We start from the raw sequence: 72,089 nt of genomic DNA, 5'->3' as shown, positions 1-72,089 counted from the left end.
ATCGGAGTGCAGCAGCTTAGTTGTAGCAACACAGGGAAAGTTGCTTGTCCGCGTGTTATAACTAGTGGCTTCTCCTTGCACAGGGCCTCATGCATGATTACGGATTAGAATTCACACAATTATTATTATTAGAGAAAGGGGGAGTACAACCACAATATATACCGTGGCCACAAATGGACTAGGGTAATTTAAAATGTAAATGACCTAGTTTTACTTCAGGTGTGGGAAAATGGATTTATTAGTTAGAGAATGACATCCAGTATGATGTTAGCAATAGGTGACATAAAAGGCCTGCTGGCAGCCATTCTACAGGACAGGGCTGACTTTTGGAAACGGCCAGGGTATGTGGTTATGACTGCACAAAATACGATACACAATGGAGCGCCATTTAACAATTGCAGAGAAGATGTATGGCGTGCACTCAGGGTACAATATCCAGATACATCAGACATGGGTGCGATTATGACTAGGAAAATCGGTGAGGATAAAGATCTTGGTGCCTTTCTTCAAGATATTCAAGAGTGATGGCGTCTCGAAACTGGAGAACCGTGAGATAAATGGTGGAATTATTCTACCACATTGTATGTCAGGGACTGCCCGAGCCAGTGCAATGGCAGATGAAGAAACAGGTAGGGATTGATTCAAAGATATGGGCAGAACTACAGTTGATTATTGTACATCATTGTCGTTTGTTACAGGAGAAGGATAAGAAGAAAGCTGAGAGTAGAAAGCAGGAGCAAGTGAAGTTAGAGCAGAACATTATTTCAAAATTAGCCAGAGGGGAAGCAGTATTGACAAGTGATGAAGGTGTGATGATACAAGAGCTGTAACCAGTGCATCAAAGCAATGTTGTGTACGCTATGGATCAGAGTGGGTAACATTTTTATCCAAGAGGGAGGATGAATGGACCTAGGGGAAGACGAGGTGGATTTCAAAACCCTCAGGGAGGAGAGGAGTGTTTCATGGCGGACAACTGCAACAATGTTGTAATTGTGGAAGGATGGGGCATATAGCCACAACATGTAGATGTAGAGGGGGCATGCAGCAAAACTGGCAAGCTCCAAGAGGTGGGATGGGCTACGTTCCAGAAGACTATACAGAACCACAAGAGTATTATGCCCAAGATCACATGCCAAATCAGACACGTGCGCCGCAAACACAGCACGCTCTTTTGCAAATGCAACCACCACATGGGCAACTGCAGCAAGTGCCTATGCAAACACAACATATACAAGCCCAGCAAGCACAAACGCAGCAGGCCTTGGTACCTCAATGATAAAGTCCCGGAGGCCTCCACATCTTTAATAGGAAGTGTGACCCTGGTAGGAGGAAATACTTTAGCAGGTGCAGTGATGAATTTATATCCACAATAGGACAGCCCACAGGGTGACCAGATGTGTTCAGTACTATCAGTGATACCAGATCCCTAAGAGGAACCAATGGTCAAGGCAACGATAGAAGCCAAAACATTTTTGTTCCTCGTAGACATTGGAGCAACTCATTCCTGTGTCTCTGAGGGAAAATACCCAATGTCAGGCATTGCCATGAATGCACAGGGATTAGCTGGGGCAATGATCCTAGTTTTTTTACAGATGAATTACCAATCTGTATAAAAGAACACAACGGCCCTCATTACAACCCAGGCGTAAGGGGTTAACGGCGCCGTAAAAGGTGGTGGCGCCGTTAAACCCTTAACGCCTGATTACGAGGTCCCTTTGCGGGTGGCACTTTTAGCAGGCGTTAAAAAACCAACCCGCAAAGAGACCTTGGTGCTAAGTACGGTGCCGCAATTTGCCGCACCGTACTTAGCGCCTTCCCCATTCCCATTGAGCCCTATGGGGCAAAAATGGGAATGGGGAAGGGCCATGGCGGCATGGGGAATTACCGCCCCCCCAACCTCGGAATGGGGCGGTAATTCCCCATTCCGCCATGGCGGAGTCGGTAAGTTACCGGCATGGACCATGGTGCTATTATCACCATGGTCCAACGCCTGGGTCGTAATGAGGGCCAACGTGTCTATGCCATTATTATAGTCTCGGCTGACACCAGTTAACATATTAGGGTATGGCTTGATGACCAAATGTAATATGACAATCTCTTTTACTGACAAAGGAATAGTGTGCTCCACTCCAGGGATACATCATATGAATGTGAAAGAGTTTATATTAGTCTTTACAGGCCAGCAGGAATTATGAGGAGTTCCTTTAGATCCAGCAGTATTCTTGTATGTAGTGACTGTTTTATTAATGTGGTTACCAAGGTTGGTAGGTAAAATATTGAGAATACCTGAAGAGCTTCTGTCTAGACCAGAGATACCTATGGATGATGAGGAAGGACAGGTTATCCCCTTAGACCTAGAAGCAGCAGTGGTCAGAGAAGAAAGGGTGGTTGTCCATGGAACAGATGAGAGAAGAGGATGGAGAGCAGTGATAGCCCTCAGTGAAGGATATAGATTGACAGACTTGACTTGACAGACAAGGATCTTTTATGGGATAATTACTCAGATGATGATTTAGTCTCACTTATTAGATGGTAATAGTAAAAAAGAAGCTCTCATTTTTCCAGGAAGATTTAGAGAAAGTGCCAATATTGTATGGACTACTAGTCCATATGACGTGGATCTAATGAAAGGATTATGAACCGTTAAAATTAAGCCTTAACCAGGAGAAATCTTGCCATGAGCAAAGCAATATCCTATGTCCAGAGAAGCAGATGAAGGTATATTTGAGACCATTTCTGCTTTAATGAAGCAGGGAAAATTGGTGCCATCTGAGTCCCCATGTAACACGGCTGTGCAACAAGTGCGAAATCAAGTGGATGGTCATGGGGATTTATTCAGGATCTCCACCCCCTAAACAATATTGTTGAAGCAGAGTTTCCTTTAGTTCCAAATCCTGCTACAATATTATCCAACAACCCATCTAAGGCCAATTATTTTACAGTTATAGATTTTAAAAAACGCATTCTTCTCAATTACCCTTCATGAGGACTCATACTTCATTTTCGTATATAAATACTCACCTGAAACCTACTCATTTGCCTCAGGGGTACTGTGAGTTCCCCTCAATATTTAACAGGGTCCTCCAGATGGTCCCAGGTAATGCACAGCTTGAGAGTGTCATTATTCCGTACGTAGATGGCATATTAGTATGCAGTGAGACAGAAGAAAGATGCAGAGAAGACTCTGCTCGAAACATTACCATACTAGCAGAGAAAGGACGGTATCAGGTATTTATATCGCCACACATATGGTCGCTGTAAATACTATTGCCGGGAAAATGTCGTAGCGATATTATTTGGGTGACCATATATGTGGCGATAAGGGCAAACAAAAAAATAATATTTAAAAAAAAAAAACATTTGGGGTTTGCGGGGGTGTCCCCCGCATGTTCCATGCAATAATGTGGACATTATTACCTGGTACCGAAAGGATACACAGTAGACAAAGACAAATTACAATATTGCCAGGAAGAGGTCCTATATATAGGACAGTTAATCTCTCAAGAAGGGAGAAAGGTGACACCTTAAAGAGCAGAAGCAATTATGAAGACTTCAGAACCTAAAAAAGTGAGGGAAATTCATCAATTTTCAGTGATGAAAGGGCATTAGCCTTGTAAACACGCGTTATCTGCTGCTGCATTTGCTTTTAAAAAAGCTTCAAGTATTACAATGGGGTGTTCAGTGACATTATTCCTTGAGCATGCATTATTTGTAATTCTAGAGAAGCCCAAAAGTACATTGACTACACAAAGAGCAACAGGATACAAGGTCATTATTTCAAACCCTGCGATCAAAATTGTTAGATTCAGAAAAGTTAACACAGCAACATTTATAGCAGAACCAGTAGGAATGAATTATTATATCCATGATTGCACAACGTATACTGAGTTTTATGATGGCATTCCCTGTGTTAGGAAAAAATGCTCTATGGGGGGCTGGGGAAATTCTCTTAATTGATGGTTCTTCAAAAATTGACCAAATGACATGTCAAAGGCTGTACTTGATCAGCAGTAGTGAAGCTGAACCGTGAGGGTGAATTTGAAGGAGTAACAAGTGCGAGATTGCCTTTGCATTGCTCAGCACAGGCTGCAGAATTAGTGGTGCTTATCACCGCACTTCAAAGATATGAGGATGAGGAAGTAACGGTGTACTCTGACCTGCCAATGTGACGTCAACTGTACACACATTTTTGTCACGGAAAAGGAGGGGCTTCTACCGTTCTGACGGCACACCAGTGCAGTATGCATCCCAATTGGATAAGCTTACTGAGGCACTAAGACTCCCATTGGCTATCGCAGTCGTGAAATGCAAAGCCCACACTAAAAGAACAGACATGATTTCTCGCGAAACAGCGAATTTAGAAACAAAAAAGGCAGCATATTTCCCAAACATTTCTGATTTTGAAATAAAAAGTTTTAAACAGATGTCAGGACAGTGTATGATGGCAAAGGAAAGTTTAAATATGCTGTTTACTGTTCAGTTAATTAAGTTACAAGGTCGAGCCCCACAAGAAGAGCAAGAATTATGGAGAAAGCAAGGGTGCTCTTTATCCCCCACTGAGGCAATATGGAGGCATGATAGCACTGGAATGCAGTTATGCCTCTAGCATTATTGAGTGTAGCGTTGGAGCAGCTTCACTACCCTGCGCATATGACTCAAGAGGGTCTTGCTGAAGATTGGTTCTCACCAAATTTATTGGAACATGTGGCACAGTTTATTGAAAATTGCATGGTGTGCCAGAAATGTACAGCATGGCACACTTTGCAAACAGTTAGAGGAGCTATCCCTAGAACCAATGGTCAGTTTCAGCATCTACATATAGATTATATGGATATGTTGCAGACATGCAATGGTTGTAGGAACATGCTGGTGGTGGCATATCTGTTTTCCAGCTTAAATGAGGCAGGTCCATGTACGCACCCCAATGCCACATGTAGTGCCAAGTTCCTTGTGTGTGAGATGTTCCCAAGATGGGGTGTGTGTGAAGTCCTGCGGTCTGACAATGGACCGCATTTTGGAAATGAACCAGTCACTCATTTATTAGGTATACAGCAGACGTTCTCTTCCGTCTATCACCCAAAGGGCAAATGGGATTTGTGAACTTTTAAACAAACTCGTTAAGGGTCAAAGAGGATTAAAGAAGACAGCCAACCAATTGAACCCAACAGTCTATTGAAACAACCTAGTTTATATCCAGGGGACCAGGTGTGGGTACGCAAGTTTGTTCACACTTGGAATAAACACCATTTTGAGAGACCATACAAAGTGAAAGAAGTTACTCCCACAGCTGTCAAGCTACAAGGAAGACGAGCCTGGGTGCACCTGCACAACATGAAATCGTACAAAGGAGAGACCTTGACAACTCCTATATCTGCATCTGCTGACATTAAAGTAAGCTAAGAAGTTTCTCACATGCTGACCAGATTGGTTACCAAAAACAAATATAAAGAATTTATGGAGTTTAAAAGACACTTTGCACTGTTCCATGAATCAGGGTGTTTGTACGCAGTGCAAAGTATGTTGCACCGTGCAAAATATTCTATGAATCAGGCCCATATTGTTTACTCCGGTATATAAAAGAGAGTTGCATGGCATGTGGGGTTTGTGAAGTGCAAGTGGGTGTGAGTGTAGTTTACAATTGAATATTGTGCAGGAACAAATGATTCTTGTGCCCATGCAAAAGCTAAAATGAGAATATCTCTTCAATTTCTACAAAACATTTCTGCTTTGAGGCATATTACAGGTTCAGGATAGCAAAACCATGACCCTCATTACAAGGTTGCATGTAGGACCCTGGTGCTACTGGCAGCCTACCAGCAACATCGGCTTACCATTTCCACCACCCGATATCCCGGTAATACCACCATTTTACAGGCGGCAGAGGAAGAGCGAGTTTCCATTCCCGTGGAGTGCCATAGGACTCCATGGGAATGGGAACACTGAATCACCGGCACCATTAGTAACAGTGTCAGTGCTTCAGTCAAAGATCTGCCTGTAGGTGCCTGAACTACGGGCAGGTCAGGCCAGTTGGTAATTCACTGCCTCTACTGGCAGACTAAGAGTATGCCAGTCTGGAAAAGAAGCTAGTAACTGTTGTTACTAGGACTTTTTTCCAGAGTGGCATGGCCATAATGAGGCTACATGTTCTAGTAGCCCACGCTTGAACTTCAAGCAAATTGCCCTATATTTCCTAAATCTTTTTTCCTGTCTGCCAGTTGTACATTTTTTGTCCTATTAAATAAAATAATGGGCTCTCTATTTAATTTAGTAGCTTTGTACCCAGCACTTGGGACATCATCTCACTAGGACTATGTAATGACAAACCGTTCAGCCAGATGAGTGCTAAAGGGCCACTCAAAAGGTAGCTATTGGCTATGTGAGACCAGGTAACATCACATTCCATTTGAACAGTCTGCCAAAATAATGGCTCTCCCAGACATGCATTGTTTTACTATGTTTTCTGCAATTAATTGTGGACCTGGGCAGTGAGTTTGTGGGTAGTGAGAGATTAACTGCTTCAGATGTCTGGTGTGAAAATTAAATAGAAATGGGTGTAGGTAAAGGCACTTAAGAAGTACGAACAGACAGTGTAGGTCACATGTCTACAATAGGGAAAGAAGGTTCAAATGGGAGACGAGATATGATAGGTAACTTAGAACACGCTTAATACCCAAAGGTTTCTAAGCGCGGATCGGGGATCGAACCAATGTTTCGTTGTGTCGTCTTGCTTCCAAGGCGAGCACGTTGCCGCCAAGTTATCCTCCCGAGAGGACGTGGGAACGAAGAGGAGATTGGAGTTACAGTGATTCGTTGCACACAGAAAGTATCATCACTAACAGGTTGGATTTACTGGACATACATTTGAAAAGAAGAAAAATAGAGAAGGCTGAGGGTGATGTTTGCTCTCTGGGTGAAGGACTTGTGTTGAGGTTTGACAATTGGTTTTCTTTCATCTCTGCAGTGCATTGATGTGTGTGTGTTTGGGCTAAGCAATCGGTAAAATAGGATACGAAGCACAAAAAGAGTTGACAATGCATTAACAGATATGCTATTTTTTTTTGTAAGATGCTTGCTGCAGGGGTGTTTGCTTTTTGCAATATCAGCACGTCCCATGACACCAAATAATACAAATAGGAAAGGAAGAAACATTATACAAGGAAAGCTGGATATGTTTTTTTGGGTAGGAGAGAAGTGGATCACTAACTACTCGCCTACAAAATAAAACAAATGAAAAATGGCAAAGCATTCCATTCATTCGGACTGTTTAATGCAATATATGTATAGAAATCGACGCATTCACGACACATTTAAAGAATTATGTGGGTGTCTTTATGCTGACTCTGCATTGTGCTCGAAAGCATCAGTCACCTTTTCTATAGACTTCAGATCCCATCAATGGACAAAGCCAAAAGTCAATGAATCAAGAGAGGCATGTCCTTGACAAAGGTATTGCCAGTCAATAGACTCCTGAAGGAAGGGCAAACCAATACAGCGTTCTATCAATGCTTCAAAGCGAAAGCTATCATCATTACTGTATGAAGAGTTGAATAAGGCAATCGATTCTCAAGCTACCCCATTCTCCAGGCAGTGTGCACAAGTCATTCTACTGCCTAAGCCCAATAGGAAGTTACTTGAATGGGCAATGGACCAGCCTATATATCCTTAATCACCCTGGATGGCTTGAGTCCCCATTGCAAGCAGTTCCATGCTACTAATGGGTCTGAATTCAACTGAGAAACACATGGTGCAGGTCCACAAATCAGCACTTCATCTCATTATGCAACAGTCCCTATTCGAAACACTGTGCTTATCACCCCAAGTGACAGTGAACCTATCAGTCCAAATATGTGCTTAGATCACTGTGTACATTTTAGGTTTACTTGCATTGAGTAGTTATCAGGTGCCAAGAGCGAATTATGTGTTCAAGGCTCGCACGCATCTGCAACGGTCAGTCCACGTTTAGGAGAAATATGGGATTATTTTCTTAATTAAAAGACCAGCGGACGCCTTCCAACTTCAGTTCACATGTGTTTAATAGGGCATGGATATCTTCAACTATCCGTTTGTTGTGGAATATCTGTGGAAAGCCTTCCTCTCCTATGAAGAGGTGAAAATGTAAAGCCACAGCCACTGGAACTGGGACCTGGGTCTCATTGGTCATCTCCTTACCAAAGAACTGATCCAATTAATTATACAGAAACGTGAGCCAGAGCCACTGGACTCAGACGTGAAAACGAGCACATGTTGGTTCACGGATAATACATGAGATTATTGTTGCGCTTGGCAAAATACAGCAAAATATGTATACTATACAATTGCACAAGGAATAGCTCCCCCCACAATGCCATCTGAGGACTGGAGCCAGCAAAGTAAGGAAGCACATTTACGTTCTTCGAATCCTTTCACAAAATGGAAATTGACACAATAGATATTGCAACTGTTTATATATGATTGTTTTAAATATACTACACAACATACAATCGTACTCCACACTCGTTCTTGACCTTTGCAAAAGATCTTGTTAATTGATCATGTTCAAACTCTCTCCCACTCCTCTCCAGATATTACCAATATCCATATCCAGCACCCCCAACCCGACTACGGAACGTGGCTTCAAGATCACTACCCTCACCACAAAAAAAGGTTGAACATAATTCCACAAATATACACTTAAGAAACCAAAACTCCTTGTTGCATGTTCCCACGATTGTGCTTTCTCTGGCTACAGGGTCATCAATCTGCTGTTCTCTGAGTAATCCCTATGCTAGATCTCAACTTTCCATGCTGCTTTCTCTAACAAGACATCTAGATGCAGCCAAGGTGGGCTCACAGTGGCCATCTGCCACTAACCACCAAGTAGAGGAAAACTAACCATAAACATACCAAACACTATCCTGACACATACCAGCAAGCCTATCCTATCCTACTTCACTCAATAGTTCTACTTCAGTTTAAACAGATTCTTAACTTCCACACCCCAAGAAAACCCAACATCATCCCAAAGGACAAATACAGACACACAAATGATACCCACCATAACCACCCCAAGCCAGATCACAATACCACTATCAACCCTCAACTGAGTCTGAACAGGTATCACACAACCACTTTGTCTACCTCAACAACCAGGACAACCTATATTAAGACCAACCACATAAATGTCCATGACTCAGACCTCCTATACCTATGCCTCAGCTACCCCAGCCTACAGACCAGTCTGGGCAATCGCCCCACCAGCCAACCTCTCTGCCAAATCCACATGCAAAGAAACATTTCCTAGCGTTTGGTACCATCAATGCTCAATCGTTCACAACCCGATGAATGATTTTGGTATCACAGGAACATGGGTCAATGACAGCTCAACTCCCAGTCCGATGTCCACCCACTCCCCTTCTACAAGATTGTCTAAAGGAACAGAGGCAAAAACCAGAGAGGCATGGTATCTCCACAGGCCCACACCTGCACCATCCTGTCCCCAAACACATATGGGCAATTCAGACAACTCCCAGTCAAATGACCCTTCAATTTCATCATGTCCACCACAATACGGACCTCCTACCAAGTACGAATCTACAAATACAACTTTATTGAAGACTGGCTGAACTTGATGGAAAACCTACTCACCATATCAGGAAGGAGAATGGCAGCTAGCGACCATCTCACAAACTCTACTTACAAGCCCATGCCTGCCTGAGGCAACATGTGGCCAACCTAGGATTCAGTCAACTAGTCAGTAGTCACACTCACAGCATATATGCCACACCCTAAACACCAACCTTCATACCGCAGAGATCACTTTAACAAAAACATTCAGGTCCGACCAATACTTCATCCTGGGTATTGCATAACAACCCATCATATCAGATTTCATATCACACGATTTCTGACTTGGTCTGTGCTAGCACCTTGTCCTCTCCTAAATCCCAGCCTAGTGACAAATTTAACCCAGATGTGTGGATCCAGACCCACCACCAGAACAATAAAATAGCCTTGAAAGATCTTACCCCATCAATGTCAAGAGAAAAAAAAATGAGCTGAAGCCTACCAAAATGTGGTACTGTAAAGAACTAGAAATCACTAAGAGATAACTGCAGAACATCGAAAGAACATCAAAAGAATAGGCATTAATCCAACAACACCAAAGACAAAATGGCCCGCAAAATCTTTGCAAAATGGTGCCAAAGAACTATCTGGAGGAATAAGAATCCCCACCTACAGGTCAGGATAACAGAAGCCACCAACAAGCCCATCCATCAGTTTTAAATACCTCAATTACAGGTTAAACTCCCTCAAAACACAACACTATTCAATTACCTTTGTTTGCTTCATCTCTCTCTATATACAAAAATGAAAATGTGTGTGTACGTCTGTTCAAAATGTTCACCATAGTCAACATGCTACAAACCTGGAATTTTGCAGGTGGATAGGTTCCATGGTGTATGCAATGTAAAAAAGCATAAGATATACATTTTTAGATTTTTGTTTTAAGAGTTCTGCAATGCATACCACTGCCACATGTGTATATGTGTGTGTGTCTGTTTGACATTTTAGGCATACTTCCCAACATGCGACAAACCTGAAATTTGGCATGTGGGTAGGTTCCATGGTGTAGACAAAGAAAAAAGTATAACATATACATGTTTATATTTTATTTATTTTTTAACGATTTGCAATGCTTACCCATACTTCCCAACATGCTACAAACCTAAAATTTGACATGTGGGTAGGTTCCATCGTGTAGACAATGTAGAAAGTATAAAATATACATGTTCCTATTTTTTTTAAAGCGGTCTTCAATGCTTACCCATGCCATATGTGGATATCTGTGTGTGTCTGTTCGAAATATTCGGCATACTTCCCAACATGCTACACACCTGAGATTTGATATGTGGGTTAGTCCCATGGTGTAGACAACGCTAAAAGTATAACATTTATATTCTCATATTTTCTTTGTTTTAAGTGGTCTGCAATGCTTTCCCTGCCATATGTGGATATTTGTGTCTGTTCGAAATGTTTAGCATACTTCCCAACATGCTAGAAACCTGAATAATGGCATGTGGGTAGCTCCCATGTTGTACACAATGTAAAAAGTAAAACATGTACATGTTGCTAATTTTTGCAGTCTGCAATGCTTGGATATGTGTATGTGTCTCTATTCAAAATATTCATCATACTTCCCAACATGCTACAAAACTGAAATGTGGCATGTGGGTAGGTTCCATGGTGTAGAAAATGGAAAAAGTATAAAGTATACATGTTTCTAATTGTTGCGGTCTGCAATGCTGGGATATGTGTGTGTGTCTGTTTGAAATGTTCAGCAAACTTTCAACATGCTACAAACCTGGAATTTGGCATGTGGGTAGGTTCCATGGTGTAGACAATGTAAAAAGAATGAAATATAATTTTTTTAGGATTTTTATTTTAAGTGGTCTGCAATGCTTACCCCTGCCAAATGGCTATTTGTTCCGTAGTTCTGCCATAGTTCTATGTTCATTATTCCTAAAGTTCATCAGTTCATGAAACTTTCAGCAGTTCATTGATCCTAAACTGTCCACACTATCAGCATTCTAGATGACATTAACAGCACTCACTTTTGAAGTCATGCGGGTTACACAAAACGGTGCTTTTTTAGTAATGTGGGTGACAGGAAATGTTGCATGTCTCTTCAATAGCATCTGTAATGATGTTGTCCGTCACCTTGTGGCAAATCTCTCGTGATAATTACAGGAACTTCATTTCCCACTGAAGTTGATGAATGTATGCCATCTCAACAGTACGAAACTGAAATGGTTCAGTGTACACGTACAGGTACGGCGCTTCAAGCTTACATGCTTCATCCCTAGGAATTACTGTTCGAATCACTGTTACACCTGTTAGTCAGAGATAAAGTGGACCACATTGGAAAGCTAACTCTGCCCAACTACTCGTCCACACCCAGTAACTTGTTAGAAAAATGAAATCATTCAGCAGGTTCCCACCAATCTCTGAAGCACTCATGACACACATTGAAGCTAAACGTGTCCTCCATGACAACCTACCCTTATCCTGGTATACAAATAATATAACAACACTAGCACCAGGGCTTGTGCACCCCTGTACCTCATCCCTGGGATCAGGATGCGGTCCCACCCCAGTCAAGAAAGCTGATCTCATCCCTCTTTTTAGGAAACCCATCGTGGACCCATATATTTTGACAAGCTTCCACCCCACTTCAAAATTTACTTCAGACTTACCCTATGGAGCCAAAACACTGGTTGGTTACAGACCAACTGCAAACGAAGAGGAAATCTAGAGCCCTCCAACTACTTACTCTTCACATCCAATATGGTGACATAAAATAATTCTCATCAGCACCAGACAACAACAGTCAAACAGCACTAATTCACCATGAAGAGTCAGCTACATATGACACAGTGGGCACTATAATGTAACAATGTAACAAACTATGAAATTTAAATCGAGACTGGATGACCGAGAGCTTCCTGTGGCTGAATGGAAGCATCTGAGATGACGTTGCACTGCAGCTCCAGGACTGCAGACTTTGGTCTTGGTGTATTGGTGTATTGGTGATCCACCATCCTTATCTAGCTCCAAGGTCTTTCCTCCCCTATCGATCCCTCCCTATCACTCTTTCTCCAACATAAACTCCTGCTATTTGTTTGCCAATCCCATCTCTCTCCCCACTAAGAACCCGCTGCTCCCTCTCACTCCCCTCCCCACCTCCCTGCTCTGAAGTGGTTCTCTATTCATGCAGGAGAACACCAATATAACAGAAAATAAAGTATTTCTTCTGTTTCCATGTATTTCATCAGCCATTAAGACTTTGCACCAGTTTACGTCTCCCACACACCTATCAAGTTATCCACCATAGTCCTTCTGTTTCTTTATGTTCTTTTTTCAAATCACACTCCTACTTATCTATTGCCTCTCTATTTAGTCGTGTTGCACATAGGATCCCAGGTTGTAACTGCACTCATACACATGGCACACTTGCATCTGAGCCGGCAACAGCTCCAAACCTTAAGATGAAGTGTTTACTCCTTAAGGTGCAGCCACCTCCTCACAACACATACCAGATTTAAAGGTATGTACTCCTTCTGACTGCCTGGTAATAGCTCAAATGTTGTTCAGTTATGTTCCTCCTCAGGGGTTGCACTTTGAGCTCTGTGCTTGGGGCATTGTTCCAACAGGGAAGCGTGTGCTTGGAGGTCGGCGTGAATTGGAAATGTCGCGCTCCAGACGTTGAGAAAGTGTTTTCGCATGTTATTGGGTTTTCCATAAATGGGGCATGATGGCACAATGTGCAAACTGCGCAATAAGTGGTGTACTGGTCTTTTGTGCGAGCAGGTCGTTGTACGATTTGAATTGGAAACCTGGCTTGAAAGGACACATAGGGAAATGGAAAGAGTGAGGATATTGGATGATAGACACATCATTGATTTCTCTGATAATCATGTATAGCTTTATATATTATCAGAAGCATTACTTCTGGAGAAGTGGGGCAATGCAGAGAGCATGACAACTATTAGTAGAGAGTAATGGGCTTGGTCATATGTACTGCATGTGGCAGCGGGCAGCAGTTCAGCAGATCTTCATCGAAGAAGGAAAATAAAAAAAAATAAGTCCTAACCTATATTTGCAATGCACCTGACATCTTGGATAGATTGGCACTTTTCAGAATCATATATCCTGAGAATATATTACAGACGGCCTGATATATTCAAATATGGGTGGTCAAGAAATGCTATTACATGCTATTTTTTTAAGAACCACAGAGTATTGTTGGGAGTATGTTTTTCAAAATGAAAGTTACACCGTGGACATGATTTCAGGGCAAGTGCAGCCATCTAGTCCCAGCACTCAGAATGCAAGAGGTCCAGGTCAATGCCTTCAATGTCAGAAAACCTCAGCACTTCCAGAGCTTGGCAGAGGGCAGCATAGGACCAGCCATCCCGTGCCAGGCCGCTTATAAGCAGCACATGTTGCACTCCTGCGGTGCGGGGAAAGCATGACTTGCGTTGGTCCTGATCTCAACAGTGAGGAAGAGACTGTACTACATTGCTGTGCAGCTAGATGTACTAGCCATACTCTAAGCAGCACTTTCTCTGAGCCAGCATTCGCATCTTCTCCCAGGACCTTACCAGATCCCTCAGGGTAACATGGGGAGTCCCCACTCATCCCCTCATCTGCCACTCTCCTACTGCTGTTGCACCCAGTGCACAGTGTATCTTTTTACATGAAAAAGAGAGAGGGGGGAGATGGAGAGAGAGTATCAGGGAGAGAGTGAGAGATCGAGGGAGGGAGAGGGAGATAGAGACAGAGACAAAGAGAGTCAGGGAGAGAGAGGAAGAGCCAAGGGGAGAGAGATAGGCAGAGAGAGAGAGAAGGAGCGAGTGGGCGAGGGAGAGAGAGACAGACAGAGACACGAGAGAGTCAGGGATAGAGAGGGAGAATCGTGGGTGGGGGATTTGAAGGGGGAGAGAGAGACAGAGAGAGAGTTTAACAGTAGGAAGGTCAGAAATTGGAAATTTGACCACTGCAGAGGCCAGTGTTAGGGTGAAGGGAGGAGGTTATGTTGGGCCGTGATATGATATGATAGTTTACTTATATAGCGCCTATACACAATGGGCCTCATTAGGAGTGTGGCGGTAAAACAGCCTGGTTACCGCTGGACTCGCATTACCATTCTGCCCCCGTGACTCCTGGAAATACCAGGGCATTACAGCCCTGGTTCCCCGGGAATTCCGGAGGCGGAATTCGATAAATCCCCACTCAATGGGAATGGGGAAGTGGAAACACCAGCACCATCTCGTGATATGCAGGTGTTTCCACGTCCGCCTGCAGGCGGGAGGTGTTCAAACCGCCAGGTCAGACCTGGCGGGAAGATCACCTCCCACCTCCCACCTGCAGGACTCGGGATCGGGCGGACTGGAATTAACAGTGGCGACGGGTTTACCGCCACTGTTAATTCCGGACCGCCCGACCTGTAATGAGGCCCAATGTGTTTCAAAGCGCTTCTGTGCTGCCGTTATATGTCTTTAAGTGCTCTGTTATTCCTTGTATTTTTATTTTTTATTTATTTATTGTTGATTTGTAAGGCACGATATGGGAAGTTAATTGTGTTGCAAAGCGTGTATCTCCCCATCCCATGTTATGTGTGTCTGTATGGGGCTTCTTGATCTCTGCTTAGGATGCCTTCCTGCTCATTGAACTGTTGCTCCAAGACGGCATTTCACCTTTTATTACACACCCCCATGAACATCTGATCCTTGATTATAACCTACAATATTATACTCCTGCTTGATGATTTATGTTTGGGACCTAATGTGCACCCTAATAAACTTCTCATAACCCCGCCATAACCAGCATCACATCTCTCCACAGCACTTAACACTCCTCGCCTTGCACAGCGACCAGGAACACCACTAAGCAGAGACCCAACATCAAATAAACGGACACAGGTCACCCTCACCCGAAACAGACCACAGACCGCGGGCCACCCCACATCAGTATAAGGCTCACACCTACTATAGCAGATATCAAACAGATAAGCAACATGAATGTCAACCTTAGGGTGCAACCTGCCAACAACCCTAAGAAGTTCATCTACACACAGAACCTGTGCTTGTATTATCTACACATGTCAACACAACAGCAAAGCATTCTGGAACTGTTCCTTCTAATGAAACTCAACCCATTCTCTTGCAGGTCCTAAAAGCTCCAGTGGACCAGGCAATGACAGTAGCCGCGCTAAGGAAAAACGAAAACAGGAATAACAGAACATAAAGAGCGCCCCACTGAACCCATGCAGTTTCTCAACTGACATTCCAGATTCTCTATTTCAAATGTATGGGGTCTCTTCTCAAGCTCTAGATGTTCCCCCTCCCTTCACACTTTTCGCCCCCCCCCCACATCCTTACATTACGCATTCCTTCCATGCCCGCAGGCATCACTATATCCTTGGTTCCCACTCGTTGTTCACGTACCTCACATTCATTGGAACGTGTCTCCATGTTTTCATATGTTATCTGTTTCCGTGCAGGCCACTAGAAATATTTCAAGGACCCCCGAAGTGCTTGTGAAATACATGGAAATGACAATCAACAGGTCAAAAATGGCCATACAAAGCTGGTTGGGGTGCGACTGTATTTAGAACATGGCATGTCAGAACAATTATAAAATGTAGAGGACATGTATGTCACAATTTACATATGAGACGAATGTTAACATTTAGAGGAAGCTGCATTGAAACAGTGCTGTGTGACGTTCACTGCTAAGGCTGTGTGGGCTTTCAAAATGAAACTGGGTAATATATTACCCATTGTATGCAGTGTTGGAAAATCATTACATTGGGGGGTTAAGGGATTTGCGCCCAGGTCGTGAGCAGGCATATTCCTCATTGACGTTAGTGGGTTTCACTGACACTGAAATGAGCTAGTCCTGCGAAAGAGTAATAATAATGCCATGGCAATTTGCTCCTGAGGTAATTGCTGGAACTAGGCCAGGCATCCACTTTGTGTAATCTCTGTGAAGAGATTTCCGCCAGACACTCTGACCCCCATTCATGCGTAACCTAGTTTCCGGGTACCTGATGCATACCCCCGTCTGCATATAACACTGTAATATTTATTACTCATGTTTACTCTAGGACTTGTGAAATCCCTGCTCCCACTGTTCTGCTCTATGACCTGTACAGCGCTCTGTTGCTCCCAAGATAGGGTTCCACTATACAAATATAAAATAATAACAATAGTCATAATAATAATAATGATAATAATAATAATAATAATAATAATAGTAATAGTCACAATAATAGCTTGTTACAGAGGACATTGATTTGGCTGAGTTAATTATCTGTCACCCAGAAGGGACACTTATTGTTTCTAGCAACTGAAAAGCATTGTATGTATTTATTTACATAGCACACCAAACCCAGAGGTATCTAGGTGCTTATGCTTAAGAAGTTGGTTACAATAGAGGTTGGCATACATTTGCCAAGGCACTTCCTGTAAACTAAACTATATGTTTTTGAAAGCACATGCTAATTATTTCAATTGACCCCGGGTGCTATCCAAGCCGAACATGAAAGCTTAAGTCACACACGCACCTGCATATGGATTTGGAAGCCCAGTGCCCCAGCTGACAGTAATTAATTAATTGTCTAGCCAGCAATTCATTGAGAGAAAGCTTGATTCTGAGAAGAGTTGGGGCACAGATAGACCCATTATACTACAGATCTATGGAACTCGTGTTGTCCTGAACCAATCATGTATTGTTCCATTAACTTAAATATATATTAAGTTAAAGTTCACTCCATAACTCTTGCAAAACCGACTAGTGTCAAGTTCCCTAAAGTTGCTAGTGTGATTAATGAAGGGCACTCAGGCTGAAGTAAAACATGAATGCTGATGTAGCATTTCTTTAGCCATTAAAAGTAAATAACCTTGACCTGCGTTTTTACATTTCTATTATCTGTCAAATAAGATACTGCTCTTGAAACTAAGGGAAGCACATTGTCTGAGGGGTTCCAGCGTAAAGGCAATGCGAGCGTTGGCACCCGCACTTGAGAAAATACCAGGGGCCAGATTACAAAAACCTTGCCCAGGTGCAAGTGCAAAGTTTGCACGGTATTGGCACTAGGGCAAAGTTTGCCCTATTTTTAAAAACAATGGGACACATAAAAAAAGAAAACATTGCACCTTGACAAGTGCAGTTATTTTAAAAGCACCACAGTTAAAATTGCTGTAGTGCTGAAAAGATACATTTTTATTGCATTTTTGCATCAGGGCAAAGTTTGCCCTAGTGCTAATACCATTCCGTATTAGCACTAGGGAAAACTTTGCCCTAATGCAAAAATATTGTGAACATGCATCTTTTTTGCACCAGGGCAATTTTGTTCCTGGTGCTTTTAATATGCCAAACTGCACTTGTCGAGGTGCAATGGTTTCTTAATGTGTCACAGTGTTTTTAAAAATAGGGAAAACTGTGCACTAGTGCTAATACCATGCAAACTTTGCACTTGCTCTGGTGCAAAGTTTCTGTAATCTTGCCCCAGGAGGCGAGAGTGAAGGAATATTCCTGAATTTCGCTCTTACGCAAACTGCTGCGCCTTGCGCATTCACACTTAATTTTTTCCCATTCCTGCGGCCACTCCATGTTATCCGTAGGATGCCTGGATTCAATTGACCTTTAAAACTGAAGATTATATAAAGCTAGAGCTGCTTACAATATGGCGTTCTTAATCCATTTCACAGGCCATACTGCGGGGAACGGCACGACAGCACGAGTGAATGGCCCAAGCAAAGAGAGAGTGGTTAATAAGGGCACTGGGACATTACCCCTGGTATGGCCCATTGAGTATGTTAAGAATGCCATTAGCACCCCAGGTTACCAAAGCGGTAACCTGGAGTGTTAACAAAAAATTCAATGAATGAAAATGCTTTGCTAAGATGGTCGCCATGGTAGTAGAAGGCGGGGCTCTTTACAGAGCCCCTCTTCCATTACCATCGCTCCTGGAAATAAAAATGGCAGGGGAGCTGTAGCAGCGCCACCACCACAATCAGGTAAGTGGGGTAGGGGAGGAGGTTTGGGATTAAAAATGTTTTGAAATAAGGAACAGAGGGTGGGTGGAAGATGGTGGGCTGCGGAGGCTTGGAACGCAGGCTAGTTTGAGAGTATCAGGCCTCGGTTGCAGCCTCCTGATTGGTTGGATCACACCTTCAGGGTGCTAATAGAACACAGGCAAGCTAAGCACTAATTTGAAAGAACTGACTTTTTCCAGTGGAGGACAGACTTCAGCTGCACTGGGCTTTCGCTCATTTGCTATGGGGAAACTGACACGTCGTTCAGGCTTGTTTCCCTTAGTCTTTAACTATTTAGCCATTTCTTGGTAACTTTTTATCAATGTGCCAAGTACCTTACAGTAACGTGCTTAGGGGTCCATTTGTTTTATGGCCAAAGCCACCCTGGTGTTGGTACAAGTGTGCCTAGCACGAACTGGTGGCAGCAGTTTAGTTTTAAAGTAGTTTTACTTCGTTTTTGTGGACCATACCGCGTTTACTGCGTTTGGCTCAAGACTGTGGCAAGTGCTGAAAATGGCCGTGCCACAAAGTCTTTCATTCAGTTCTTTGACCATTTCATCCCAGTGCCTTCACCCTGGTCGAGAGTATTCCCTATTTGGACATGCAGCCTCCCATGAAAACCAACTCTTTCGCGGGCTCCTGCATGTCACATGTGATAGTGCCTAGGAAAAGGGTTGGGACTGTCTGGTTCCAATACACACTACTGGTACAAGTATGTCTGGTAGGCCTGAATGACTGGAACCACCATGGGCCACGATTGGCCCACACCGGGCGTGCATGCAAGAGAGCAGATCTTCCATTGTCTATCTGGGATTTGAACGCAAAACAAATCTTGAATAAGGGAAGGGGCTATGCATACATTTCACGTCGATCAACTGAAGTTCGCTCCGAACTACAGAAGGAGCCAGGTATCCTTAATGAAAGAGCAGACTCGAACTGCCGGTGGTGTGGTAGAAAGGTTTCGCACCCTGACCTTGCTGTCGTCTCTTCAAACCCCTGCTTTTGCAACATACCAAGAAGGCATGCAAGGGCACTTTGCCCCTTTGGAATAGTGGGAACAACTACTCTCTGCATCAGCTACTTACCCTTGCAAAGAGCCCATTCGGAGGTGTTCCTGGGCCATCCAGTGAACTGTCCAGCTCTAACCCAGGGTACTGCACAGGAATGCTGCCATCCCAAGTTGAGACTTGAGACTTTGGCAATCGCTTACTTGTGGTCCTGGGCCCTCTTCCATTGCCCTAGCTCCACTGGGCACGATTTATGAGCGTGCGCCATTCTGTGATTATTTGCAGTCCCTGTTTCACGCCGCTGTCGTGACTGTCGCTGTAAGTGCCTGCAGACCTGCCCCACCATGTCCTGAGACGTGCTGCACCAGAACTATCCCATCCTTCTCCATTCTTCAAGAGCTGAGAAAAGGCTACTGTTTCTCCACGGATGATTGTACCATCCTGCAGCCGCTGGGAGTCAGCATGTCCTGTAACTGCAGGAGTTAAACCTACGAGGGTAGTGGACTAAACTGGCAAAGTTTAGTCTGGACTGTGTCGAGGGCCGTTGAATACTTTCATCCCTTAACAGTGCCCCCCTGGCACATCCATGTTTTTATGCACGCAAAATCCCTTAAAAGATACTCAACTTGGCTGGGCTAGCCTGCGCTCCCCAGCTATTCCTGAACTCCGAAGGTCACTCTATCCACAAGGGTAGACCCTCCTTGTGGAGTGGACTTTATTTTCATCGCCTCAACCCCCTTCCTGAACAGCTACAGCTCCCTGAAGAGAAACCGCTTTTTGATTTACGCACGACTGCACGTTGCTAACGCACTGTTGTACTTTGAGCACAAGGCTCCTCACTTCTTAGGGCTGGACTACATAAGTGAGGGACCGACTACGAAGAACTGCCTAGTGTGATATCTGTGTTGAACTTGCCCCTCTCTGTTGTAGGTTATTTTTTCCCCTTTTATCAGCCTTAGGCTAAACCCATTTTGTATATATGTTACATAGTGAATAAGCGTGGGTGGTAACTGTTTACTTAATACTGTGGTATAATCGTGTTTTGTCATAAAGGCCTATAATAAATGTATTTTTGATATACATCTGTCTAAGAGTAATCTCTGGAGTTTTACTGTGTGTGCTCATTGCAGGTTTCCGATCACTCTCACACCTCCTGAGACTTAGTCTTGACCGCCTGTCAAGCTACCTGTTCTGACCTGAGTGTCGTGTAGACCGTTGAAACCTCCGTCCTCAAGTGACGCACAGGGGAACTAAAAGAAACCCGCTGTGCGACCTTTGGGGCCACAGGTGGGAGATGTTACTTCCCGGATCCACGGAACCTCTGGAACACCAAGGCTGCTGTCAAAAAGAACGAGGTTAAGTACAAGGCAATTACAGTATATAATCACGATAACCAAAGAGTCTGAAAAGCCTTACCTATCCAGTGTTTGGAAAACCCAGGAAACCTAGGAGGGAGGTTCGAGACTCGGATGAGACGGTCCCTATAACATGAGGACCGCAGGCAAGTGTGGATGCAGGATGAACCACCTGTAAGACTGAAGGCGTGACTTGAATCCCAAAAGGGAAATGACGTAGAAGTTCAACAAGGTACCAAGGATGATCCGAAGGCAAGTCAGGTTCGTGTCCGAAATCCAGCAACAGGTAAACAGTTCCAAGCAAAGGTACATAGGGGTAATCCAAAGGAGTCCACGAGAGAGTTCCAAGATCAAGGTAAACCAGAAAAGCAAACCAAAAACGTAACGCCAAACAGGGTCTGAAGACAGCTGAGAAGCAATGAGTGTTCCGTGTCTCAAGCCTTATATACTGTGCGTTTCGGGGTCATGTGACGTCCACCAAGGTCACGTGAGGAACGCCACTCTGGATCACGTGATCGGCGTGGAGATGTAACGCCGCCCCTTCTGCTGTATGTTCTCCATGGCAACTGCCAGTGCAGGAAGGGTTGCAATCGAGCCCGTACACCATACCTGGTACGGAGCTTTCGGTCCTTTGGGTAAACCGAATCACATGAGCCTCGAACCCTGAAAGGAGGTGTTGGTGAAATGTGAGCAGTATTCTGGTGTGCAGTGGGTCGGTGTGCAGAGGATCGCCTAACACTACCGTAGATTGGCCTGGTTTGTCCAGAAGGTTCCCCTGTTCCACTAAACTAGGATGTCCTCCTAAACTTCTGCCCACCAGATCAGAGTTTAGAAATCCATCTTAACATAGTGTGGCACGAAGAGGATGAAAGGGACCAAAGAGGTGTGTGAAGGGGTATGTGAAGTATCTGATATGGAGTTTGTGGGGATGGGAGCTTGGAAAAATCAGTACATTTTGAAAGGTGAGACAGGCAAATATTCACAAGACAATCGGGAAGGGGAGGATCACCCATGACTACTTCCAGGTGCACGTCTCCTTATTCACTGAGTAGGGCTTTTGGGGGAAAATGGGCAACAGGGATCAAGGGAGGTGTCTCTCTCTCGCTCTCTGTCTCGTCCCCCTCTCTGTCGCTCTCTCTCTCTCTCTCTCTCTCTCTCTCTCTTTCTCTCTCTCTCTCTCTCCCTCTCTCATTCTCTCTTTCACTCTCTCTCTTTGACTCTCTCATTCTCTCCCTCTGGTAGCTAGATTTGTACTCTGTTTGAAGGAATTGTGTAACACTCGTCTGAGAAAAAGAAAAGTCCACAGCTAATTTTAGAGGAGGTAAAAAGGTAATAAAATTGCGGCAAAAATGTTGCTGGTAAAAATAATCGTGGAAAAAATGCTGTGGTTTGACCCAGTAAAGGTGTTCCCCATTATACCATTTAATGGGAGCGCAAGTTGCGGGGGTGTCCCCCGCTCCCCTTAAATGTTAGAATGGGTCTGCGGGTTGCGGGGGTGTCCCCCACATCCGTTACCTGATTTTGGTGGCAAACCCACGGCATTTTTGCTGCAATATATTTTCTTCACAGCCATTTTTGTCGTGATTTTAAGACATGGAACAGTAATTAAATACATTTACACATTTCATTGTTCATGGTAACTCACTTTGCAAAATTCAATCACCATCTGCTGCCACTGAACAGTAACAAATATAATTTTATAAAAATCCATTCTTACATGTAGTTTACGTAGTCTAATACTAAAATATTTGTCACATTGGGTAATCACTGTGTGTCAAGCAGGTGTAAAGATATATTGGGAGACCACACTTTATATGGGGAGTTCCCCTCCCACCCCCAATGAAGATGACCCACAGCCCATTGATTGGTTTTGTTCAGCTAGCCCTGTCTATGTCTCATTTAGATACACATAGATCCCTCCCCCTGTGCCAACAATGAGCCGAGAACCAGGCCAGGATACGGAAGAATATCTATTTATTTAAATTATCGGCTCAAGGAATATTTGCACTAAAGGATTACACACGCCACCTTCTCTGTGGCAGAAAACGAAGCTTCAATACAAAACACACTTTTTCCTTTTTCTTCTCAGGTACATCGAAACAGGCCAACCAAAAAGTTCAATCCCCTTGTCCCACAAACCCCTTTATATCAAAATGTAATAATGCCATGGCACATCACTAACATTTAGCATTAGCATTTCTTGATAAGGGTTTAGTTTTAAAACAAATGCACAGTTTTAGTTCTCAAGGCAAGTTCACATGCAGCACTTTGCATATTTTCATTCCTCTGCACACTCAAAAATGCTAGTAGTTTTGAAATCACACAGACTTTTAAGAATAGGTTGGATTGATAGAACCCTGCTTCACCCCACCGAAATACAGAGTATTTCTGCGATCAGGGTCACTTTCTCACTCTCAGGAAAGTGTTTTTTTCAATGGAGAATTACACTTGGTTTCACTTGGCAAAGCACTTCTACTCCCAGCACCAAAAACCGAGGTTTCAGTTACATCCATTAGCCCTCTGTTGAAAGGCATAGTTTGGGGAGTAGTGACAATTAGGAATTTCGTTTTTGCATAAGGACACATCGTTTCTTTAGAGAAGTCTGGGGTTTGACAGAATAGATGTACCCAATTACTTTAAAGAACTATAAATTAAATTCTCGCTAGGAAAAAGGGCAGATGTTTCCAACTCCGCCAAGCTCCCCAATGTGTTAATCTATATGGGAGTTAATTCAATTAATATTCAGTAAAATAGGCTAAGGCTCTAAATTCAGATTTGGATGAAAGTTATGGCAGCACAACCACCTTGAAATAAGCTTCAGAATAAATTACATATGCATGACCTCTGTGCGATTTATCATTGCTAAGAAAATCCCTAAAGTATGATTCTGCATCCACTCATATTGACATCTCTTAATTATATGCATATTTTTTCAGTTCATTGGTCCTCTCATTTTCATTTCTCTTGAAACATGTGTCTAGGACTCTCTGCTCTCTCAATGTTGACTATGCCTGCAATAAACAGATTAGCTTTTCTTCTTCCACGGCTAATGGTCAATGTATGGCTTCTCTCAGAGAACAGGCCCCATAAAGCTTCTTGATCATTGCCTGACTGTTCTGCCCAGCAACTGACTCTTTCCCAGGGATCGAAACTCACAGTCCTGCCTCTATCGATAGCCACTTATATTGGTGAAAATTGTATTTTCCTTGGGCCCATCAGGCCTGTGTGAATGTTGCATCTGGAAGAAAATAGTCCTTTCAATGTGCGGTATCTATTTTTCAGGTGAAGCCTTTTTATTTATTTTAATAAAGCACATCTCGCCATCATTGTTGAATGCCTTTCTCATAATAGGTTCATGTTGGCAAGAGAACATTTATCGCCATGTCTTTATTTCCATATGCGAAATGCACATGCAAGACCATTTTGAATCAGTGTATTTCTTCTTTCACACGTCATTTTCTCTTAATGGGACCCACTGAAAGGAAAATGCTGCTGTTCAATTTGTCATTCACAATGTGCATTTTCATTTCCTTTCTGCAATCTGATTTTACTTTACAGCATACTCCTTGTTTCAACTTCCTAAAACACACAATCTGCATTGACTTGGCACCTTGGGTGTGTTAAAGTTTGAGGCTGGCCTTTCATTCTGCCAGTGTGTCTTTCCATAAGAAGAATGCATTTCGCATTAGAGGCTCACCTGTAATTTCTGTTAATTTTCTGGGTTGAAAATATCCCACACAGGACACAGAATGATCACCCTCTAGGAATGTAAAAAGGGAAGATACATCTTTGTAAATCTAAATTTAGGCTCATCTCTAATCGTTTTCGGATCTGTGCTGAACCTTACTCTGCATAAAATTACCCTGACACCCTATGGGCTCTAAAAAATACTTTATAACAAAACAAATAAAAGATATTTACTTTACTTTACTTGCCTTTAACATATTATGCATGTGTTACTCTTCCCCAGGTACTAACCACATCATCAAAACCTGTCAAGATTATTGAAATAGAAGATACTGTAAAGGGCAGCAGGGCCTTGTAGTCCAACTCTCTGCTGAAATGTAAAAGATTGCTTGATGAGTGTTCAACAGAGCAGACTACTCTACTTCCACAATCTGCATTAATTCGATAAAATATACATTCCACTCATTGCTTTCATTGCCTCTACCTTCCAGCAGCATGCAGACATTCCTGTGAGAGACATTCCCAGGGGAAACTTTCTTTCATGCTGTCTACTGGATTTGGGTACAGTTAAATAGTTTAGGGTCAAGAAGATACGTGGCTTTTTGGCTTCAGAGATGTTCCTATTGTCAGAATCCAGGCAATTATACTCTAGCAAGTCACAGGAAGGCAAGACGATATTCACAAATGTCCCAAATGTCCCAAAAACCAATAGCACCTGCACAGGCTTCCACAGCATGCCTTTGGCCATCATGGTGAAGGCGCGGTTGGGAAATTCCACACCGCCCATACAACAGAGTGATACGCAGCCAGGTGCACCAAAAATTTGGTAGGATCGAGATCATAATATTAGTTTAAATTTAATTTAAAAATGGGGAACATGGATGGCATGGGAGTGCAATGTGGCTCATTTGAAAGCAAGACAATTTAATTTCAAATGTTACTAAAACGTTTGTTTACAAGTCAAAAACACTGCAAAGGCAATAGTGCAAATGTGTAGTTGGTAAATAGCAGGAGGGAAAGAAGTCGATGGTGCAGATTTTTCATGAGGCCAAAAGGCATGTGATAGTGCTGAACATTGATCAAGAGTGTGAAGAGGGAGTGTAGCGATTGGATTAACCATGAATGTCAGAAATTAAGGGTAGATGGACAATAGGATATTATGGGCGAGATGGGGTGTCATCTGGAGTGTTTGGTTGCTGATAGAAAGTGAGGATGAATCAGGAATGTGAGGGGTTTACTAGAGATAGGAGGGGACTCATGAGTTCATAATGTAGGGAGAGAGCTTGTGGATGAGGATTGTGAAGGGTTGAAGGGAGAATAAGGTATCTACCGTGCCAATTAACAGTAAGACATTTTAATTGTGATTTTACTCAATTATTGTGAGTGTGAATAGAATGGAAAGAAGAAGTGAACGGCAGGCTTAAGTGGTGCTGAGGAGAGAGAAGGTGTATTAGGAGTCTGAGGGTTAGGAGGGAGAAGGGAAAACCCAGGAGTGTGAAGGGACCACAGATAGAGGCAAGAATCATTGGTGGAAGTAGACTGGGGACAGAGCAAGGAATTCAAGAGTGTGAAGAGGCTGAAGAGAAAGATGGGGAGCTTGACATGTGGGAGTCTGGATGTGAGAAGGAGAATCAGGAGTATAAAGATGATGAGGTGAAATGAGGAAATCATGAGTCATGGAGGAATGGGAAACTAGAAAGAGAATCAGGAGTGTAAAGATGATGAGGTGAAATGAGGAAATCATGAGTGTTGGAGGAATGGGAAACTAGAAAGAGAATCAGGAGTGTAAAAGATTTTGGAAGGAAGGTGAATTAAGGGAGTGACAGGGTGGGGTATAAAGGATAGAATAATATATGGGAGGGTCTGGAAAGAGAAAGAGAACCAGGAGTGTGTAGATTTGTGCGCAGAGAATCGAATCAGGAATATTAGAGGATGCCACCAGTTTCTTCTAAGCAACTTGAATCATAGTACAAAGGAGCATCTGCCGTGTAATCTCTGCGGGATATCTTAATGGGAGTGGGTCACTTTACTGCCAAAATGTTCCCGCAGTGAAAGATTCCACCAAACATTTAAAAAAGAAAAGAAAATAGGGGTACCCGGGCTGTTCCCTGTGCAATGGGAACGGAGGGTTGCTAAGTGACCCATTCTGAATAGTAAACGGCAAGGAGAGAACAGAGTGGAAAAACGTGTCGCAGAATGATGGCTTGAAAAGCCCTGCCTGAGTAGGGACATTCTGCAACTTCAGGAGCTGTCGTAGCTTCTCCACCCAAACATTTGACTCAAGGAATGACTGGAAAACCCTAAGCAACCCATGACAGACACTCTCTATACTCTCTCTAGAGCTCATTTTCAATGAGAACGTAATGTAAATTATAGACATCAAGGCTTTTATGCCTATCATTCATCACCATACAACTACTACAGCATTTGTGCCAGCATGGATTTTCATGCTGGTGCAAATGTCGTGAATTCCCATGCAAAAAGCAGGCGGACTCCATAGGACTCAATTCTAAACACTGCTTGGCCTGCCTACATGGCAGGCGAAGTCTACTTCATTGTCAGAGCGGAGTGCAAAGGGGCCGGGTATGAGCCTGCATGCCGCCTTTTCACACTCTCCTTTTACACTCTGCCATGCAAATGAGGTACATTTGGAGCCAGGGACCTGTGCATGCACAAGTGCAAACGTAGCAGGTCCCCGCAGAAGACTGATGTGCAGAATCGAAAATGAGCTTTTCATACAGTAACCTACTAGACATACAAACGCATATTTAGTTTTAAAAAAACGATAAATAATTTAAATCGATTAAATATAGGCATTTAATGAATTTAACTAAACAATGCACCTAAAATGAAATGTCACCTAAATACTGGACTATTTGTTTCAAAATAACATTATATGAAATCGATTAGCGCCAGAACTGATCATGGTCCAGCTAGAAATGGTCACTGCACAGAGAACTGGATACATGTTTCGTGAAAATACAGAAATAGTCCTGTAGTTAATGCAATAACAATGCTTTATTCAGATCCTGAGATGGTGCACAGTGTGTTCCGATCCAAGAACAAGCAAGGATACTGAACATATTTTACCGTCCCAGGATGTACTGCACTTATTTCCAGTGTTTGCAATCCAAAAAGACCAAAGGAATAGTGCTTTCCAACAAGGGTGATGAGACAAGTGCAGACTTCAAAAGCTTGCTTGCGTCACCATGTCTATGCGTGCTGTAATGTGGGAATGGACATTCGGATACAGGAACTGTTTAGAGATAAAGCTTTCTCTTCTACTGAAGTATGGAATTCAGGAGTCGAGCAAAAGTAATTTTCTGCAGACGAAGATATCACTTTAAAAAAAAAAAATGTATTCCCCTACAAGAAAAAATGAATTCATGTACTTTGCTATACTATCTGTACTTATAGACTGCACGTCCACCAAAAAGGCCTCCTCACGCTATAAAAATAGAAGGAACAGATCAGACAACCACAAAGTTATTGAGAATTTTGCAAGTGTACTTACAGTTCCAATCAGCGCCCCCACTGCAATGTGTTGTCAATATTCTGTTGCGGCAATGCTCCGCTAGATTTGATTTGCACAAGACAATATGATACTTTTTCAGCTTTACTAGAATTCCTGAATATGTGAGATTATCTATCAATTGAACAACTATCACTGTTCAATCCTGTGGCAGGCTGTAGGATGAAGACAGTTACTACCAGCACACGCTTAACTTACTGAGCCAGCTCTGTCCCTTTATTTACGCTATATGCAAAGGATATTTCTCAAATTTAGAAAAATACATTGAGAAAAGTGTTTTGTGAAGTTCGCAATTAAGTTTGACAGATACCATCCGAAAAGTCACACTTAACCAACCTGCAAACACTGCAATGCGACACAAACATCAAAGTAAACAAACACAGGTTTCTATGTAGTTTCCTATACAGTAATAATTAGAGTAATAATTATAAAGATGCCATATTAGGTGATATTGAGTGAATATTTAATAATGCATATGCCAATAAATCAATAGATACAGGTGTCATTCTAAAACAAGCATACTTTTGAAAAGAAGGACTGCAATCACAAAGTATCAAAACCAAAGTGATTTGTTTCATGCCAACCTATGTTTCACAAAGCAAAACACGCTGAGATAAAATAAATCACTTTTTTACAATGAGGTGAATGAGCGAGTGAGCCCTGGCACTACCCCTGTGACCATCTATTGCCAGATGGGGTATCTATGATAAACAGACCCAGAGGAGGCACCATCATGTCAGGGAGAATGGTTGGATGATCTGAAGGATTTTGGTTGATTCCATTCATGCCTATGGCCAACACATGTTAATGAGGTTGGATGCATCCACACAGCAGAGCCTAGGTTGACCACTTTACGAAATTCCACTGAATTCCTCAGTACCCCCTGAATTCAGAAAAAGAGCAAGGAATTGCCATCCGCAATTCCCTTACTAAGAAGAAGCACTTCTTAGTCAGGAAATAATTGGTCCAACTAGAAAAATATACAACTACTAAATATAAAAAAAAGCTTAAAATATTGCCAAAAGACAACATTCTAATGCACACAAACAAATACATAGTCCTTGAGGTCCTGATGAAGGTGGGTTAACTTTTAACTCCGCCATAATGTCCACTATGCACCGAATATGTCTTGGACCTAGCATTTATGGAAAATATGAAATGTTATTCACAATAATTAAAACAATTAAAAAAATGTGTCAATGGGTGTATGATTCAAAGTGCTCCTTGAAATCAAAATGGGGGACTAGGTCAACTAATAAACATAATAGAGATGCTCCTGGCATAGGCATTTAGAGGGATTGAATGCAAATTGCAAAACATTGAGATCTATGTCTATGCTATATTTATTGAGACAACATGAACATATGTGTGCGTAAGGTGCTAGCATGGACGTAGAACTGGGAAGTATATATTAGCCATCAATTTGTTTGAGCATCAAATAACTATGTATTTGTGTGCATGCATTAGAGTGTTGTCCTTCGGGACTATTTTAAGCTTTTTTTTATATTTTATAGTTGTATATTATTCTAATGCAAAATTGATTCCAATAAATTCATATTTTGTCATTCGAAATTTGATGCATGAAGAAGTATTAATTAAATGTTAAAATAGTTAGCAGAGCTACTTTTTAGCCTGAGTAAAGCAATAGCTTACACACTATTCAAATACCTTAAAAGGCTTTTTCCTTGAATCAAGCTTGCTGGGAATATATCTTGTGTATATGCCAAGACTCCTGCTCCTACCTACAAGGCAAAAAACCTTGGGGTCATCTTCGACTCCACACTCTCTTTCTCGCCTCACATTTCTGACGTCTCTAAGAAGTCACACTACCAGATACACCTCCTCAGAGGTATCCTTCCTTTCCTCTCCTTCCCCCAGAAGCTCACTGTCTCTAGAGCCCTGGTTCTCTCGAAGCTGGACTACTGTAACAGCCTCTATCTAAATCTGCCTGCCTCTACTCTCCGCCCTTTGCAACTCATCCAGAACAGGAATGCGAGACTTGTCCTTGGCCTCAAGCCCAGGGACCGTATCTCTCCAGGACTGCAATCGGTACACTGGCTCCCAGTGGCTGCAAGGATTAAGTTCAAAACCCTCTGCATTGTCCACAAGGCCTTCTGGGACCTTTGGCCAAAATACCTTCAACTCTCTCTTCCTAAATATCTTCCTTCTTGAGCTCTTCGCTCATCTGCTTCCAACTCCCTCAGGGTCAGCCGCTTCTCCAAGCAACAAGTTGGGGGTAGATATCTCTCCGCAGCAGGGGCCTCCCTCTGGAACAGCCTTCCAGCCTTCCTGAACCTTGAGGAAAACCATCTCTTGTTCCGGAAGCACCTCAAAACCTTCCTCTTTGCCTCCGCTTTCTCTCCCCCTCTCCCCTGCTAAAATGACTGAAACTGCACTGAATCTGCAACTGGGCCACTCACCGATCTCGGTCCTTGGCCCAGCCACTCTCCCCTGCACTGCCTCCCTGGCAACCTCTGCACTGTGGGACTGTCTCTGTATCCCTACAGCCCCCCCTTCCCAGCACTTGTCTGCACTTACCTTGCACTTGCCACCAGCCGGCCCTTAGTATTTATCTTGTTGTTCTACTAACCCTGTACTGCACTTTCCCGTCTCCCTTCCCCTTTGCACTTTTCCCTTCCCCTCTACCCTTGCACTTGCACAATCTGAATGACACCTGGCCTAGTAGGATCGTTGTCTGTCTCCCCTTGTTCCCCCCATGCCTCATCGCGCCTTGAAACACTTGTGTATAGGCGCGTGATAAATGCCATATCATATCATATCATATTATATCATATCATATCATATCAGTATTGTAAGCATTCATCTGTTCTCTACATAAAGGTACACACACCTATGTATACTTCTTCAAAAACAAACCAAGATGCTTAATTCAATGAAACAATATCATGCGTCTAAATATTTGAAGCAACACAAAGCACAATGCCCACAGGACCAGAATTGCACACTATTCAGTCAAACAAAACTCAATGAATAAAAAAAAAACACATAATCTATGACATTTAGGTGAGGCTCAGAGCCCACATCCCCTACATCCTGGTATGGTATCAGCATCCCAGGTCTATGGGCTGAAACCTATTTCATCATCATGTCACCTATGTATAATGTTTCCCACTTGGGATTCACCTCTTACAAAAAAAGCTCCCATTGTCATACGAATACCTAAGCTTCAGGTTTCTGGATAGGAAGTACCTCCCATTCCCCTTAGGCTAATGATATGCAATATTGTCTGGTAACACCCTGCTTTTATATCAGTAGAATCCCCAGACAGCATTATCATTAACATCTCCAAGAGGATTTATCTCGATGTCATGACGTACTTCTTCTTAGCTCCCAAACGAGTTGCTGTTTATTTTGCGAAATAGAAAACATTTTTTTAATTTTTTTTTATTAACTTGTGTTTAATTGTATTACAATTTTTACAAGATTTTTCCCTTCACTCGATTCAACATGTTTCCTTTAACTGTTTGGTTTGTTTGTGCTTTCTGCTACCTTCTATGATATTCATTTTCTTCTTAAAAGAGGAGAACAATTTCCTATTTGTTCTCAGATGTCTTTTCTTCCAGCTTCAAGCTGTCCAGAAATTTTGCAGTCGCTATAGTCAAGGTAGTTGAATCCCCGCTCATCAACCTGTTCCACCAATCCTCTTCGCTGACAGTCTGATACTTTAATCCGTGTGGGTGGAGATAGGGTTGTCTAAGTTTGTTCGTTCCTGGGCAGTGAAGAAGTAGATGTCGTAGTGTTTCGGTATCCAACCTTTTACAATAACGGCAGTTGTTATTCTCCGATTGTTTCCTGAGAAAGAGAATCTCATTTGTCTTCAGAGTGTCCAGACGTGCTCTCAAGAAGATTGTTTGCAGTCTTTTATCTGGGAACTTTTTTAGGTAGTTTCTTACTTCGTTCAGCTTTTGAGTGTTGGTTGTATGATGGGTCGGGATTGTGTGTTCTTCCGCTTTTTCTAACGTATCGATCCAGTCTTGTAAATTTAATTTCTTCTTTATTTTCCCTGGAATACGTTCGATTTCCCATTCAGAACAACCAATTTGTGCTGCTTGTTCCAAAAGGCTGTTATACCAAGTTGTTAACATAAGGTTTTTGCCGCTCTTCATTTCTTTGAAAATGATGTCCAAAATTTTTGGTCTGGGGAGCCTTAAGATTTTTCCCAGAAACAGCAGACTGTTTCTGTCCACCACTGATTTCAATGATTGCAAACTTAGTTCACGCCGGATGTTTGAGGTGGAGTTTGGCAAACGGAGCACCCTCCGCCAAAATATGCCTTCCAGTTTTGCCCACAGCGTCTTCGGGAGATATGGCATTGCCTCTGCTCCATAGGTCAGAGCCGGGGTGGCTTTTGCTTTAAAGAATGTTATTATCGGTAGAGTTGAAAATTTACCGAATTTTCGTTCCAGGGATAGTGCTTGGGCTGCTAATGTTTTTACCTTAGAAAACAGATGTTCTTGCATTGTTATTTCAATTCTGCTGCAAGATACTTTCACCCCCAGGTATGTAAAACTCTTTACTGTATCCAGTTTTTCTGAGTTTGCAAACCATTGAAGGCATTTACTTGGTCTAGATGCTTTTCCCAAGATCATTATTTTGGTCTTTGAAGTGTTTAATTCCAGGTCGTTTTTCTTTAAGTAGCAGGTAAGACTATCCAGTTGTCTCTGGAGCCCGATGGGCGTTTGGTCCAGTAAAAGGATGTCGTCCGCGTAGAGCAGGCGAGTCACTTTCGACTCACCTATTTGGGGAGGAAAGGAATGGGTGTCATTTTCTGCATCCATTATGTCCGCAATGTATGCCTTGTACAGCGCCGGCGCCAGGGGACAACCTTGCTTGACTCCTCTGGCCATCTGTATGGTTGTTGACAACGAGCCGGCTGCATTGAGCCGGACTCTGATTGAAGTGTCGCTGTGCAAGGCCTTCATGGGTTCGAGGATAAATAGTGAGCAGTTTTGTTTTTCCAGTTTCTTCCATAATTTGCCTCTATTTACATGGTCGAAAGCTTGGACCAGATCAATCGTGGCGATGAAAGTTGTAGGTTGATCCTCAAAGACTTTGGATTTCAAGATGCTAATCAGCATAATATTGACAGAGGTGCCTAAGTTCTTTTCGAACCCTGATTGTAATGGGTCCGCTGTTTTTGTCTCCTTTTGCCATGTCTGAAGTTCGTCCAACACCAAGGAGCCGAAAAGTTTCCCGAGCACATCCAGAAGTGCAATCGGCCTATAGTTTTTCGGGTCGTTCCTCAAGCCCTTCTTGTAAATAGGAACGATATTGGCTGTTTTCCACGTGTCGGGAATGGATCTTGTAATCCTGCATCTTCGGAAAATTTCTGTTATTAACGGTGCCCAGGCTTTTGCATCCTGTTTGAGGTGATTGTTAGAAATTCCATCTGGGCCAGGTACACGAGAGTTGTTTAACTTCCTGATCTTTTTTAGAATAACCTGCTCGGAGCATGTTATCCATTGCGATGTATCCCATTTTGCCACTTTAGTTTCTATTGGCGTTGGTTCTTTGAATAGTTCGGTAAAGTATTCAACCCATTTCTCTTCTGAGACACTGTTGGTAATGGTCTTGTCTGCGACTGCCAATTTGTTTTTTATTAGCTTCCAAAAGTCTTGCGAGTTCTTTTTACACACTGCTCTCAACATGGACTCTGCGTCTTCTTGATACAGTTCCCATCGAACCGATTGGACCCATGCTTTGTAACCTTTTTTTTGTGTAGTTGCCAACTTAAGATTTGTTTGTGTTGGGTTTAGTTTAGCCTGTCGTGTTACTTTTCGTAAGTAGGATTTCTTTATCCTCAGTTCTTCATTATATTTATTCAGATGAGTTTTTTCCGGTCTTCTCTTATGCATTGGGCACAAGTAGGGAATGAGGAGTGGACAGTAGTCCAGTTTTTCAGTGAGAATTTTTGCACTGGATTGTCTGTTGTAAATTGCTGTAATGTCAATTAAGGCATCTGATGTCATTTTCAACCGATTCCCTTGTGAATTTGTTTCGAGCTTGTATGGCATTACCAGCGATGCGTGTGTTGTTACTGAGCATGCCGCAGTTAACTATATTGTGATCACTGCAGGTGGTTTTCACTACCGTAAAGCTCTGATTATTGAATATAGCTCTTTAGAGGCAAACATGTAATCGATAGTACTTTCCTTTCCTTCACTTTCCCATGTTGGAATCTTGGGACTAGTAGTTTCTAGGGAGTTCAAGTTATACAGGTCCCGGGATTTAATCAACTCAGACCATGCTAGTCCTCGTGCTGTTGATTGTAAATTGGCAGTGTTTCGCAGTGTCTTTGTAGCTTTAGAAACAGGACAAGTAGCGTTCAGGTCGCCGCATATCAAGATGTGATCCACATCGTAAGTTTCAGCGACATCTGTTAATATTTTTTCCACGGTGTTCAGAAAGTCATTTGTTTTGGGTTCCGTTGGGTTCCAATAGATGTTCAATAAGAGGATAAGGTTGTGACTTGGCTTTTCCTGGGATGTTTCGTCTTTTGCCCATTTCAACTGTATTGCCTGGATTGCCAAGGACAATCTCAGGTTGTGGGCTATTCGCAAGGTCCCCCCTGACCTGACAGCTGTTAGAAGGCCTGATATAGGTCGGCCTCTGTCCCCTTTTAGAGCAGGAGAGAGTAAGACTTCGTAGCCATCCAAGCTAGGCGGGTAGAGCAGCCAGGTCTCTTGCAAGGTTATAAGGTCAAATCGGCCAAGATTTATCTCCCCAGGTTGAGTCAGATGGGTGTGGCCTCTGGTGTTCCATGAGCCAATAATGATCTTTTGCTCCTGCTTCTGTGCACATGCATTTGCTTTGATGAGACCCTTCCACTACTCGCCGGGGGACGGTTTGATTGCTATTTCTTGACATAGCGTGTCAGTACCGATGGAATCCACGCCCATTTTTTGGGATCTTTTTCAACCTTATCTGCGTGATTCTGGGTCAGAGGCTTTTCTCGTACACTGCGTGTTTCTTTTTCCCTTGCGACCAGTCGGGGGTGTGGGCCCCTTGGTTTTCTATTTGATGTACTTCCTGGGGCCTCCTCGTTTGTTCTCCACCGCCCTTTGATGGTGGAACTTTCGCTGGTCTTTGCTCTTTTTTTATCTCTTCTGATGTATGCCGAGTTTGGACTTATGGTTTCTCGAAATATGCTTCTTTCATGTACGTTTTTTCGCTCATTCTTCTCTGGTGTGTGGTTACATTTTCTCTTCGTTCTAAGAGTGTCTTTCACATTTGGAGTTCTCTGTGCCGGTTTCCATCTTTCTTTTTCGTTGGTTTCATAATTATGTTCTGGTTTTGTTACGTGTGAATGGGCTCTCCTGTGACCTCTTTCTTCTGATGTAGTTTCTCTTAGGAAATACCCTCTTTTTGACAGTTCTCCTGCCGCCAAGAGCAAGAGTTTTTTTACTGTCTGAGACGTGATATGCAGAAAGATACTGTCTGTCCTAGCTTTATGTGCGAATTCCACTATGTTTATGTCCACACTTCTGATTTGGTCTCCTTTATACATTTTTTCCAAGAGCTTCATAGTTGCTCTTCTGTTTAGGACAATTTTTTCTCCCGTTCTGTCACGTCGTTTTAGTTTCAGCGTGCGTGACGAGTGACTCTTGTGAGAGAAGATAGCAGATGTTCGCGTAGGATTTTGCTGTGAAGGCGAGACAAAGAGTCTTCGATTTGATCTGGTTGTCCTGTCCAAGGATTTATCTCTTCGTCTGGTTTCTTCAGTCCTGTGACTAGTTCTTCTGTATGTTCGAGTATTCGAGTTTTTTTGTTTTTCACTTTGATAAGTCGAGTACTTGAGTCTACAGTGAGAGTCGCTATTTGGTGTCTCTTCGAGTCTTGCAGCATCGAGTTTTTCCTTTTTTCTATTTAAACGAGAATCGTCGTTTCCTCCAGGCTTCAGTCGGTTTTGTTGATCTTTGTATTAGCCAAGCGGAACAGCGTTTTCCTCTCTGGAGTAATCTGACTTCTTCTATCGCTTGTGTCTTCTGCTTTATCTTTCTTTTTTATTGATGTTGATATTTGAGAATGATATTGTGTATCCTTTGGATCTTGCTTCGGAGATTTGTCGTCCAAAAAAGACACCTTTCTTTTTTTTATGGACGGTCGAGGTATTTCTGACTCCGATGTTTCAATGGAGTAGACACTTAAATTGGATAGGTCAAGTGAGTTATCTTTAATGGCTTGACCCGACTCTCCTAATTTGATGTTCTGTTGGGAGTCGTTTTTCGTGGGCTTTGATTTTTGATCAATCACTGTTATCCATTTAGTCATGAGTTTGTTTGTGTTGCTTTCGGTTGAAGTTTTCTTCTGTATGTGGAGTGCTTTTATGTTTTGTTTTTCTTTCACTAATGATTGACTTTTTATAGTCTTTTCTCTCGGCAGTTGTTGGACACTTTCTTTGTTCTGCGAATTGAATTGAACTTCATCAGTTTGATCTTTAGGAATCTTTTCCGTGTTGCAAGGCTTTACGTGTGAGCTCATGTCTCTTTTAGTGATGCGTGGTTGTCGTGAATACTCCTCGAGTGTTTATTTGTTATAGGTATATGTCGGCCTCTCGCCAATTTTATCAATGGTTGTTGAGTATGCATCTTCAATTTTTTTTTCTTTATTCTCAATCCAGTCCGTTTGGGAACTGACATTCACTGATTTGTTTTTGAACTGAAATACCTCGGGATTATCAGTCATGGAGCCTTGGTCATTTGTGCTTGCCTTCCATGCTTCTGGGGCCATTATATAGCCTTCAAGATGGATTAGCTTTGAGTTGCATGCCGCTAGTAGTGAGGTATGGTCCCTCAATGTATCATTAATGGTTTCATATAATTTCCCAAATGGTGCGAGCGCAATGGTCACGGCTGACATGATAGGTAATATGTCAATGCTTTTGGTGGGTGAGTTTTTCTCCTTTTTTTTTTGCATTTCATTTTCCATCATTGCTTTATGTGGAGTAGAGAGTAGCAGTCGCAAGGCGTCCACTGAGACGTTGTCCTTTCTTTGCTGAGGGGCAGGTTTCCTACCTGAAATTGTGTCTCTGAGTTTTAACATGTTTTTGTAATTTAGTATTGCCTCCGCCAATTTGATTTCTTCCTGTTTTCTCTGGTGGTTTGGTTGAGTCATTGTTAAATTGTTTTCCCTTTCTTTCTCCTTCACCATATTAGTTTCATTGGATAGTTCAACTTTTTCCGTTTCATCTAACGATCCTGGTACGTTTTTGCTACTTCATGATTTCTTTCCTCAGTCAAATCTAACTGTGGTACAGATTCTTGTTTCTTTTCTTCCCCATCTGTGGGGACAGCTGGTTGTCCCGGGACATTTTTTTGTCCTTCATCGTTGTTTTCCGATTTTTGCTCCGTAATTCTTGAATCTGTGTTAATATTGATTGATTCAGTTTTTTGTTGAGATGTGGATGGGTTGTAGTGCCAGCGTATTTGGGGTAATGAGCTGGCATTTTCCATTCGCTGTACTAAAACTGGTTGTTTAAGTACGTTTCTTCGGGTAGATGAGGGGATCCCCTCCAAGATTTCCAGGTCGGACAGTTCAAACCGGTTCACCGGTGGGATCTTTCCCAATTTTTCAAAGAACCTTCCGATCGGGTTATTTGTCGGGGTTATTATTTTTCCTGTTCTTTTCATCTGTGTTTTTGATGGTAATCTATTGTTGGGTGTTGATGAGCCAGTTGGCTTGGATTTTTTTTCCCCTTGACTTTTTGTGTTTTGATTAAATGAGGTTTTGTTTGATTTGAAATCTGGAGTGTTTACCTTTTCATCACCATCTTTTCGGAAGTTGGATGAATGATCCAAAGCTGTTTTGGACTGAGATCCGTCTTGTGCTTCTGTCGTTGAGTAAGTGTATATCTTGCCCCAGTTGTGTTCTCTCAAGATGTTCAAGTCATCTGTTACGTCTGCATCAGGGTCCTCCAGGTATGATAGAGTTCTGTTGGAGCAATTATGGTTCCTGTTGTCCGTTAGATCCAAGTCAGGGCTCGGTAGAGCGGCTCTTATAATCACTGGGTGGGTCTCACTTTCAAGCCTTGGTTTTTTGCAGGGTGCGCTTTTTTCCCCACCAGTGTATTTGTCCCCCTCTCCTCCACACCCGGGTCCTCTGAAAAGGGACCCCCAATGACCCCAATGGCATCCCACTCGGGGGGCGGCGGTGTTCGTTCAGTCGCCGCCGGGATCCAGCTTCTGCCCCAACGGCCCCGACAAGAAGCCGGCGGCGAGGCTCCTCCCCCGGAGAGAGGACACCACCCGGCCGTCCGACTCGCTCCGGTGCCTGCGGGCCCGACGACGCGGCCTCCCTTCGAGGTAGGTCATGTTGATACCGGTGGGGAGATCTAAGGGGTGGAATTGGGGGTGAGCGTATAGGCATTCCTACTTGCTGCATATCCATCGTACTATTTTTGATTTCTTGTTTGGTACGTGCGTGTGGTTCAATTGACAATTTTAGTGTTAGAAGGCCACTTCTTAGCACTCGGCCGGTTTCTTCGTAATTAGTGGGCCCTAGCTCGGGCTCTTCTATCGAGGGGGGGTCCTCCATAAGCACGCAGTTTGCAATCGATGACAAGTGACCGTATAATATTCAAGAGAATTCTTAGTTTCTTGTATTTAGGCAAATTTTACAGGGAGCGGTCCGGAGAGCAATCAGCCAACACGCCAGCAGCCGGACTGCCAGACTGCACCTCCTCACAGCTCTCCGCGGCCGCTCCGCAGCCGGAATGGGTTTTTAAACCCTGTGCCTTAATGAAAGGCAAAAACAGACTTCAGGTAGCAGAAAAAAGGTTCAGGGTTCACTGCCAGACTGCACCTCCTCGCAGCTCTCCGAAAAAATGCAGCAGATCTTGTTCCACTGCCTTCTCAATATCACTATAGGTTTGCATAGGGATGAATGTACTGCACTGCTCAATCCATCTGCACGAAATATGTATGCATGCATGCATATATGATATGAAATGGTCAAGCTGCTATGCTGAATGGCTCCATAAATGAGCAAATGGATGAATCGATACATGCTAACTCAAAAACACAGGTTTATTTGTGTCTGAGAGAACACTACTAAAACTCCATTTCTATATTGCGGCTTTTCACATCAAAGCTAAAATAGATCTTCTATTATGAGGTGATATTCTGAAATGAGATGTTCTCTTACCTATTCCTCCTACCTCTGCACAGACAAATGGGCACGGCCCCATGACAAATTCCCTGTTGTGCTAACTGTCCTATCTTAGATGAATGCTCTGGGTAGGTGGAGGCTTACCCCTGCAGAATAGCAGATGCTCTGACAGTTGGAAAGATCTTTTCGTGGGACTATGTGCCAGGATTTGGAGTGCTGGTTAGTATCAACAGTAATCAGGGAACCCATTTCATAAAAAGTGTGGTGAAATCACTGTTGTTTACTCTGAACATGCAGCATAATTTGTAATGCACACACCACCCTAAATCAGCAGGAGCGGTGGAAAGATATAACTGAGTGATTAAGAATAAATTGGCTAAACTCTGACAAGAGACTGGGTTGAAATAGCCCAAAGCCCTTCCACTCCTACTATTCAGCATGCAAAGTACACTTAACAGGAACACTGGCATCAGCTGGAATGTGGTGCTGTATGGCCCACCTATGCACTTACTTTTGTTCCCATCTGTAAAAACTGTTGATGACAACCTAACCTGCAGCTGACAGATGACAGACTACTCAGGAGTGTGAAGTCCCTAATCTCTTCTGTGAATTCTGTTCACAACCAAGTAATGGAAGTGTTGCCCATAGAACTGACTGTACCAAGACATTAATTGCAACTAATTTGGTAATTTTGAAAATATATCAGAGAATGTTAGCTTTTGCTCCAAGATGGAAGAGGCCACTGCAAGTGGTATAGATATCATATATTGAAGGGACACTTCAAGGACACCTGAAATGGGTCCATGCAATCAAGTGAAAGCAGGCTGCACTACAATATCCTAAAGAAAGAAGACAAGGGCTGTTCTGGTGTTCTCTCAGATTTGCTCTCTCTCCTGGTTTCAAATGGTGCCTGTGTTACCTCCTCCAAATTGATGCAGTGTTATAATCTCTCTAATGTAATGACCATCTCAGAAATCAAATTGCGGCCCTTGTATCGGAGGAGGTATATGATCCACTGGCTGGTGGAGGCTTGTGGGTTTATGGGAAGTTGGCAGTGTGGGGTGGATTTGCTTTTAGTTTCTATCCCAAGCCTGCTTTGTGCCCCCAGGGTGACCAGAGTATGTCCCAACATCACCCATACTATATGCCAGTATAACAAAGATATGGCTAACAGGACCTGTACACTCATACAGTACCTTGCATCCCAGATGTTTGAAGTTATTGAGTTTATAAGTAACACTCAAATGCATAGCCGCCAGTCTCTTTGATATGACACGGTCAACAAGATATGTTGCACTTGACGATCCGAATGTCACAATGCCTAGTAGGACCGTTACTGCTACTTTTTCCACTTTCTCCCCTCCTTGTCTTGTGGTGCCTAGAAGCACTTTTTGATGTATAGGTGCCATTCAAATGTTCAATAAATAAATAAAATCTGACTTTTGGTATATTGTATTGAATGTCACTTTGGCCACAATTATATTCACAATTTTTTTGTCTGCGTTTTAAGTTACTACTCAGTTTGCCAACTGCAGTGAGGGAGCTGCCATCTGCCTTCACCAAAAGAAAGAGGAGTTACATAAAGGAAGACATAAAAGGGAAGTAGCTGATCCAATTTGGGATGGGGCACATTCAGCACCTTCAGATTGGTGAGTTTATAAAGGGACACATTTAGAAGGCTGCTTATGCCACCCAGAGTAAGCCACAGAGCGTATCTATGGGGCATAGATCTCCAATACAAGCACACATGATGGGTAACACCATGTAATTGGAAAGCTCAGCAAGTTTACGTAAGATGCCTATATACAACTGATTCGTGGAGTGATGACTGCAGGAGAAAAGCTGCGATGGTAGATTGCCTGTGAAGAAGTGCAAGATTACCAGAACTCTGAGCTCATAAGTATCCATGAAGATATACAGCACAACAGATGGCCTAGAATGCTGGGAAATGACTCTGATGTACCCAAATATATGTGGCCCTTGAGATGCTTTTGGCATTAGACCAGCTGGACCTATCAACATCGAAAATGCACCTTCACTGCCAGGGGCCAATCAATGGCATAAGGGCCCCAACCAACAAGATTGTACTAAGCTCATGGCCCGGATGCAATTGGGACTGGGCAGCACACAGAGAAGTGTGGTAAGTACAACTGCCCAGTAGCCCAGCTTGATATCTCACATCTGCCCCTGACTTGTGGCAAGAGATTGTCTCAACTTAGAGTTGTGGCCCCTTCAACCACCTCAACCACCTCAGCTCCAATGCTTTTTTAAGCTACCAAAAGGACAGGTGTTTTTAGTAGGAAAGAGCATTTATTGGTAAGGTAAGACAACCTGGTTATCACTGAGAGGCAGATTACTGTTCCACACTGTATATAAGTGCATGGAGCTAGTTTCAATGCAGATTACAGTTTTGAATTTCATTATACAGTGAGCGGAAAGACAGACAGTTTAATTCATATTGGCCTGCAGTAGAGAGAATATCTCTGCAAGTGCAGATGGAAATCTGGAAAGGTTGGTCTAAGATAGTGCCAAGAAGGCTTGATGAGCTAGACAAATGGATACCTGAGATAAAGAATATTACTGATATCCAGACGAGTGTGTAGGTAGTAGAAGTAGCATTGAATGAACAGAAAAAGGCATTCAAGGTAGCTCATCGTACAGTCACTCTGTGTACTCCTACTGACATAACAGGTTAAATTAACAGTTAGGTTTCTCTGGCAAACCTACATCACCCTCACTGTGTGTATAACTATATATTTGTTCTTATTGGCAGGTCTTGTGTCCTGCTGTCGAGGGTGCTCTAATAAGGAGAAAACTATTATTAGCATTGTGCCCTCAAGATCAGCTCTGCGATCCACCACTCCAGACCTGTATCCCTCATTTGTGCTGCATGAAGTAAACAAAAAAATGCACTCAAGCAGGAATTGAATGGGCTTTTAGAATGCAACATTAATAATGTTTTGCTCATGCTTAGATTGTACCTGGGTTGTCCAACTCCAGGCCTCTAGGGCCCGAAACCTGATGGGTTTTCATGATATCCATCATTAATATTCAGGAGGAAAAATGTGCGTACATTTAGAATCATTGTATGCAAATTTATCTCATGAATATTAATGAAGGGTATCATAAAATTCTGACATGGATCCAGACCTTGGGGCCTGGAGTTGTACAACAAGGAAAGATTAATGGCCAAATATGTATTGCTTTGCTCCTTCACAACTTTCTGCACCTGTAAAAGCAAAAGCAAAGACAAGCTATTGATCAATGGTTGTTATGATAGTTGTGCAGGAAGCGCATAAAGGGGTCTGTGAAAGGATGCAAATCCCCAACCAAAAAAGAATGGTAGAATAACTGAGAAAAAAAAAATAATAATGATAATATGCTAAACATGGGGAAGGGAGGGATCACAACTCCGGACTGGTGTTGGTTCAGGTAGAACTTCCTTGACAAAAGAAAACATGGAAGTTGAAACAAAAGCTTTGTTATACACTTTGCCATGATAACACCCATGTTCACATAGTGTTTATTGTTTTTATTTGACTCCTAGGACACCCTGTTTTATTGGCACCAGGTAATGTTGGGTTGTTGCTGTATTACATTGCGCAGACGTACTTTGGACGTTCAGCCACCATTAAGTCACTGGGTCAAGCCCTTCACTTGCTGCCAATGGATCTCTCTGGTCCAGGCTGGTTAGCACAAGGAACGTTCATCTACGAAAGAAGGTGTGATGTGGGCAGAGACCACACCCCTCGCCTGAGGATGATTCCACCAGAATGACATAAGTGACACCATATGTGAGCAAAACTGGTTATTCAGGTAATACCCCATGGACATAAATTAGGGACTAATTCCTAGAACCAATGTAACTTTTTTTTATACAGTTGGAAATGTAGACCAGAAGTCCTGCTAACCTGCTAAGTGCTTTTCGGTGTCATGGAGTCATTTTTCAGGAATGCGTTAAAAGAGCTCATCTGCGGAGTGGGGTGTGTTAGTGTGTCAGGAACGGGTTAATGCTAGGCTGCTGCCAGTTTGTTTTACAAGACTAACTGTAATAAACCCTTTTGCTCATCTATTAAATGGCAATTACAAATGATCCTTTTTTATGTTTACACAAGAAATGGGAGGTCTATGGAGCAAAAAGGGCAGAGTAGAAGTACAGGTAAAAGGGGAAGCAATCGCTCATATGCAAGGCCTTCCAGCTTTACAAGTATAGTGACGTCTCAGATGTTGGCACCAATATAAATAGGATTGTTGGGGATTTTATTAAGGCTAAGCCAACAATCCACCATACTTCTCTTTATTTTGTAATGTTCTAATTAAACTAAACAAGGAAGCCATGATGAATGTATCCCCATAATTAATTGTTAGATGTGAATGTTAAGACATACAGGAAAGTTCAGTTAAGTAGACTACAGACGTGGATACAACAATTTAATTCCTTAAGCCATCATCAGGCTGGCTTCACTAAAGGAGTTAGCATTATTGATCAAGTATTCAAGCTTTTTTCTTTTTTACAAATGATTAAATATATCTTACTTAAAAGAGGTTCATTGTATCTGATTTTCATTTGATGTGACAGCATTCAATGGGATCCTAAGGTAAGAGCTATGGAAAGCAATGATGAAGAACATACTGTATCACTGTTGAAGGCAATCATTGTACTTAATAATACTAGTATTTTCCTGGTGAGATCGGGACCTGGGGGTGAATGAACAACATGCTTTATGGTAGAAAAGGGAGTACAGCATGGTTGTATTTAGCTACCAACCCTTTTTAATGTATGTTTTCAATGGAGTAACTGAAGAGTTGCTGTTTATGCTCTCAGATGCTCCATCACTGGGGGGAGAAAAGATTTGCTTATCAATGTCTGCTGATGATGTAATTTCATATCACTAACCCCGAGTAGTTTGTCGAACCTTAAGGAGCATTTTGTCAATCACTTCAATGAAGCGGTTGGACGATTAATTGTGGTAAAACAAAATTCATTTGTTGTCTGAATAATGCTAGCTCTTGTACTAGATTATATTTACAAATTGAAGAAAATGAAATTGAGCAAGTCATGTTTTTTTTTTTATATTTAGGAATTAGGCTCAGTTGGAATGTTACCTGGTGAAACCACATTGATTTTGGGTAGGAAGAGGACATTGATCCTAGGTTTTTCAAAATCCCATGGTAATAATATTGTGCCCGTGGCATTGGAATGTTGTAGAGCATAGGCCTCTGCCACTGCTTTATATGGGGCGGCAGTATGGGTTTATTGTAAACACTCTAATCAGAACACCATTGAAAACATATTCCTGACAAGATTGCTTCACTGCAGTTGTAGATTGGTTTTACTTTGACTGAAGAACACATCTATCTGAAACCTTCTTTTATTGGGTGTGATTGTGGTCATGTAATGGTCTGATTAAACACAGAGAAGCTTTGATGGATGTGTTGGGTTGTCAAGTCCCTCTTCCCTGGTTTAGTTATATTAAGTTATATTATATTAAGGATTACTTAAAGATATGTATCTTTGTGATCAAACTCTACTAGAAATACTATGGCCTCATTACGACTCAGGCGGTATGGGTATTACGGCGGCGTAAACAGCGCCGACCCTTACCGCCTGAGTACGAGGTCCCTTAGCGCCATGGCGGACTTAACACCTGCTTTTAGCAGGTGTTAAAATCCATGGCGCTAAGGGACCATGGAGTTAATTACGCCACCGTAATTTACGGTGGCGTAATTAACGCCTTCCCCACTCCCATTATGCCCTATGGGGAAAAAATGGGAATGGGGAAGGGTAAATGGGGATTGGGGACTTACCGCCCCGCCAAGGTCGGAATGGGGCGGTAAGTCCGCCAACCACCATGGCGTAAACATAGTTTACGCCATGGTGGTAAAGTCACGGCCCAGGCGGTAACTTACCGCCTGGGTCGTAATGAGGCCCTATGAGTTGTAAACTACTTATGAATGCTGTATAAAAGCCTGGTGTTATTTCCAAGCCTGGTTTAACTGAACACCAAGCAAGATCATGTAATGGAAAGGCATTTGACCCTAATAGACAAGCCTTACATGAGGACACTTTACCTCAAATTAAGACTGGAAATTCTACCACTAGTCTCGTACCAAACATGTTGGAACAAACCTCATTCAAACTGTTGCCCATTTTGTTTTGAGACGGTTGAAATCCTGAAGCACCTTCTTTTAAGTGCCTGATGTATGAGCTTCTACTCTGTAGGAATGCGAAGCAATGCTTGATTAATTATGGAGTCTGGACTCTGAAAGCAACAGAAGATTTCTATGAACATTAAAATGTAGTAGATGTGATTTTGGCTGTTTCAAACTATATTGGTAATGCTTGGTCCAGGAGAAATACACTTTTAAAAGTGATATGATGTCTGCTCTAGATAGAATCTGATTAGGAGGGTAAATATGCCATTGAATATGCAGTCTAGCTTGAATTTTAAAGTTAATGAAGGCAAATGTTGATTTTATGATACATGGCATATTTGGTGTTATTGTATAAATCATTCAAATTTCAAGAGAGGTATGCCTGTGAAACATCTCATTTTGATTGATCTGCTTTGAGGGAGTTATGAATGATCTTGTCATGAACGTTGCATATCATTTTGCACATATATCTATTTATTTGGATTCATGTGCTCATTTTGTTGTTCATGGAGCCAAAATAAAGTACGAAACGAACTAACAAACAATAAATACCAATACTTACCTGAAAGCCAGATCAAATCCAAGCGAAAGAAACCTACTGTCCATTCCTCCCATAGTTATAAATATTCCACCCACATAAGGGTCTTCTACAGCGCAATGCATATGCATTCAAATCTACACTCATGGTTACAGCGCGTGTTCTTTCTGTAACATTGATCCTTAGTTTATCATTTTCTATCTGTTTGAATTTGACTCTCTTACTGCCACAGTGCCTCTATAAAAGGCACCCAGTTCTGTTGTTAGCTACCCGAAAGTTCTGCAATACAGGATTTATTTCACAGTTACACTAATATGCTTTGCACCCTGGAATAGAGACTGATCTGATGCTACACTGCATTGTATAGCACTGTACCACACCACACTGTTCTCATAAGAAGGAACAAACAGTCTCTCTGACATACCCAAAGTTGAATGGGGTGGGGAGAAGGTATCCTATGTTAATATGTATCAGTATATGTTTGACGTAATGAACAAGTCAGTTTCATGTGACCTTTCGAGTGAGCAACTTTTATTATGCCTAGAGGTCCCCTTATTCGTATGCTGGATTGCATCAATAACAAGGATACACTACCTAAGCAGCTGATTTGCAATTTGGATATTTGGCAATATCAGAAACATGGATTAAGGACTACTCAATCCCTGTCGTCACATTTGCTCTACCTACAGGCTTTATTTCATCTAAACTGCAAATCTGGATGAGGAGGTAGCACATATTTTTTGAAAAATCTATGCAAACTCAATCTGTGAGAATGTATACTATACCAGGATATGAAATCATATAGGATATCATAAATAAAACAAAATCATACAAATGTCTCATTGTTTGTAGATCACCCCACTACAGAGGGGCATGGCCTGAGCTCATGCGGTGAGGCTGAGACTGTGAAGAGCTCCCACTGAGATCCTTACTAGATCCACATTGCAGTGACTAATGTAGCGCATTTGTACTTTCGCTGATACCTACTTGATGGGGAAACTAGCATCCACCAGCTCAACCTTGCCCTGCCGACAATCGGAGCAGTGCCTTGAGAGAAACTCGACTCGAAAGCTGAGCCACGGGTGAGCCAAGATGGACTCTGCACAAGCCCAGTGAAATTTCTTGAGCGTCTTGTGGATGCGGCCGGACCGGGCCGCTCGCAACTGAGCTACCTTGCACCGGAATGCCTAACACTCGAAAGACTGCCTGGCGGGATCGATTGCTTCTGCTGTCAATACTTGCGGCATATTGCCAAGCTTCGCAGGACGTGTGAGCTGGAAGAGCGGTATGCCATTGCCCACGTGGAATTGTAGGGGGACCCTGCACTAGTGGCCCTCCATATGCAGTGCCATTGGCTTGGGGTGTGGGTCGCCACACTGGACCCGCAACATACATGGCAGAGAAGATTGGTCAGGAGCCTGCTGTCAACAATAACTCGCTCTGTACCATCCCCCATGTGGACCGTGCCCACCCTACTGTCCTGCCTACAACTGTGCTGATGCTCGGAGAAATGGAGGGACTGTGCCTGACCGCAACCTGATCCACCTAACTGCGTAGGGACACACAACATTCCAGGGCCTGCCCTTGAAATAACCTCCTGCTATGTTGCCTACCAAAAATAAAGGCAAGCCTACAATTATGGAATTGATTGCTGACAAAGGCAATCAAAGTTATTCCCCCCAGGCAGAGAGTATGGATCAGCAATTGGCACATGCACCATCACAGGACCCGCAAGAGGTCCAAGTATTTTGCCGATGATAGCCGCACTGCGATCCTCACTTTAGAACAGGATAGATGAAGTTAAAATTGACTTCCAGCTACTCTGGCAGGATGTCAGACACGTAATCGAGAGGGTCACAACTGCGCAAGGGCTAATAAAGGAGATTGGAACCACTACAAAAGACCTTGAAGTGCAGATCAAGGAACTGGAAAGGTGAAATGCGACATTGGAACTGCGATCTGAAGACGCAGAAGGCAGGTTGCGCGGAAATAATGTGAGGGTGCTTGGTCTGCCAGGGGGAATAGAGGGATCGGACCCAACGTCCCACATTGAAAATCTGCTGCTACTACAGGAGATTGGTCCTGGTAAACTATCGCAGGGGTTTTTGGTTGTGAGAGCGCACTGTTCCCTACAGAAGAGAACCTACCTGGGTCACATCCCAGACAAGTGAATGCTAATATCCTCAACTTTCGTGATAGAAAAGTGATACTGCAATATTCTAGAGAAGGAGGCGAGATACTAAGGAACAGTTCCAAGATTGCTATGTACGTGGACTACACAGTGGCAGTTCAAAGGGCCAGAAACACATTTGTTCCCACAAAGGTGCCGCTTAGACAACTGGGAATCAAGTACATGCTTATATACCCTGCTAGGCTAAAGATCCTACACAACGGTAGGGTGTAATTTATGGACAGCCCTGAGGCTGTGACCATGTGGATGGATCACAATAATCTGTTGTGCAAGAGCGACGCTGAGCTGTAACACAGGCTGAGTTTATTGAATCCTCACCACAATGCCTGGGATCAAACTGAATCCATTCGCATGTTGTTGTTTGGGAACCTTCTTCTTGTCTTTTTTCATCTAGTCCAAGTACTGCAGTTTATCCAGCTCCCTGGAAAGGCTGGGATCCCCTGGGCCTTATTTTGGCCTTCTTGGATACCGAGATGTTGGTGACCCAATGCTGCAAGCAATGTCCTTTCAATTTATAGCTGGGGCGAGACCCAGTCACCCACCGTTGGCCTTATTGAACCGTCCACATTTGGCAATGTGCACCAGCATGTTGCTGCTTCCTTCCCCTGGTACACATTAGGCAAGCTCAGCCTTGCAGGTACAGGACTGCCTGAACAAACAAGAGTTGTCGGGCAATATGTTACAGTTTTGTTGTTTCTGTTCTATCCATACAAAGTGGCTCAAGGGGGTCCCCGTCTGGCTGTTTCGATTGGTGCTGAAATTGCTGGCTCAGGTTTATTGCAATGTTGTTACTAGCACTGGGAACCAATATGCTGGCATGCCTGCTCCGGTGTGTACGCTGAGGTGGGGACTGGCCATGGGGGAGATCCTTGGACAAGGGGAGGATTGTCTAGCAAGGGATGCATCAATGGCTGCCATTAGAATATTGACTTGAATGTGCAAGGCATGGGCTCCTACCTCCACAGAAACAGGGTGAAGTCTTACTTGCAACACAATAGAATATCCACAGCATTACTCCAGGAGATGCACCTGCTACCGGAGGAGCAGGTGTCACTTCTGAATCACTGAAGGGGGATGGGTTATTGCGCAACATATTCCAAATTTGCCAGAAGGGTGCTGACCTGGATTGATCGGTCACTGCCATTTCAATTGCTGGAGGCTGAGAGGGATGGAAAGGTAGATACATAATTTTCCGAGGTTACCTTGATCACAGGGAAATTTGTATTGTCAACTCGTACTTTGCAAACCATGGGATCCCGTCACATGTACATGCACTGTGTAATCTTGTTGTCAAAGGCGCGATGGCATCACTTTTTGGGGTGGAGACTTTAACTGTGTTAGGGATGCAGAGCTTGATAGATCCTCTCCCCAAAGTGGCTACCCTTCCCCAGCTTCCATTGCTCTGAATGTGACACTGACTGATCTCAACCTGGTGGACGTCTGGAGGGTATTACACCCGGTAGCTTGAGGTTATTGCTTTTACTCGTCACCTCATAAGCTACATACCCCCATTGATTACTTCTTTGTTGGGTCGGGGCACCTTATAGAATTTAGTGGTGCAGAATACCTGGGTCGCACAATGTCGGGCCCACTCCCCACTGATGTTTGAGTGGGGCCTTGTGGCCCCTACGCAGCCTATTCCGATGTGCTACATGCCTGTGCGGCTCATAATGGACGCAGCTTTTAAGATGTCATTATTAGAATCCCTGACCAATTTCTTCGACAACAATGCTGGAAGCGTAGATAGCTGGGGCACCATCTGGGAATCCATGAAGGTTGTAATCAGGGGCGAGGTCATAGCAAGTGCAGGCGGCATTCACTGGGAGCTGCGACAGGTCTTAGAGTCCACAGAGGAGGATATTAGAGCTTTGGAAGTTCAACATCCAGGCCAGCGGTCAGTGGAGGGGAAACCGGTTGAAACTCACTCCAGGTGTCAGGAAGCATGGGGGAGACTGTCCAAATTCGATTATGCTGTTTGGGTGGCACGTGCCCACGCTAACGGGGATAAACCTGGGAGGCTATTAGCATGTCTCTGCAAGCATGAACACCATAGGCCCTTGACTACACTACTCCATGAAGTGTGTAGGGCTTCATGGAGAGTCCAACAGGCGATCAATGACTTTATCACCTCCTACTGCACTCAACTTTACAGACATGACCACCAAGTCCCACAGGAAGATTTGACTGAGTCCTTTTCCTTGATCCACCTCCGGAGGCTCACAGACAACCAAAGAACCTTCCTAAACCTACCCATTACTGTGGAATAATTGGGCGAGGCAGTTGCCCCCCCTTTCCACTTGTAAGACTGTAAGACTCTGGGCACAGACGGGCTCTCCCCAGAGTTAAAGCCTATAGCACCACCATAGTCCCAATACTCATAAAGGTATTTGGAGAAGCCTAAAACACTGGCATGCTCCCAGCTGGCATGAGATAGACCTTGGTTATACCCATCCCTAAACCGGGGAAGCTGATGGATAGGTGTGACTCCTACCAGCCCCTAGCTATGTTTAACTATGATGTGAAGATACTTACAACAGTGCTGGTAATACGTCTCCGTAAAGTCATCTCTACCCTTGTACATACGGACAAGACTGTGTTTGTGCTGGGTCGCAGCACAGCCCTGAACCTCCATAGACTCCAATATTTCATTGACCAAACAAACTCATGTGAAGAACCTCACATGGTGGCATCCTTGGATGCCATCAAGGACTTAGATTCAGTCTACTGGGAATGGTTACTCTCCTCGCTACAGAACTTTGGGTTGGGAAAGGATTCGTCTGATGGTTAAAACTCTTGTATACCTACCCAACAACTAGACTGAAGTCGAGTAGACAGATATCTGGAGTGTGGGATATACAGCGGCGGACCCGCCAGGGTTGCCCTCTTTCACCCATGCTAAATATTTTAGCCATGGAACACCTGTCTGCATTACTACATCAGGAAAAGATAGAAGCGGGCGTTACGAATAGTAGCCAAAAACATCTGATATCACTCTATGCGGATGATGTCCTGCTTTACCTGAGTGTACCACGATATAATCTCCCCACAGTTCTTAACGTGCTTGACAAATATGCTAAGCTATCCGGGATCTCCTTTAGTAAATTAAAGTTCTTCCTCTTCCCCTTGGCTGGTCTCTGTGGGGTGGATGTGGCCGCCTTACCTGATCTGTAACTCCCATAGGAGCCTTACTCCTTTAAATATCTGGGGATTCACATTACGGATACACCAAAGGACAAACACAACCAAACCACACTTCGGATGGTCGATGGCTTCAAGAAATCCATGGGCCTCATTATGACCCTGGCGGTAGGGGGTTAACGGGGCCAGTATAGCTGCTGTCCCCGTAAACCCCCTACTGCCTCATTACGAGGTCTCCTCGTAAAACCAGGCGTCCTTAGTGGGTCCCGCGAGCAGACCAGGATGCAAACAATGGTCCTGTCATTAACAGGCCCGTTGTTTGCATCCTCCCCATTCCCATTGAGCCCTATGGGGGCTCAAATGGGAATGGGGATGTACCGGGTCCGGGTTCCCTGAATGGGGAAATACCGGGCCTGCCAAGGTCAGAATGGGCCGGTATTTCCCTATTCAGGGAATCCGGACCCTGTACCCAGTATGGGGGTAGCCATGCCACAATTAGCGGCATGGCTACCTCCATGGTCATAATGAGGCCCTATATCTTTATGGTCCCGGCTACCACTGTCACTAATGGGAAGAATTGCCAAAGTAAAAATGATTGTCCTTCCCAGGTTCTTATACAGTTTCACAAATGTACACTATTATGTTTGGGTCACTTTCTTCCGCCTTCTTTTATTTGCTAATCAGGAACTTCCTCTGGGGCACAGGACATCACAAGTTGGCCCTCGATGTGTTATCCTTACCTTATAAGGATGGGGGAGGGCAGCTGCCAAAGCTTGAGCTTTATTATCTAGACGCCCAACTGAGTTTTGTCTCAAAATGGTTAGAGGATGTCATCACGCCTGAATCAATATTGCTCCAGCATCTGGTGGCTCCAGACAAGCTTAATGAAGCTTTATGGATCCCGGAGAGCTGCATGAACACCCTCCCAATGCTGGATAGACTGGGTAGGCAGATTTGGTCCAGAACAATGAAGGTACTCAAGGTGTGTCATCCCTACTCGTCTAATGTGCCAATGGTGGCTGATGTGTGTTCGAACAGGGAAGACCTGGGTGTTGCAAGGTACTGGGAGGAATGGGGTATACATACATGGGGGTACATGTATGAAAATGGGCAGTTTAGAGATACCCAAGGGACAGTTCTTGGGGTGGCGAGACATAGATGGAGTGAGCGGCCCGCAGAGTCTGAGGAGACAGCGCTTCTGGCATTGATGTACAGACTCGAGTACGGTTGGAGACCTGTGTCCAGGTTATATGGCTGCCTACTGGGTGGCACTAGCTTAAGGAACCCGTGCCTGAAACTGAGATGGGAGGCAGACTTGGGTTCAGTAATCACTGATATAGAGTGGGAAAGGGCATTTGGATTATGATATGATATGATATGGCATTTATAACGCGCCTAAACACAAGTGTTTCAAGGCGCGACGAGGCAAGGGAGGGGGGAACAAAGGGAGGACAGACAACGATCCTACTAGGCCAGGTGTCATTCAGATCATGCAAGTGCTTGGGATGGAGGAGTGGGAAAGAGCGGGGAGAGGGGTAAGGGACAGTGGAGTACATGGGAATAGATTAAAACGATAGTGACGGCCAGCAGGTGGCAAGTGCAAAGGTAAATGCAAACATCAGGTGTTAAGTGCTGGTAGTGGGACTGTAGGGATACAGAGACAGTCTCAAAGTGCTGGGTTTGCCAGGCAGGCAGTGCAAGTGTGTGTGACTGGCGGGGTGGGGACCTGGGCCCGAGATCAGAGGGTGGCCTGGTAACCCGTGCAGTTTCAGTTTCAGTCAGGAAGTCAGCAGGGGAGAGGAGGAGAAAAAACAAAAGCAAAGAGAAAGGTTTTGAGGTGCTTCCGGAACCGGAGATGGTTCTCCTCGAATTTCAGGGAGGCAGGGAGGCTGTTCCAGAGGGAGGCCCCAGCCGAAGAAAGCTACTGCCGACTCTTTGCTTGGAGAAGCGACTGACCCTGAGGGAGTTGGAGGCGGATGGGCGAAGAGCTCGAGAAGGAAGATATTTAGGAAGAGAGAGTTGAAGGTATTTAGGCCCCAGGCCGCATTTGTCCTTGTGGACAATGCAAAAGGTTTTGAACTTAATCCTGGCAGCCACTGGGAGCCAGTGCAGAGATTTCAGGCCTGGAGAGATATGATCCCTGGGCTTGAGGACAAGGACAAGTCTCGCAGTCCTGTTCTGGATGAAATGTGAAACCAGAATGCAAGGTTCATATTGTTGCAACACAACGGGCTTCACTGCACATACATGACCCCTAGTAGAGTAGCTAAATTCAGTAAAGATACACAGTCGACTTGTCCTGGTGCCATCAGGACAACACAGACCTAATGCACATGTTTTGGAATTGCATTAAAGTATGAGCTTTCTTGTCCCAAATTGAACCGGCCTGCAAGGCGGCTGGTATTAGTCGATACTCCTGGAGCCCGCTGGAGTGCTTACTTGGTGCATACTCCAGACAAGGTAAACACAAACATGTCATCAGTAGTTGTACAGATTCATGGATCTAGCATGCATAATTGTGAAACGACTAATTGATATGTCCTGGATGCTTCCAAATGGCCCCCAACAATTTAAACTATGGCTCCTGGATTTTGAAACTTGTTACCTAACGGTGAGGTGCTCGCTGAAACCTTTGTGGCCTGGAAGGCACTGATCGTCACCATGTTCCACCCTTCTGATAAGAAACCCCCTTGATAGACTTGCCTTAATCACCTTTTTGTAGTGAATGTAGCCCCCAATGGTCTATGGGACATTGTACTCACTAACAGTTCACCCCGGCGAGTGGTCCTGTGTCACACACAGTGCAGTACAATTCTCTACCTAGGAGAGTTGTCTAATTTTTTACGTGATGTGCAAGCCTGGTTAATTTTGGTTAATTTTGGAATGTTTGTTTGCAGTTTGGTCTATATGTATAATGTTTTTCTCTATGTCCTGCCACAGGGCTGGACCATACTGTAACTGTTGATGTACACTGTTTAATTGTTGCTTGTGCTCCTGCATTGTCACCCTTGGCTCTATAATTTAAGAAACACATTTAAAAAGAAATCACTAATATTCTCACAAAATAAATAGATTACCCCACTAGGACCAAACTTTCACTGAAGTCTTTTTAGAGTCCATTCATAGCACTATGCAGCTAAATCTTGGAGTTCCACGTAAATACGTGGAGGAACCAGCTTCATTTACACTATTGCATAGACAGGTACCCTTTGCACAATTTCATCATTTTCATGGCAGAGTGCATAAGTAAAGATAAAAAAGGTGGCATACATGCTTGTACGGGACCCTTTTGAACACTGCCATGCAAAATGAGTACATGCTGCCTTCCACGTGCGAATCGTACGCAGCCCTTATAAACTAAAAAGTCCTGTCCATCCATCTGAGAAATATTGCCATCATATTCAGTAGATTGTGGCCTGAAAACAATATATTACAACTCAGCATTATCTACTATCTCAATGCATTTCAAAGACTATAGAATCATTTTAGTTTAAAGCCTTAACAACTCCTTAAATTAGACGAACTGCACAGGTGACCTATTAAGTCCAAATATCAGGAAATATGCGAATGTGTTTTTCTAAAACTGCTCAGTTCTGAATTTGCTAAACATGGATCAAGTCACCTCTAAAAAATGTGTTTTTCAAAAACTGCTCAGTTCTGAATTTGCTTAACATGGATCAAGTCACCTCTAAAAAAAAAAAAAAACCCTCTCGATCACACAACATGCTCAAACTGCCATCATATTACTACCTGGATGTTTCTTCTTTACATTTTTCATACAGTTGCTTCCTCACAACTCTGATTTTTTGGGGAAAACCACCATCTGCTGGATGATCAGAAGACAGGCATCTGCCTTCAGGGAGGTACACCATCTTTCCTTGTGTGTGTAAAGGATACCCATCATGGAATTATCATCCGAGGTAAAATAACACTTCTTATATTGCTGCATGTATCAGCAACATTGAATCTATCGAATAACCCATTGGGATGTCTAAGACAGCAATGGCCTGGATTTCCCCTTTCTTGAAAATTGGATCTCTAGAGTTAAAATTGGCTACTTTCTGCAGCATCACAAGCAGATTATGGTGTCCCAGATGGATCATGTTTATCCCCTACATCGTTTAACATCTATAAAAACAACTAGATGATCAGATGACTGAATTGGGCACCATATTTCAATCCATGCCAACCACACCCAAATTATTTTTCTCTTAGATTGAGATGATCAGTTACATTTGTCTTGGATTCAATATCCTTTTATAAAGATAGAAACTTGGAATGCTAAGGCTCAGTCTAAACCAAGATAAGTGCAACAATTTCTCAGTAACTTCTCGTTACTGATTAAAGCCAGCCTTCGATACGTACTTGATGTTTTTAAGGCTAATCAAGCTTTTGTTTTCTGACGAACATTCTCTAAGTTAGGAATGTACCATATGTTGTGGCAACTGAACACACCACACACCAGGACACATCCTGAAACATACAGTTGCACGTACAGTAATGCATACCTCCAAGAACACACCTATCACTCCATTCCTCAGAAATGTATACTGGTCAACAGTTCAATCTAGAAAGGTTTTCAAGCCTTTCGTAGCATCACATAAAACTCTCTAGAGCGCTGCATCTGGATATTTAAAAAAATGTGTAAAATGGTATATGCCATCCCAGCGTCAGAGAGGTGTCACAAGATTTTCCATCATGTCTACATGATACAAATTATCCTAAGCTTTCTGGAGATTTTTTACTCTCCTTGTGACTAAATCATGGAATTGTCTTCCTGAAGATGTTAGATCTAAAAAGAACCACTACCCATTTTAGAAAGAAGGTGAAACATATTTATTGTGATGTGAAAGCTTTTTTCTGTTCCGTGTTGTAGCTCTTTGTGCTCCATGCTTTTGGAACTTTTCTCTCACCCAATATTATATATTGAAATAAGTTTTAGAAAACTCGTTTTTAAATTGCTCTTATCTTTCTTGAAGGGCACAACATTTACTCTTCCCTTTCCTCCGTCTTAATTTCTTTCTTGTCGAGCTTGGATAATGAGCATTGAGATACCCTTCAGGGTTGAATGCCGATACAAACCAAAGGCAAGCATACAGAATACCCAATCCTTGGCCTGTCAAGATAAATGTATCCATCAAAGGTTAGGGAAAGACTGTGTGGGTCGAGGGCAGGCGGGAGAAACCTACTTTTCTTGGACCTATCTGCCTGTATCAGTTTTCACTGGGTTCTATCTCCCTGTACATCTATGAACTCTAATTTCTCGTGCAACCTTACCACATCCTCCCACCACGTCTTCTCTCTCTCCTATCTGCTCCTCCCTTTCTCCTCTTCCTCTAACACATGTTCTATGAACCTCACAGAGTATTAATAACAAATCATGAAACCCTGTAAGTTTTATGATTACATTGTCGCACTATTTTGTACAGTAACAATACAAAAAAGACTATCACACATCTATCAGCCGTGTGAGCCCAGTTCAGCTGTGGAGAATGATGAGTATTCTCATCCTCCGACCCCGCAGTCAGGCTACATTTTCTTCTCCCAGCAAGTCTCTAGTCTAGGTGTTTGATTTTCTTTGTTCTTTTGTGACGCTAGATACCACCATCCCCAGGGAGACACCCATTATATAGGAAACTGTCAAATGGCACACCCATTCACAAAAGGAGTAGCCTCACATGAGGTTGCTGCATTCCTAAAGGGCATTTGATTTAATTAAGAAGGGAAGGGGCAAGGTTAGTGTAGACAGGCTGGAGGAAGGTTCCGCCATCTTGTTTCTCTCTGCCTCTATCTTTGCTTCCTTTTTCCGTTCCCTTCATGTAGCACAAAACACTTAAGGTGTGATGTCACCAAGGCCTCACTCCTATCTGGCCTGGCCGGCCATGGCTGATGTAACGTGCCCAACCCGTGCTTTTCTTCGTCTGCCTGCTTGATGCTCCTTCAAGACCAGCTGCCTTGGTTGCTCACGGCATCTTTTTCTGTTTCCACAAGGTAAGCACTTCCTCACTCCTTGCACTGGCCATGCACCCTGCATTCTCGCAAGCCCATCTAGCCTCTCCTCCACCCCTATGGCCATGCTCATTGCCCTGTCCTGTCCCTGATCCACTACCGTGATTGGATCTTCGCCTTGGGACCTGCCCACACAGGATTCTTTCTGCCCACCAGCCGGACACTTCTCCGGTGTGCTCCAACCATCCCCACCTTGACTCTTTCATCATCTCTGTCCTGATCCAGATCATTGTCATGTTCATGCACTGTTCTCTCCATGCTCTTTACCTCCCTTCCTGTTTGCCGCTCCTGGTTCCCTACAAGGGCTCCTTGCCATGACTATATCAGTCTTGCTTCTCGACTGCTCCATAAACTTTGACTCAGCTCTCCGTTGCTACCTGCAGCCACCAACTGTGCATTAACTTCACTCTGCTGCCATGGCTTCCGAAGCCTATTTCCCTGGTCCCTGATCTGATGTACCCCAGTATTTTGCTCATGGTTTTAATGTTCTCTGTAATTTTTCCAGTGTTGTTGCCATTCTTTCTCTGCAACCCTGTCACTTCGCTTCGCTGCTGCCTACTTACTGTGACAGTATACTGTTATTGCTTACATTGATGTGGCATTATTCCTCTGCAGCCCTATTACTCTCGCTGCTGCCTACATACTGTTGCATCATGTCTGTATCACCTTCCTCCTCTCGTGCACTTCCCTCCCCCTCTAACTCCTTATTTAGTTTTTCATGTTGCACATTCCAAATCGTCTCACGATTTAGTCAGCATGTTTTTGTTTGTTTTCTTCCCTCCCCGCTTCCTGCTCTTCCCCTCATCCCACTCTTCCACATCTCTCATACTATAGCACTTGCATGTTCCGAATGTTTGAATACATTTTAAGAACGTTTTTGTTTTTGTTTTCTACCTTCCTCATCCCTGTACACCCCCTTGTCTTGGTGTGCCTTGAAACACAATTTTTGCTGTATAGTGCGTGTTACAATTGACCAATAAATACATAAATAAATAAATAGCACTTATTCCAAGGACAGGGATTGGGCCCTTAAATCAGACCTGTTTTTGTCCAATCGCATGTAGACGTTTGCATTTAAAAGATGGCATCCCTCACGCCTTCTTTGATTCACTCTTGAACATAAACCTAAGAAATATTTAATTGAATCTCTGTTGGTTGGGGAAGAAGTCCTTCTCAAAGCTCTCCCTGGGGGTGGGGACTGAGTGCTCAAGGCAGAGCACATTCTGCTACCTAACCATCCACAAGGTATATTGTGGGTGGCCTGCTGCTGGAACAAGACCTGCTTCTCTGACAACCACAATTGTACCCAGAACCTCACTGTGCTGATGGACCATTGCAGTTTTGTGCCAGACTCCCTCATACTGGGGCACTTGAGAACATCCCTGAATCTTACCCCTGAATCCTTGGACTGGGATTCACAGCAACCTGAATGTGAAGACAACCAGGACCCTTATGTGTTTGCCATGAAACCGATTTGAACCGTGTTTCGACCTCCATTAACACAGTTGAACCAACAGGACCCACTGGTTCTGCCTTTGGCACTCACCTCATCCATAAACACTGGGTTGTACCTCTCCAACCAGTCTGCCACCGCACCTGTTGGGCATGTTGTTGCCTAAGCTCCAACAAGAAGCCATTGCTGCACCTACACCCTTGCTTTGAACGAACCACCAGCATCTTTGTTTCCAGTCTTCATCAACAGTCCACCAGACCCTTAGGGGTACCTTGAAACTCTGACCTTTGAGCACAGCATTGAATTGGCCGACTCAAACTATGTATCCATTCACTAGCATCTTCGCCTTAACCCCAACTGTCAAAAATATCCTGGTTGCTCTCATCAACTACACTTTGTTGAGCATCTCTTCAAACCACAGCGAGCCTCAACTGGGCTTGATGCCTTTGTGTCCCAAGCAGAACCTGTCACCCGTTGAGTCAAACCAACTGTTCATTGCCATATCTCACCTGGAATTGCTTGAAACATTAAGTCAAGCAATGATCTGACCCAGTGGTTACCGAATGACTCGAACTGGCTCAACATCGAGTTGCTGCATCATTGTACCACTCCTGAGATAATCAAGCTAAATTTTGATCCATCACCAGACCTCGACTCTAACTGATGGAGTGTGATACACCAATCCTAACCAGCAGTTACCACTCCTCGAACCAGACCTGATCTTCGAACTGACCCTAGTGAGCCATCTGAACTGCATTGCTTGAATGCCGTCCTCGAACTGCTTTGAGCTACCGTCTTGAACCAGCTTGACACCCAATCCCCACTTGGGATTACACAAACTGCTACACCCAAGCTTGTCTCGATCAGCTCGCACAACACTGAGAAGCCTGGTTCAATGCTGTTGAACCGCAGAGTGGTTTTACTGACGGTTAACTGCCCCCTTCGTCCAGTTTTGTACCATAAAGACTGGTTAGGCCACTTAAACCCCTTTACGCACCAGGACAGACCCTTTTTTGCAAACATTGTGGTTTTGAGAGCACCCAATATGCAATCACTATGAAACCCATTTCATCACATTTTCTTCAATTCATTTTAACTCATTCCAATGGAAATATAGGTGGGTTTGGGTTGGGGAATTTATTAAGGTAGGGACCTAGGAGGGCGCTTGGGGGAGTCTCCACCTGCATTTATTTTCAAAAAAATATGTTACAATTTGGAGAAAAAGAAATTCGATGAAATGAGCTACACAATGATTCTTTTGATGAATTAATTTAAATCTGTGGTTTTTACTTTCCTTTAACACCTGATTCATTATCCAGAGTGCTTCATCCTCCTGGCTTTGCATAGTCTGTGTTCTTTCCTCACGGATGGTTTTTGTTTAGTGTTTTTCTAGTTAGTTATTTTTGCAGGTGGTGTGTTTAATTAAAGTATATATATTTGTATGCAACCTTTATTGAGCATTTCCTTTGTTTTGGACTGTTGTACTATTTAAGTTTGGGTTGCTACTGGGTCACATTCACACCCCTCTTGAGAGTATAGCCATCCCTTGGCCCATGTTACCACTAAAGGCGAAGTAGGTTCCATCTTTTCCCCAGTAATCTTCACTCTATACATGGAGCCTTCCTCGCCACTCTACATCCACCAATACGCAATGACACACAGCTATACCTCAATATCTACTCCATCAAGGACATCCATAGGCTCAAATCCTGCCTCTCGATGATCCAGTCTTGGATGGCCAGTGCGTACTTGAAGCTCAACCCCTCCAACGCCGAATTCCTACTCCTCACCTACAACACCAAACACCCAGACATGCAGACATGTCTATCAACCATGAACTCTGAGGGCTTCATACTCAAGCTCACCTCCTGCACCAAGTCCCTCGGGTTCCACATCGACAAACACCTCTGCTTAAAGACACAGATAGCTAGGAAAACTCAGATAGCTTCATATCAGCTCTGCCTACTGGAACAGTTCAAGCCCTTCCTCCCTCTGGAAAACTTTAGATCCACTGTTCAAGCACTGGCCCTATCCCACCTGGATGGGGGAAATGCACTCCTCAAAGGCCTCCCATCATCCTTCCTTTTGCCCCTCAGAAGTATCTTACATGCGACTGCACGCCTCATCAAGGGTCTCTGCAGATACGATCTCATCACCCCAGCCCTCATCAACCTTTAATGACTCCAACTGCATGCACAAATCACCTTCAAGTCTTTCTGCATCATCTGTAAGGCAGTTGCCCTCAAGTCACCCAGATACCTTGTGGATACATTTAGAATCTGTGGCAGGCAGTGCACCACCACAAGCTAGGACACGTGCAGACTTGAAATCCACTGCTGCAAAAAAGGAAGGACTATGGAACCTCCTCCCCATCGGCATCAGAATTGCTCCCAGGTTCCGACAATTCAGAAAAGAACTCAAGACCAATATCTTCATTGAGTCTCTCAACCTCAACACCTAGGCCATCATGTTGCCCTTCGTTCCACCTGACTCGCTAGATACCACCTTCCCCTATCCTCCCTGCCACCCGGTACAGCTGTACCCCTCCTTTGTGCCTCTCTGTATCCTACCCGCCGCTGTATATCTGTTTTGTTGTTACCACTGAAAAGCGCTATGTTATGCATCTGTACTCTTGTATACGTCTGTAAAGTGCTCCATTGTGTATCTGCAATATGGTATACCTATGTAAAGTGCTTGGTTGCTTCTCGAAGCTAGGTCCGCACTCAATAAATACAATGATAACTATAATAATAATAATGAATATATCGCTCTACTGTGCTTGTTTTTTCTTTATGATTGGTATCACCCTTGTCTTGTAGCAGTTTGAGGGCTGAGTATTAGGCTCTTTAGCTACTGCTCACCCTTGCACCCTTGGACTCCTGCAGAGCAGAGGTCACTTCGTCACAGGACCTGCATATATTCTTAATGGACAGAGGTCAGGCCTTTCCTCAGTCGCGACATTGTGAGCACCAGCGGCAGCCAAACGAAGCTAAACTAATTGACGAAATGAGGTCTACTTTTCCAACTAAAGCATTGCTCTGGGAATACACTTAGCTGGGAACACACGCGCTGATCTGAAGATGAGTTACGATGCTCTGGGCTCATAAAATATGAATAATGGCCTCTCGGGGAAGCTTGCACATTCCTCCCACTGACATACTTTCGCAGACATAGAGAGGCTGCCATTCATAGAAGAAGTTGCGCATTCAGGAAAGTAAACGCTGGATCGTACAACAAGAACTATATGTGTAGACCTGTACACAGTGTGTAGACTGTCATCATTTCCTTGCCTTTATTAATAAACAGACCTCCACGTCGAGCCTTTCATCATCGCATTATATGAACATACTTTTAATACTAGAAGACCCGTGAGAACATATGACTTCATCCTCCTGCGTAGTGTGTGAAGGTTTGGGAAGGCTGTGTGGTCGTTCATAGTTTTCCGAGTGAGTTAGTCAGTGAATGTGATCATTTGAAGCTCGCACTGCCTTTATGCCAGTTCCAGGTTTTGTTTTTTTCATTTTCCAAAGTCCTTTTTTATTCAAAATTATTCACATATAAGTTATTAGTCTCAAATGGTTTGCTCACATCTTAATCAAAACGTGCCTTATGCAGAGGTTAACTCTCTGAGTAGAGCTAGTATGAAGATATTTCTAACATAGTATTCTGAGGTTAAAACCTGTGAGATTATGGCCCTCGTTATGAGTGTGCTGTTCCGGGAAAAATGCGGTAATTCCAGATCCGGCATTTTTCCCAGACCGGCATACTCCGACTTTGCTGGTAGGGGCAGTGTACTACCGGCAGGCCAGACCCCTGCCGGCAAAGAATTGCCCCTATCACCGACACTGTTACTACCGGTCCCGCTGATAGGGGAAAACGCATTCCATAGCGTCCTGTGGGACTTCATGCAATGGGAACTTACCGCCGTTACCGGCACCCACAATATCCCAGTAACAGCGGGATATCGGGCACTAGAAACGTTAAGGCGAGTATGTCAGTAACCCGCCGGTAGCACTGGCGGGTTACGTCAGACTCCTAATGAGGGCAGATCTGTCTTTAATACAATGGGCCTTATGACTGATGAATTACTATGTTTTGTATATGTGTCCTTTTTGTCTGCTGTATTTCACCACGATCAATATATGAAATCCTTTAAAAATGAAACATATCTTAATTTTCATCTTTGCACTATGGGGATCATTTTGGATGTGCACAAATTGTGCACGGAGAAGAGCACTTATGCTTGCACTTTCAAGTAATTACCATGGCATTTTGATTGTTTGCATGCTGAGGTGTAAATAATGCAAGGAATCCCTGGCAGTTAAGGGATTCATGCATGTTTACACCTCAACCTGCAAACTTTCGTAAATGCTGCCTCCGATATCCATGTCTGGACTTTTTTATTTTTAATGACAAAATGATGTGGGAAATTTTCTTTTTGAAAGTGATATCTGCTAATTAGACCCTGCTTTCATAATTTTCCATGCCAAAATAAAAACTGCACGTATTTACCTTGATGTGACCATTCCTACTGATTGATCCTACCACCCTGTATGTTGATTTGGTATTGCTAGTCATGTTTGGTTGTCACTGGAACATCACTGGTGGGGCCTGTGCCTGAAAGAAAAGTCCCATTTAAGGTATAGGGACTTTTACACAGATGGCCTTTCCTAGGCGGAGCCCAGGCCCCGGAGCACCCACGTACTCGGTGCCTCTGGCTGCGACAATCACCTGACATCTCAAGCATCGTCCTTGCAGTGGCAACATGGCAGGTTCAAGGGTCACATGTGCATTCCTGAACACAAAGTTCCAAATCCCAGAGCTGGATTTTAACTGAATGCACCTCTGATTCAAACTATCATAATTGTGAATCCAAGCAGCTTAGTGGCAGATAAATATCTAAAAATAAGACATTTCTGGTTTTGACAAGGTGACTACTGTGTTTACACAACTATACAGCCACAAACATTCGATGCAATTCATTGTCAGGTTGGTGAAGATTCATGGCAGGGCCTGGTGTGTATTACACCATCTCAGCTGTTTGTACCCACAGCAACTATATTGGGTCCAGCCCAGGAAACCCTCCTATGACCCCATTGGCAGAGCTGTCACTTTTCTTCAAGTCTTCAAGGACCGTCCTGCCATTCCAATGGCCCCCTCACACCATGGTGCTGATTGCTGGAGGTCTTTTGAGGTAGGAGGACAGAGGGATGGTTGGATTTAGTATAGCGCTGAGGAGAGTTGCAGTCCACAGGGGGTCTGAAGATTTGGAATTTGGATTTTGTGCTGGCTCTTAAACCTCCTCTCTCCGCCCCACTTCCTGCAGGTAAGGCACTCTGGGTATGACACCAGCAGGCAAAGCAAACTTGTTAAAACACCCAGTATTTGACCCTCAACAGTAGGCTTGATGTGGACCAATCCACTGTACATTTCCCCTATATAATTGGGGGAACAATCTGTGTAGTTGATTCATCTTTCGAAACTGATTGAAGAAAGATTCACCTGGAGCTCTGTTGAGTGTACAGTCTGCCCCAAAGTCATAGAGTAGAAGACACGGAGCTCCAAAGAAGAGGCAAGCTCTTCTCCCTAACCATCCCCATGGCATATTTGGTATGGTCAGCTAGCTGGACAAGGCCTACTGCAACTCAGACATGGGTACCCGGAAACTGCTCATTCGAGTTGACTGAACACTGCATGTGAACTCTCCATACCTTCCTGGTTGGAAGGGCAGAAGAAAGGGGTTACCTTGGACTGGATCTCCCAAAGACCAGAAAGTAGTCCAAAGTCTGGTAACTACCTTAAGATGCATTTCAAGCAAACTCAACTAAGCTTGACTCATTTTGATCCACCGCAGGACCTACTGTGCTGCTTTTGGCACATCAAGTGCATTGAACTACTTATCAGCTCTTCGAGCCATCTAGACAGCGTACTCACTCAACCTGATGGAAACATCGACTCACTTGTTTCGAGTGGCAAATCAACCTAGCAGTTACAACCACTGACCCAACTTGGTGGAAGATATTGTGGGGGAAAGTTTGAAATGAAAATTGTAATGTTATCCCATAGTATACTGCTGTATTAGAATATCGAGTAGCTACTGAAAGCTGCCATGTTCAAACAACTGATTCTTGCTTGTGCGAGGGGAGGCTTTAAGCTTTACAGCACATGTGCTTGCGATGAAGGCTCTTTGTCTATGATTGCCTCCACATCTCTCACTTCTGACATGTTTCCCTTTTGGCATATGGGAGCTTGTTTTGGGCTCCCTCTTTCTTAGGAAAAGTTGCTTTAGTAGACGGAAGTCATCATACTGTAAACATGCTCGTCAGCCTCAGATTGTGTGAGAACCTTTGGAGAGTAGATTCAGTTCCACTACATGTATCACTTTATGCTGCCCTTCCTGATAACACTGTCTTATGTGTAAGAACAAAGCTGGTATCAAAGACTTGGATAGAGGATCATTGTTCCCTGTTTGCAACATTGTTTCAGTGTGAGTCCTTTGCCATGTCTGGAACACCCCTTTCATTGAAATGCATGTGTTCCTTTGGGTATAAAAGAACAGCGCTTGTAGGTGCCTCAAGGTCTCGTACTGTCATTGGTTTGTTATTTTGTTCTGTTGCTTGCTTATTACTAACGAATGGTTCAGCAATCCATAGGATAGTCAGTGGTCAGTTTTCCATGACAAGTTTAGTGCCGTGACTCGGATTCCCACTGCTATGCAGCCATATCCAAGGGTCACCGGGCACACCTCCTGGTGATCCCTGTGCGCCCAAAGATTTGAGTAAGGTGAACAGAGCAGATGCACAAGAAGACCCAAACCGAAAACCGTTGGTTGGTGAACACAGATAATTGCATTTGTGTATTGTCTTGGCTTGTATGGTATTGTCTGAAACGGGTTGGGGTAAATGTTGGTCTTTGGTTAAAGAATTCTGAAATCCGAAACCTGAAATCTGTTGTGATAATCTAAGGATACAGGAGGTAAGGTACCCTGCCTACAGAACTGTTTATCTGAATACAAAAAATCAAAGCAGTTGGCCACCACAATTTAGAATAAAAAATAAAAACAGTGCATCCATAATCACTATTGAGTTAAGAAAACATGAGACCGCTGCACTGGTCAGAGTAGTGTAGTAATGAGACAGGGACTAGGATGAATGTCTTCTGTATAAGTGTGAAGAAAATATTTTGGATGAGAGCTCCCTGATTTCCCTGCAGTCATCTGAATCTGGTCAACACCTGTGGGTGTCAGTGAAATGTCTGTACAAGGGGAGGAACAGAGGTTAGGTGGGGATACCAGAGCCTGGGAGAGACGTGGCAGAGTGGTCAGCTATAAGCCGTACCAACTCTGCAGCCACAGGGCATGATAGCATCTTGAGGTAGACAAAGTTAGGAACGGACCTCGGTCTGTAATAAGTCATACCTTATCTTACCCAGAGAATGGATTAGGTCGCTCTAGACAAGAGCCACTTCATACTAAGGGAAGTACAGCATACTTCATGTTTACTCATTACTCACCCAAAACATGCAAGCACTGGCTAATGGAACAAATGTACACAGAGAGAGTCACCTAGACACTTCCCCAAAGAAGGCAACTTGTCTTAGATAAGATAAGGAACCTACGCAAGGAATTAGAGAAGAAAGTTACATGTGTGCAACAGTGGCATTGCGATAGCTATCTTGACTGGTATACCAAAGCTACTAATAGACAGATTGAGTTCAAGACCCGGGCACTGAAAGACACCAAGCACAAGCTCCAGGAACATGTTAAGTGCCCGATAAGTGAGTACTCCAATCTGCAGGTACCGGGTCACAAACCGGATACAAACAATTATATTCTGTAATCCAAGGGGAGCCCCGCCAAAGGAAAGTCCCAAAGATATTCTGGGCACTTACAACCCAGCCATTTTAAATGCTGCACCCGACCATCTACCAGCAAGCACAGACTCTACTCAACTGCCAACCTATCATCAGTCTACACCAATAAACTCTATTGTCAGCCCGTTTGCCACTGAAATACAAGCTCAGATCTCCAAACCATTTTCGTCTTCCTCAGCCACACTTGAAGGGTTCCCGAATTTGACAGCTAATACCAATACTGGTGCAGTCCCGCTCCGACAGTTACCTGGAAGAGGTGATACTTTAGTTACTGTACACGTTCCCTAGAGCGCTATCAATTTATTTATTTAATATCATTCCGAGACTCCCAAAGAAGAAACCTTCAAGAAGAGCTCCAGGTTATAATAGACTGTTCTCACTCTACGCATCTTGATTTGAATCAGTTGTAGTGCGCAATGCTGCCAACGGATACATTTACCATACTGAATGTGTGCACCAATCAGCCAGCTGAAGAAGCTGCCACTTCTAGTGACCTGAAAACCTTTTCTGATAGTCTGGTACAAACTATTACTGAAATGTGTCCTCAAAAAACTGATTGGTCTAAAATGAATGTATGCAAGCAAGCCAAGGGTGAACATCCTGCAGAATATCTTGAATGTTTGAAACAATGTTTAGAACAATACTTTGGGATTGATGATGTAGCCCTATAGTACCTCAACCTGTGGTGGCTCTCTTTGTTATGGGTTTGCAACCAAATTTATCAAATGGAATTAAGACACAGCTAATAGGATGGGAAGGAAAGGGTTTGGAAGAGGTTTCACTAGCTGCACAGCGCTTTCATGAAAAGGTCGAAAGGCAGAAAGAAACTACTGAAGCCAAACTTATGGGGTTGCAGCCACAGAGTTTACAATCTCCACAGGGAAGGGGAGGGTTCCGCCCCTAGGTAGGGGACAAGGTTGAAGACAGGGAAGATGGAGAGGAGCTCCCCAATCATATGAACCATGGCAAACTGCTGTGGGTTATTTCACAAACACATACAGTGATGAGTGCAACTAGTGCCAAGATTTAGGACACTGAAAAGATGAGTGTCCACATCGACCTCAGTGTGAAGAGCAAGGCGGACAGCCAACTGCGCCAAGTGGCATGATAAGGTACCAGCCTCCACTGCCACCACTTTGGACTAACGGCTTTGAATGCCAAGTGGTCTCTGAACTTGTTGCACCACTCCTACTGATTGACCCTACCACCCTATATGTTGATTGTGTTATTGCTAGACAAAATATTTCATGTTTGTTTGTCACAGGAACATCACGCTGCACACTAAAAGCTGTCTGAGTTTTCATGAATGAAATATGTAATGCTGTAGGTATAGGGGTAAGCCAATACCTCATCCTGTGACTACTCCGCTTATGGTCACTTTTGGTCCAATTTCTGACCAACATGCATTCTTGCTGTGTCCATGTTCTCCTGTGAATTTGTTTGGATTCGATTTATTTTGGTATTTACTGTTCCCCTGATGTTGTTTGACATCCCGGCTCACAGAGGGCAAAAGGTGTGTGTAGTATTACAGGAATCACCCATTTGAACCCTGGGGATCGGACCGACACTCCCTGCCAATGACAAGAACTGCTGGACCGAGTCCCAGTCAAATTATGGTAGACCGATGCAAATGATGCTGGTTATATGGTCAATGCTAAGTCAGTCAAAATTCTGCTAATCCCCTGCCATGTGTACCTCAGAATCTTATTTCTCAACAGGCTAAAGAAGGCATTCATCTTGAAAATAGAATCCTTTCTCCAACAAGGTATTATTGCATCAACCCAAGGCCCCTCTGATTTTGACCACAAAGATGCCAGGTAAAGAGATTTATCATTTTATTCATGACCTACGTGCAGTTAATATAGCTGTGTTACCTGCTTTCCCTGTTGCACCTAACCTGGCTACTATCCTGTTATGCATTCCATATTCAGCCAAGTACTTCACTGTTCTAGATTTGTGTTCAGTATTTTCTTTCCGTACCTACAAATCCCGACAGCCAAAATCTGTTCACATTTACCCATAAATCTATGCAATATATGTTCACTCTGCTTCCTTTGGGATACCTAGAAAGCCCTTTCTGTTCTCCCAAATCTTAAAGAAAGATCTTGACTCAGTTTAGTTCCCAGGAAGGTCGACGCTGGTGCATACCTGAATCATCTGCTCCAAGCCTCCCCCTCCCTGGGAGCATGTGAGGAAGACTCTCTCATTCTGTTGAAAGTGCTTGCTAAAAAGGATCACAAGGCGTCTAAAGATAATTTACACTTGTGGCTGCCCCATGTTCAATACCTGGGCCATGAGGGGTCCTCAGGATGGCCAGTGAATGTAAACAGTGGGTCTGGGGATGTGTATCCAAAGTTAAGCCCCTTCAGAACCTCATGCATGATTCAACTCTTGAGCCCCTGCCATGGCCTCAGAAACAGAAGATGCTTTTGTCAAGATTAAGCAAGCAGTCTCAATGGATTCAACTTTAGGTTTGTCAGATTATAGTAAGCTCTTTGCGCTCTATTGTGACGAGTGCAACATAATAAGAATCAACCTGCATCGTACCACAGCATTACTTTAGATCCAGGAGCCATGGGACTTCCAGCTTGTCTGCGAGCCGTCACCACTGTCGCACTTTTGATAGAAAAGACTGACTAAATGGTGCGAGGCCATCCTGTCACCATTGAAGTTTCGCATGCTGTGTTGTCATTACTGCTTAAGGGGAAGACACTGCATGTGTGTGTCGAATTCCTGCCTTACCCGAAATGAAAATGTGCTTATTTCTGCTGCCAATTTAACTTTGGACAGATGTTAAGTCCTGAACCCTGCTTCCTTGCTGCCAACCCCACAGAATGGGCAACCGCATGACTGTGAGGTTGTTGTGGAGAAGCTCATGTCTCCACAAGCTGATTTTTCAGATGTGCACCTGTTGAACGCACATCTGATCCTCTTCATGGATGGCTCTTGTATCCATATTCCAGAAAATAGGGAATTGTTGATTACCTATGGCAAAGCCAGCACTGACTCCAGGTATGCCCATGGGGTAGTCCACGATTTCAGAGTCCTTTGGAGTCAGTACAGGATTTAACATCCACAGGCACCCCAACATTGAATGGAAAATATGTCAGACTTATTGAATGCATTGTTGCTCCTGCAACTGTAGCTATTGTTAAATGTAAAGGACAGAATCCCTCTTAGTCATTCACATTGCAAGGAAATACACTAGCAGATGGTATTTGTATTTGTATTTGTATTTTATTTATTTATAAAGCGCACCAGGCCCAAAGGCATCCGGGTGCATCACTTAGGTCCCAACAGGGAATGAGCAGACAGGAGCATTACATGATTTACAAAGTTACAAAGATTATGATATACATACAAATAAAGTACAGGATAGTTAGTTACATATTTACAGAGGGGTGAGGCAATGAGCAGTCGCAAAAGTGGGAGCTAGTGAGTGGTCGGAGGCAAATCTTGGGCAGATAGCCAGGTTTTAGCCATGTTTTTGAAGGTCTGGAAATATGGATCAGCTCTTAGTAGGTTGGGAAGCGAGTTCCACAGTTTCGCCACCAAGAAAGGGAAGCTGGTCACACCAGATCTTTGAAGGTTGATGCGGGGTATGGATAGGCAATACGTCTGGGCGTTTCTGAGGGGTCTGTTGGAAGTGGGAATGGAGAATCTGTTGGCCAGGTAGCTTGGTGCTTGATTTGAGAGGCATTTATGTGTGAGAGCAAGTGTTTTTCCAGCTCATTCAGTGGCCTTAAATGGACCCCTGACTCCCAATGAAATTCTTGTTTACCAATCTGGCAATCCTCCAAGACCAAGCCCCTGAAGCCAAAAAGGTGACCAGGATCCTACTGTGTGGTAAATTGGGAGTAGATGTCCTGTGGTGTTCCTCAGAAGGCTACCTGGTGGCTACCAAGGTACTCCTACCCTACCTGGTCCATGAAGCTCATGGCTTAGCCCATTCAGGTATAAATGCTATGATCCCTCTATTGAATCGAGATTGGATGGTTCCTGGTTAAGCCTCCAAGGCTTAGGGTTATTGTGAGAATTGTGTTACATGTTTGACACATAATGTTGGGAGAGCGGTACCCACAAGGCTGTCTGCATGTCCCATTCCGGAAGGTCCCTTCAGGCACATAGAGACAGACTTCATGCATCACCCCACCTGCATCTACTTTACATATTGCTTAGTTATATTGGACGTATTCTCTGGGTGGTTAGAAAGGCAGATGCTGTTACAGTGGCTAGAAAGTTGTTGCCAGAGGTCCTAGCTTGATTTGGATTGCCTCTCAGTATCCACAGTGACTAAGGCACCCATTTTACTGGTCAGGTGATTAATGAGGTGTGCAAAGCTCTAGGTATAGCTCAATAGTTCCATTGTGCTTATCACCCGCAGTCCAGCGTGTATGTAGATCGTTGCAACCCGAGATCTTAAGTTCAGACTGTCTAAAGTGTGAAAAGAGTGTGATGAAGCAAGAGATTCAGTCACTTCTCCTCAAAGGGGAGCCTTTCCTTGTGAGGCTACAGTGGTGAGCCTGCTATGTAATACTCTCCCTACTGGTGGTGGTATCGGGGATCTTCACCTGGAGTGACTCCCCTTTGGGAGACAATGACTCCCGATCCGCAGAGGCATTCCCTAGAACCCTCTCTTCAAGAACAACAATAACATCAGAATTCCAGAGACATTAATCGAACCAAGCCACTGTTTGTTACTGTGAGATAAGACTCAAAATCCAAACTGAGGAGCAATGTAGTAAAATTACTGTAAAGAAGAAGAATGTTGGGCGAGAATTATCGATTACTCAATGGTTGGGAGCCAACACTACTGTGACGAAGAAGAATGAACAAATAATGAAGAGTGATCAACAGAAATGGAGAAAGGACTGTAATCCTCTGCTGGGGAGGACCCAACAGTCAATCATAAAAAGAGAAGATGGACTACTGTCCATGAAAAGTGAAACCCAGGCGTTTCAAATCAGCCAAGCTGGGAGTGCTGAGAGAGACTGGGAGATCCTCGGTCAGGAGAAAACCACAAGCTGTTGCGGGCCAGAAGCACCAAGGAAGCAAGGCGTCACCCAGGAGAGGTAGATTGTTCAGTCTGGCAATAACGCCGAGACCTGGGGAGCACAGGTGCTGCAGAGCCTTGGAGAAGAAACAGAAGGAGTCAGAGTGGAAACAAAAGCCATCGAGTAGATACTACAAGCTGCCATTGTTTAAATATCTGTTTCTTGCTTGTGTGAGGTGCGGCATTAGGCTTTACTGCACATGTCTTTTCGATGAAGGCTTTTTGCCTAGTGTGTTGCTATGCCGCCTACACATCTTTCGCTTCTGATTTATTTCCCTTTTGGCATATGTAAGCATGTTTTAGACTCTTGCTTTCTTAGGAAAAGCAGCTTTAGTAGATGGAAGTCACTATAGTGTAAGCATGCTCTCCTGACTCTGATTGTTAGTAAAT

This window comes from Ambystoma mexicanum, chromosome 6p, assembly GCF_040938575.1.
Source record: "Ambystoma mexicanum isolate Mex_15411 chromosome 6p, UKY_AmexF1_1, whole genome shotgun sequence".
NCBI lineage: Eukaryota > Metazoa > Chordata > Amphibia > Caudata > Ambystomatidae > Ambystoma > Ambystoma mexicanum.
Note: the sequence above shows the minus strand (reverse complement) of the source record.